Raw genomic sequence first — 72,089 nt, 5'->3', positions numbered from 1 at the left:
ACACTGAAGTCAGCACTGTTAACCATATTGAATAAACTCGAGTCTCAGGTTGATTAAACAACATTCACCAACTCGCCTGCGCCCTTATTATATTATCGCTGAACTGTTGTCGTGGGTCATTTCCTGGACTGCCTTGCGCCTCAATGTGGCAATCATTACTACCGTAAAACCACCCCTTTCGTTTGAGGAATTTTTTTTTTAACTCTAGGGGAAAAAAAGGTGCCTTTGTGAAGGCGAGGCCTTCATCGTACGAACTCTGGGGTGAAATATCAGTCACAATCGGCACAAAAGCGATGTTTTCAAGAGCTTAATCTAAGTCACCGTAGTTTATCGGAGCTATCAACAGGATTTGCTTGCCCGAAAGAATGCTCACGTTTGCTCGTGCCACGCCCACGCCACTTCATATATAAAAAAACTCAGAAAATGGCGGAATGTCAAAAATGTAATTGAGATAATGAGTACACGATACTCGGAATTGTAATTAAAATAGAGTATCAAATACTCTCGATCAAATGTATTTTCAAAATACCAAGATACTTCAAAAAGTATTTGAAATACAGTATCTTGAGTAGAGTATTCGAGATAGGCACAACTCTGCGACCAAGTCAGTGGCGTGTCTGGCTCGCAATTGAAGGGTCATGGGTTCGAATCCAACCTAAAGTTCTTGAAATTTTTCTCTAAGGCTTTACTTTATACTTTATAAAGTGAAATCATTTGAGACATGTAACCTTTTCTATCTCTTTCATGAAACGCATGACTTGACGTTTTACGTGAGAGTGCTGGGTTGTTTGAAATTCCTGCTCGAGGTCGTGTGAGTGTGACGTCATGACCTTATCGACCAATCGGAATTTCCCGTCACAACGCCACCGACGCCGGCTTTTCTGCGACACGAGCTTCTCAACGCTACGCGTCAAAACACGCGGCGGACAACCGACCAACTCGTCCGGCGGCCCACTCGCTTTGGGCGCGGCGCGAGAGCCGCTGTTACAACGCCACGCGCAGAGCGACCAGCGCCGGGCAGAGTTCGGCACTTTTATTAGCTCCACAGGGTCTTAAGATTTTACAAAGTTAAACACTTACGCATTTTGTATATATATATATATATATATATATATATATATATATATATATATATATATATATATATATATATATATATATATATATATATATATATATTTGTGAGTGTGTGTGAGCACGCTTAAACATTTAAGCCGAACGATTATCGATGGGTCACTGCACAGGTGAAAGCACCGTCCATGTTCCTCATACCACACGAGCCGGCCGGCGCGCACACGCACCCGAGCATACAACGACAGCCCTCCCAATCGGCCCGCGTGAAAACGACTCTATTCGAGGGCCTAGCAAAAGCCTTCGCGGATCCCGGAACACGGATGCGCCTGACCCCGCGGAGAGAGGGGTCGCGGCCCACACCACCAAGTCCGAACGCTGAGCCGCATCGAGGTGGGAGAGCAGTTCCCGCCGTTCACCGCCGCGGTCCCCTCGCACGAGCCACGGCTCCCCATCCTCCCGACAAACACGCGTCCGGCTCGGCCGCTCATCGAATCACGCTTTTTCGTTATCCCCGATTGCCACGGTTCGGCCCCCAGAGGCAAACCAATCGGCTGTGAGGTGTTCCCTCGCCGAGCCAACCGAGCTGGCACAGTATGTACCCCCCGGTTCGTCCTCTACGCGCTCACTTGCGCCTTATACTCTGATTTAACCTTATCCATGGACCGCGGAGAAGACGTTACAACCCGTCCGAGCCAATCCGAGGCCGCGTCAAGTGTCACGTGACATTCTGGAGACACGGAGCGAGTAGTCACGTGGTGCAATCTAATAGCGCCGAATCGGCTAGGGTGACTGGTAGCGTTCTGCACGGTGCATAGCAAGGTCGTAAGGTACATAGGCTCGTGTAGCTATGTACACACTGGGCCAAGTGTGAGGGTTCTCTGCTGGCCAACATCGCGGGTGCCATTATAATAATTACCGCCCGCTTCTCCTCCCCCCCTTGATACTCGGCGTCTCTCGCGAGTTGGTCGTGATGTTTTCATCGATTCTCCGCACTTTTGTTGCGTTAGGGGGCAACGGCGAGCTAATCCGCCGCCGCCGCCGCTCGGCGTGTACCACATTGGGCCGGAATTCGCGCTCGGCGCGAGGCCCTTACTGGCCTCCGGCCGAGATGACTCTATGGTGGAGGTTAGTTGGTTTGTTTTTCAGACGTCCAACTTTGGAGGAGGGGGGGTTTGCTTGGTCGGGAAGAGCGGCGGCTAATAAACGAGCGTGATCTTTTTAGCAGGTGGGGTGGCGTCACGTTTCGGTACGCTTGTTACCTGGCCGAGGCCCGGGGCCCTGCGGGGAAGCGGCGGCGGTGGGGGACGTGGGAGGCCCCTTTGTTTCTTTGCCGCCGTTCGAGATCCTCCTCGTTTGTTTCTTTTGGCGCCGAGGCTATTGTTGTGGTCGGGAGCCTCCGCTAGCGACGGCGGCGGGCCACCCACTGCGTCTCTATACGGCGGAATTTCGGATCAGGTTTCTTCGCGGGTCCGGTGGGTGGCGTTGGGTTCTTCGACTCGACGTGCCGTATGCCATTTGCCGCCGGAGAGGGAAGAGAAGAGGCGTGATATACGTTCTGGTTACGAGTCCCGACGGGGGATTGGTCTAGCGTTTTCTTTTCTTTCCTTGCGGAGCCGAGAGGTTCACGCCCGTAAGAATATATCCTGTCTTTACACATATAGCAGCCAGGGGCCATTGGGGTGCAGGAAGATCCTTAGCCGAAAGGAGGTTGTAAGAAAGGGATTGTGAGGTCGACTCGCGCAAGTTCATAATGCAGCAAACTTTGACAAAGTATACGGGATACGAAAATGGTTGCGTTTTGTACCTGGTTCTACCAGCTCAGCCCTCCCCTTCCTTCTTGCCCTCAGATTAGTCATGTCTGTGCTGCGTGACATATCGTGAAGGAGAAAAACAATGCCCGTGGCATCGACCGGCGAATGAAGGAGCACTGCGGAAAAGGACACCAGAGGCCGCGAGACGTCCCTCGCCATTTTGTGTTGGTGTGAAGTTTTCACCAAGATACTGCTTGGTCCTGGACCTGCGAGTGGGTCAAAACTTTCCTATTGATCGATTTAGCGTGATGAGCAGGAATCTCTGATGCAACATCCGATCCGCAGCCGAAAAAGCTCTCGTTCTCAGCTTGACTAAAATTGGACCATTGGGGACCAGCGGCACACCCTACGCTTTCTGGTCCGGTGTCTTGATCATGCTTGGGTTGTTAGGGTACTGCCCGTTACGCACTGTCTGTTGCAAGCCGACAACAGACAGTGTCCTTCGTCGGTGAGGAAAAGAGGCAGACTCCGCAAATATATTTCTTCTGTTAATCCCGTTGCAGAAAGTCTGTCAAAGCGATGTACCGTTTCTGAACAGTCATAAAAAGAAAACACCTGATGCTATTTTGATGAGGGCGTTGAAATAGTTGTTACTAAAAAGCCGAGATGCCCTCCACATTTATGTAATATTCCAGATATAGGGAGTATTCACTGGACGCCATATTTGTGGGTGCTGTTTAGAGCGCATGCTCAGAACGAGCTCACATCAATAGGCTGCTAAGACCGGCACTCTTGATGGTGCGAAATGCACGTTGGAAAAGAACTGTGGAAGCTCGCCATCAGCACGCGCTCAGCATTCGCGCACACGACTATGGCTGCCAGTGAATACTCCCTATAGGCAAGGAAGGAAGGTCGTTGCTCCTGCCATTATCTCAAAACAGTTAAGGCTCATTCACGCTGCCAATTTTCTTTCGTTTTCTTATGTTGCGTATGAGTCACCGAAACATTCGTGTCACGCATGTCGCTCGTCATGCTTTCTTTTTGAACTGGTAGCCTCGCTTAATATGAAGCACAGAGGTCCCGGTGACTTCAACGTAATATTTCGTAACTTAACGTACGAAAATGGGGCAGTGTGAACCAACCTTGAAGGGGCAGTGCAACGGTTTTCAGACTTTGGCCAATTAACTGCGGAAATTATTCTGCGTCACCTATGAAACGAAAAACAGAAAATCGTAATTTCTTGCCAGCGCTAATTCATATTAAAAAAAATGAAACAAATCGAAGGTTAGTGCCTCTCAACTCTCCACGTCGACATTCGAGTGACGTAGTCTGGGGGTTCACATGGTTTCCCCTTGGGTCCTCTCTTCAGAGACCCCAGTCGCTTCCTCCGCGTTTGTCGACTTTTAAAGGATAAGCAGCGTCGAAAAACGCGGCGAGCGATCGACACAAAAGACGGTTCGCCACGTGGCTGAAGGCGAGTGTAGCAGCGGAACAGGTACAGGTCTTGTGGATTTCCGCGCATCCCCCAGAGACACTTTCATTTTAGTTCCCGTAACCGCCACACGCGGCTGCAGACCGGCAAATAATTCGTTTTTTGCTTTGCGATTACGCAGCAGAATTGCAGTTTTCCGGGGAATGGTGACGCGTTTTTGGTCATTTGGGCTTGCATAAACAATATAAAATAATACAAACTGCCAATTCTTTCAACGTTAAAATAGTTGCACTGCCCCTTTAAGGCTGTTTCATTCCACACCTAAAAAAAGTATGTTCGTAAAGGAACTCTTATGGGTTCTTCGGCTTGTCCTTATTTTGGACCCTAAAAAGTTCGTCTAAGCACCCCCTAAAAAATCTGCTCGTGGAAAACCAAAAGATTTCCTTTTTTTTGTTTTTAAGGGGACCTTGCAAGGACTTTTGTTACTAGTTTTAGTTTGCACCGAACTTGAGTACACTGAACGTAGTAACTTAATGAAACTTTTATTTTCTCGATTTTCGCTTTATTTTAAAAGTTATAGGCAAATTAGAATTACGGAAACAAGCAAAAAGTAACCTCCTTCACGACGTTCTTGGTTGCTTGGGCGGCCGTGAACTAGAGGAGGGGTAGTGAGCTCAGCGAGCGTTCACTGCTGCCGTACTCCGTGTCGACGGCTCGAGAGGGCGTTACTAAAGCATGTTGTGGAAAGGCTGTATGAAGCGGGCAGCCAGAGCGGCTCGCTTCATACGCTTTTAGCGGCTCTGACCAGTAGTAAGCCCAGGACGAAAATACCTCACAACTGGCGCGCTTTGGGCACTGCGGGTCACCCCCGTAGGTGGAGGAGGTTTCCGCATCGTTCTGTTAAAATATGACGCACTGATATTTAGTTACTCTTTTCGTGCCCGCTGGCTTGCCCGAACCCCAAGAGACGTGGAAACAGCCATAAAGGTAGACGCTTAAATATGATTTTAAGGCCCCTTTAAGCTATCTTTTTTTTTTTTTTTTTTTTGAGAAAGGGTTTTTTGCCCAGTTGCCTTTCAAATGTGTCAAGGGGGCACAGTGCTTGATACGAAACCATTCTTCACGGGCTGAAAGAGCTTTCGCGGCGTCAAAAAATCTTTCTAAAACAAATTTGATCTCTTTTTTTTTTTTTTAAGAGTGCAGTTTTAGCATTATTTACGATAGAACGGCGGCGTTCCTCCGCTCATCCTGAAAACAAGTGCGTTCAAGGAACGTCGTTCCTTGGAACGCCGTTTTATACAATACTGGCCCTAAGGCAGCGGAAGACTGGGCTGGCGTATAGACGCTTTCAAGCAGCTGTGCATGGGCGCCTCCATAACGGACCTTCAATTTTTGTTTCCTCTTATTTCGTTTACTTCATTTTATCATGAACACAGCAGGGCAGGTTATTGCCATTTTAGATACTGCTGCGTCCTCCTCCCCAGCATTGGCCTTTCTGGAAGGACGTCAACGCCCGCTTTAGTGGCTCGGCATCTGGGAAAGACAAGAGAGTCAGCAATGGCGGCTGTAATCTGGCGTGTGTGGAAAGCGCCTATAACCGAGCTCTGATTGATTATTGACGGAGCAAGGTGAGGAAGAGTGCGCGCAGATTAGCAGTGCCGCGAACTTCGAGTATCCGCGAGGAGAAATAGGAAATGCCAAAAGTCAAAGATGTAGTTAGACGTCAAGACGGATGCTTGTTGCAGCAGAACCGATCCGAACGGTCGCTCTCTTAGCTCGACGTGCTACGGTCTTCCACCTAAATGGCCGAAACATCTAGTGATTATGCGCGTCTTGGTGCAGATTGCGAACGCCAGCCGAAAAAGTGTGGTTAATCAGGGAGTTTTAGAATAGGGGAGCCCAGCGTTAGGAGGCCCTTAAGAAATGGGTGTCCACTACAGTCGTAGAAAAAAGGGTCACTATGGTCCTCCCTAAAAGACGGAGCACTTTTTGTAACCTGCGTTCCTTTAAAAAGGGAGAAATTTTTGTCCAGAATGCAGGGGAGCAAAGTACCTCCGTCGCCTGCATCTGCGGCGCCGAATCGAGCAAATCGAGCTCATTAAGGCTTAACGAGGGCAATATGTCTATTGTACAGAGCGAAAGGAGTAGCACATAAAAACGTAACACGAGGCTTGCGGGACCTGTATTTATTTCCGGAGCCGGCTTTTTCAGCAGGAAAAGAAACTTGCGTTTAGAAGGTAGTCACTCAGTTTTCTCATTGTCAGCACTGCGATGTTAAACGGAGACAACCAGCACTCTGTGACTTCACGCAGTTTACGTCTTACCTGTGCTATTCTTCGGGCCACAATTCCTTCCTCAACCCCACATCACGGAGGAGTGGCAAACCATTCGTGAAACCAAAAGCCGCTCTCAAAAGGAGCGAATTCGAAGCAGCCTACTTGGCTCATTGTTGCACGGTGACAAGAAGTTATGGCGAAGTGTGAGAGAAGGTTATATCGCTTGCCACCAGACAGCAGGGTCAAGCAGACTAATTGCAAGCAGGCTGCAGCTAGGCGAGGTGGCACGCTAGGTACCGCCCAATTAATGTTCTGCGAAAAATGTTTATATTAGCTCATGCCACCATCGCACTTCGGGCCCGACGGGCACCTTTACTATGCACATATGTAGATAGATTACCCACACCACTAGCATCAGCTGAGCATACACATTGAGCTCATACACATACACGGCACATACAAACATCAATGTAGAGCGCACTATTTTCTTTTTTCTTTATTGATACAACAGCGCACTATCCCTATCACTACTTCTGAGCTCTGCGTTTCCGCCTTTTATACTGGCCGTTTTGAAGGTACGGATTTTCTCGGTGACCACCTAAGCAATAAATAATATTCCTAGCATGTTATTTTTGGTAGCGTGAGCTACACCGGCGAGGTTGAGTAGTTTCGCGTGGCTGGCAAAGAGCCGTGCTGCGCAAGTGCGAGGAGCAGTGACGCCACATGGCGCACAGCTGGCGTGCCGGAGCCGCCGCCGCCGCGCGCTCCACCGCCGCCGCGCGCGCCTCGCTGGTCTGCGCATGCGCGAGGAGCAGTGACGTCACACGGCGCACAGCTGGCCCGCAGGAGCCACCGCCACCGCGCGCTCCGCCGCCACCGCGCGCGCCTCGCCGGTCTGCACATTCCAAAGGAGTGACGTCATAGCCGCGGCAGACGCACTGGCGCCGCCGCGTGCTCAGCTGTGCGCCTCCGTTGCGCAGTAGCCAAGTCTGATGTTGCATCGGAGCCGCTTGATAGCGACTCTCATATTGTGCGCATAAGCTCACGCTACGTATATCCTTGCATAGACGAGCTAAGCCACCGCAATTTTTTTTCTTCAGTAAAGTCATATTGCTGATCGTATTTTGAACGGTTCAGAGGATGACTTGTTTTTATTAAAAAGTAAGCACTCATGCCGTAGTTTTTCGAAATCCAATAAATCAAGCAGCTCCACTGCGGTTCCAAGCCATGTGTTTGCTCCCCCGCACGGCACGTCGTGGTCAGTTTTTCTATTGCAGCATTTGTATTTCTAGACGTGCTGTTCGCGTGCCGCTGCATTTGTCGTCTTTAATTAATCTCTGTAGAGGGGGCATTCACTCAGGTGGAAGCGATGCTTCACGGGCAAGAAAATCGCTTTTCGATCAGCTTGAATGCAGTTAAAGCCACGACTTGCGGCAGGTGTTAAGTGTACGGATCTGCGCCGTGGTGAGCTCGAAAATGTCTAGCGCTAATCCTAGCGCTCCACTTGGAGTGCAGTTTTTCCAGGAACCGTAGTATGTTTGAACAGCAAGGTAAAGAATAGCTTTTGTCAATTTTTGATACCATTCTCTCTTAGTGCTAAAATTCCACACTGTAAATATACGTACTTTTTGTCATATTTTCATACTGTTCTGTCTTTTCTCCAGAGTTAAGGCCCATACGCACATTCGCGTTTGAGCGCGGTGCGTTTTGTAGCGGCAAGCGGACGCGTTGCGTTGCGAAGACCGCTTGCGCCAAACTTGTACGCACAGTTGCGTTGCCACACAGTCAACCGCAGTCAAGAGCCAATAAGAAAGCGCTATCGTCGCTAGTGGCTCACCAGTAGTAAGCGAAATCCAAGGCAACATGGCGGCGCACGGCGACGGCGTCGAAGCGTTCGATCTTGGGACAATCTCGCCGGCTTCCCCGACGTTTTGTCAAGCTTGAACCATAGCAGCCTTGGAAAATACAGTCCCCACCGCTCCCCAAAACGAAAAAGCAAGCACTGCGACCGGCGAACCGGATACGTCTCGCCGAGTCGGCCGGAGCGAACACGTCACCCCCCTCTCCTCTTTCGGCTTCTGATTGGTCGAACGCGCCCGAACGCACCGCAACGCTTCGGAGAGTTGAACGAGTCTCTACTCGCTTGCGTCGCGCTACCGAGCGTTGCGGGAAGGCGCGCGTCGGTCCGCAAGCGACCGCGCCTGGCCGCAAGGACTCCGCAACGCACTCAAACGCGTTCAAACGCGAATGTGCGTATGGCGCTTTAAAGGTAAACGTTCGGCAGCCCTCTGCCAAACGTTCCTCTCCAGAGTGCAATCGCTCTCGGGGTGGAGACAAAAGGGCATCGTATAGAGGTTTTTGATATTTTAGTCGCGAAGCTCCTTAGAGTTTAGCCTTGTCCGTCCGTCCGGCCGGCCGGCCGGCCGGCGTCCGTACTTACATAAAAAGAAAAAAGAAAATGGTTGCGCAGTCCACAGGATTCGAACCTGTGTGGGGAGACCCCAATGGATTTCTAGTCCATCCCCTTAACCACTCGGCCACGACTGCGGGACGAGCAAGGGGCTTTGAGATGTGGTAGTAACTCAAGAGCTGGGGTTTCTGTCATGGATGAAATGTTGCATGTAGCCGCTCAGCGTCTATACAGGAGAGGGCGCTGCGGTCAAATGCGCATATAATCGCGTTAAACTTTGCATGCATTGGCTGAACGTTTATAGACGAGAGGGCGCTGCGGTCAAATGCTCAAATCAGTATACAACCTCGTTCCATACCACACATTCTCTTTATGACATGGACCGTTCACTTAAGCGGTGGAGATGCGTTCCCAAGGCTTCTAGCGGATTCAAGCTGATCCGCCAGAAGAACCACTGGCTCTGCATTTCACAGACCACAAAGCAGTAATAATGAAGTCAAAACGCAACCTGGAACTCAACACTACCTATGAGCAATAAAAAAAAAATCAGCACCATCAGCACTACCTATGAACAATAAAATCATTATCATCAGCGCCACCAGAGCTTCGCCCCTATCAACATCATTCATCACGTGGAGATGAAGTCATTTTTTAAAGAATATGCTAAAAGCACGAATATATATATCTTGTTTCCCAACTCTCGAAAACAGTTATTCAGTACAACAGGACAAGGATTATTTGCTCCGGTTGATCTCTACACCTCAAGTTTTCATACTACGAAAGCTATTCTAATTTACGTCATCTCAATGGGTATACTTAACATATGTTCCGTCATCGTTTGTACTTTGGAGTAACATCCTTAGGTGGTAAACTAAAAAGAAAAAAAACGGATTACAAGTACTCATTTAGATATGTAGTCGATCTTTTAACATTCACGATGAGTTGGCTACTTTTTAAGAGAGTAGGAGCAGATATATAATCCTTTTTAGATACTTTTACAAATTTCGAAAGTTTTTCGGGTTTATATTTAGTTGTAACATATTTTAGCTCTCATTTATCCTTGCAATATGTGTTTTTATGTTACAAAAGATAAAAAATGGACTTATAAGAACAATTTCTATTTTCTCATCTGTAAAGTATTATTGCTTTTGTATCATGAAAGCTCATTTTCAATTTTAAGTCGCGTAAGCGTTTAGCTAATTTAGAATTGTATTTGCACTATTTACAATTTAGTCATTTAGTCAGTGCAAGCTAAAATACACTCCTCTATTATCAACATAGATAATGAAACTGATTGTGGTCAATACTCCAATGTCATTGATGCACAAATTAAAAAGAAGTGGCCCAACGAACTAAACTGTGCCACGTGGTTTGTTTGTCGCCTTACGTGATATAGTTTTTGGTGTAAGACGACTTTTAATTATCTAGAGCAATACCGCGAACATTGTAACGAAGTTGAGGGGAATATTGCTAAAAAGGAATGATTAAAACTCTAAATTTTTTTTATATCTTTTTAGAGATTCATTATACCTAAAACAATAATTATATTTAAGGAAATAAATATCTAAAAATAATTGTAGATAAATTATAGGTCTAAAACACGGAAACAATTAAGAATGAACTATCAAAATAAAATTAAAATGAAGGGAAATTCCACAGAAAACCTTTTTCTAACGACATAAAAATTAAAAGGAAAAGTTTTTTTCAGAAACTATGTAACCTTTAATGTAATCTTTTTTTAGACCCTTTGGTACTACGGTAGAACATACAGGCATAAAATTTTCCAAGCTGTTTTCATATTTTTCCTTGTGCATTACCGTCACCTGACTTTGGCTAGCTGGAAGTTTTGGGGAAAGTTAAGTTATCAAGTGCTATATTAAAAATATGCGCCAAACAGAGAACACTTCCGGAATTCAAATTTTAAACCTATATATAAATATATATATATACATACAGGTTTTTTTTTAAACTGATCAGATTTGTTTAAAACAAGCAGTGAAAATTAAATATGCCGTTTGTGGAGGTGAGTTATACGGCTAGGGGGACATATTATAGGGATCTAATCGTAACGATGTCATCTAATTAATTAAAACTCGTAATTAACTTTGTAATTAACGAAAATGGACACATGTTTCCAAGTGTAAACTTGCTCAGGGTCATCGAAAACCCCTAAATCAGTGATTTTCAGAAAGTTTTTGAGCACGTGAGAAGAGTAATAGCGCACTAAAGTTACCACTCGTGGAGGAGGTACAAAGTTGGGGCTTGATAAGAGACGGAAAAATCGCGCGGGCGCCTTCTCGCAACCGGTAGCTTTGTACCTGCTCCACGAGTGGTAACTTTAGTGCACCACTACGCTTCTCACGCGCTTAACGTCTTTCTGAAAATTACTGATTTAATGGTTTCCGACGACGCTGAGCAAGTTTCTAATTGGAACCATATGTCCATTCTCATTAATTAAAACGTTAATTAACAAATTTTAATTCATTAGCCAACTGATCATTACGATTGGTCCCCTATAATATGCCCCTGGCCGTATAATTCAGCTCCACAAGCGGCATAAGTGTAAGTTTCATGGCTTTTTTTAAACCCCTAAATCTGTTAAGCTTAAAAAACACCCTATATATAATACAGGGTGTTTCAGAATACGCAGGCCAAATCGCTTCTGCGAAAACTACTCATTCCAACGAAAAAAGGCCTGTAACGTTTTGGTCCTGGGCCAGGGGCCCATTTAGGAAAATTATTAAAGTTCGGGATAATTAAGTTGTTAATTATTTGTGCATAATTAACTTTCTTAATATTGTGTTTAAGGGCATGGTTTAAATTAGAAAATTGATCAGCATTATCAAAAAACACTAAATCAAGAAATTGCAGAACGATAAAAGGCACGCGATGCATTTTACGGCTTCCTGAAAAACCGCACAAAATCGACGGGTTTTTAAGTTTCGGTTTGCTATCAGAGCGCATCTCAGCCCCGGCGGCACCGCGCCCCGTGGAGAGATAGTGCAGCCAGCCTCTGCTGCGTCGCGCGATGACGGCGCAGTAGAGGCTGGTAGCATAGAAAGCAACGGTCATACACACTAAAGGTCTCAAAAAAGTAATTAGACTAAGATAGCACAACACTCCAGTTGTCCGAATTTAAGCGTTGTTTAAAAAGTTGAAAGTATTTAGAGGTATATTTCTGAAAGAAATTTTAGGATTTCGCGTTTTACTAGAGGTAAGTCCTGCATTACTTGGCATGTAGAGTAGTCTCTCAATATGAAATACTGATTAGCCGTTGCAGGTTATGCGGCACACATCCAATTTATTGATTAAATATTATATCGGCACTGTAGCTTTTTCGGCTTCCGTGAACTTACGAACAAATATTAAAAAGTGCGCTACAGCTAGACGGCCTTTACCATCACCACTCTATGTTGCTCTGATATCTTGCTCATTGTCTTATGCACTCGCAAGAGATCAGTGCTTGGCGTTTTCAGCAGTGGACCTGCATTTACAAAAAGGAAAAGCAAATGCAAGTTGTTTTCATTGACGTTTATTCATGGAGAAATTAATTAACAAACTTGGCTACCCGTGCTTTAATTCTGAGGAAGTTGACATATACATGGTAATTATTGGCTCATTTTGCATGCGTTCGAGGTTTCATCTATACACCATCCACCTGTCGGCAGGGAAGTGAGCATGCTTAAGTCCTTTAAAATTTGGATTAGGATAAAATCACTACTTAACCACCTGTTTATTCGCGACTCCAGCGACCTACAGGGGGCGCCACCACCAAACAAACATGGCGGCTCAGTCCAGGTCGCGTCGGCTCGGCCGGGCAGCCTGAGCAAGTGGCGTGTTCAATTTATCACATTTTCTTTTGTTTTATGCCCACTTTTATAGGTATTTGAACTGAGACGGTTAAGTGTAGCCGGTGCACATAAACTTGCAAAGCATAGTTTTGTTTTCCCGGTGTTTTTCGGTACTTTCATGTCAAACTTTCGTTTCGGAAATTTTGTTCAAAACCGAAACTACGGGCTCTGGAGAGACGGTAACATACTAATCAGTTTTGATCATCTAAGGAAAGCGGCAATGACTGTAGAATTCTCCCACCAACAGTAACTTTCAGCCAACTCGCATGCCTCGACCATGCGACTTATCTGTCAGCGAAATCGAGCTTTTGTGCATATCCGCGTTTAAGAAACAGCTCCAGTCGTCTGCTCGGTCAACAACAGAGGCTGCAGGAAAATTAAGAAAATTGAGCAAACGCTTCTGAGCCAAGGACCATGTTCACCCGCCTGCGCCCCACTAGGGAGCTGATACTCGTATTTCAATTCAGGTTTTAGTAGCAATCGAGAAGTCATTTTGACAAGCGGGTTATGTATTATATTACGTACTATGTCCCACTAAAGCAATATTAGTAAATTGTTTTGGTTGAAATATGAGCTTAGTTGACTAGCTATTAGGTGAACTGCTGAATAAAAGTATATTTGACAGACAGAGAGATACTATACTTAAACTTAGCCAATTAGCCGGCAGCACGGAGACAAACTGAAGAGAGTCCTCATCGGAGATTCACGCAGAACCTTTCTGCATTGAACTTGACTTCGAATCCTAAACGGAGAATATGAGTATTTTCTGTGGCCGGTCAACCTGAGCAATGTAGACATGTATTATTGCTGGCCTCGACGGGGGTATAATATAAATATTGGAGGCGCAATAGATCAAAATGCCGTCACAGCTTCTAACGTTACGAGACTCGTCCCCCACCTTTCGAAAACAGATAATTTCCTTCATTCATCATTCGCAATTACCTGAATCAAGTAATTGTGAAATCAACCCAACTCCATCAGTGTGGTCCAGAAGCTCTTTTATTAAGCAGCCAAGATGAATAGCCAACGCACCGAGCGACGTGGGTGGCTCAAACTTGAAGTTAACTGAACACAACCAAACTCAAGAAAAGCAGCCATCGAACCTTCCCATTCACTTGACTGCAACATTGGTGTTCCCTCCAGTAAAATACAATGGCTTTCTTCCTCAGTCCACTTTTCTACATCCTTGCAAAGAAACCGCTTATCAGTTACCAGGCAGTCGTCGCTTTGAATGGGATTCGAGAAAGACAAGGAATCAAAACTTTTTCCGTGATTCCTCCCCATCCAAGAAATTGAAAGCAGGCGACCGGGTGTTGCGGAGTGAACGGGCTTTCAAACACGTGATGGAAGGAAACAATCTACTGAGGCTTCACCACACTAATGAACACTCAGGCAAACTTAAGAAATTTTCGGACCTTCGTGCAATTACACTGTACGCCACCGCGCCGACAACACGTGTCCGCGAAAGCCCCCAGAGACGCGGAGGGGCGCGGAGCGACCTGGTCCGGCTGGTTCCCGGTTTTCCCGCTCGGTGGCGTCCGTTTTGCTGGAGTCGCGAATAGAGACTGTTACATAAAGCGTCAATTAATTAATATTGTAGCAGCGCCATATGACTGGGCTCTAAGTTCATGACCGAATTACAGACCATTCCTTCAGTAAACACAGCGCTTCCAGCATGGCTCGACAGCAAATTCACGCGCCCACTGAAGAATGTGTTAGAGAATGAACCTTGGACCTTAAAGTACTGCGACCTATTTCAAGCTTGCTTGTATCGGGTTATTTTTTATTGTTTTTTCGTGGTCTCTGCAGAATAAATAGCCGATGTATGCAGACGAAGGCACCGTTACTCATCGAACGGGAATAAAGACTGCGGAGCCGCCGAAAGGCAACATTTGGAGGACCGGGATTCGAACCCCCGGCCTTCTCATTACCGGTGAGGTATGTTGACCGCTGCACCGCGCGGGGTGGTTTTGTGCATTTGCATACCTCATCGGTGACGAGCATACCGAGAGTTCGAATCCCAATTTCGCCAAACTTTTCCTTTCGGCGACTTTGCAATCGTCAATCCCACTAGATGAGTATACAATTTAATCCTCCGAATATTTTGACTAGCTTGCTTGTCTATAAACACATTGTTCTAGGTTATACTTATAACTCGTGAAACTGAAGTTAGCAGGTACCTAAGAAGTACAGATCAACCTTCCCGGACAATTTGCAACAAGGACATGCGTCGAATTTCATCTGTTATTCAAACAATTACCAGAACAAGGGCGCTACGCAATTCTCATACTGCGGACATCCGTTTTCCGAAGGACATCAGATATATTTCTTAAAGGTACCAGGAGGCCGTGATGCCGGGCAATCAGGCTGTCCGACCTAAGAAGGCAGGACTACGTGCCCGTAACGACTGAAATGTATATCCCACCAAGTAAGGAAGATACCACCAATGCCGCCGTTTATCAAGCTGCAAAAACAATGAGGGTCACAGCTTAGAACACCACTTTCGCAGACGTCCTCTCAATCAAACGCGCTGAACAACCACGTGCGGCAGCAAGAAAACACGGACCGCTATCGGTAAAACTATGGCACGCAAAGAGAACGAACCGTGTAATCGGTCCCAGGATTCAGTCATTCTATTGGGATGGCACAAAGAAAAGAAATACGTTCCCCATTATCTTGGAACACACTCATCTGGCAGTTTGTACGACAGATAAAATGTTATCAAACTTTGAATGTTTTTGGTTGTGGTAGGGTTTTCTATTTTTCATACGACCCCACGCTGCCCGCAAGCGTGTGGGTGTACCGCACGCTGTTCGCAGATTTGGCTGGACCATCAGGACAAAAGCGGCAGCAGGTTCAACTTGTTAGACGAATGCAGTAAACCACTGTCGCAGTAAACAGCGTTGCGCAAAATCACAAGGCGGCAAAAAGTATTTTTATTTTAAGCTTCTATTTACAAGTATAAAAAAATGCTGAGGTTGACACAAAAAGTTTTGGAAACAGCCCAATACTTATGAAAGTGGGGCCAAATAAAATTTAATATGTCTCTCTTCTCTCCTGATAATGATAAGTTTCAAATATTAAGGACAACTTTCGGGCCTCCCGCTGACTACAAAGAGCCCCTGAAGGAAATGGGAGATGAAAGGTGAAAGTGATATCGGCTGCTTGAAGATGGTCAATTGACCCCTTTCAAGTTTCAACTAAAATGAAGCTACAAAAATTTCCTAGTCTACAAAATATTTTGTAATATGATGGAACACATGATTTGTATGCGAAATCACATGTCTTGATCTCTCGATTTTAGAATTTTATCTTGCAATTGCAAATGTTTTCGCTGAAATATTCTTCCTGCTAATTTTAAAGGATAATTGTGCAGTAATTTGTAGTCATGTCCATTATTTGCAATATAAAGCCCCTACAATTTCAATTCATTAAATGGCCTAAATGATTTAATTTTTTTGGAGGGGGGCTTGAGAAAATGCGTGCTACCAGGCAGGAGCCTGGCTCGCGGGCAGGGCCGGGATTAGGACTTCGGGCTGGCCCGGGCCCGTGCAGTCCTCTAAGGCAGGCACTGCCAGACCAGTATACAACAAATCAAGCTGCATAAAAAAAAAAAAAAAAAGGAAGCGAGACCCGAATACGGTTACAGTTCATCTGTTCCGTATTCGTATTTTCCGTATTTTACGCAAGTAAAACCTTATTTTACGCAAGTAAAACAACAGTGTAAAAAAATCTTTTACAAGACGTTGCGACACCTTGTTGTGTTTGCGCACCTGTCCCTCTGCCGTAAAAACGGTTAAGTCGTAATTTATGCACGTGCGTCAGTAACCCACTCACACTTTCATGAGTAAAAGGAGTGAGCTGCAATCGACTCACATTTGCGCCGGTATTGTTGTCTTCTTTTTTTACCTTTATTATGTGACGCCAGAATAAAATGTTTTAACACAGTTGCGAGTGACTGCATATAAGTTTTTGCATTCTCTTTGGTTTTGATTGCTGTTTAGGCGAAGTCATACTTTATATATGTAGAAGAACCTGCACCAGGACAGGATCGTCAATATTACTTTTTTTTCTCCGCGAAAAATGTAGTTCATTTTGCATTTCAGTCATATATTTTCTTTTTTTTTACCTTTGTGAAGTGTCCTGTCCCGGTTCCCATTATGTGCTTTCATTTGATACATCTAACACTGCCGACACGCTCTAATTCGTCGATCCAGGAGTGTTCTGGTGTCTAATTTTTAGAGTTGCTTGGAAAGTAATTATACCCCTTGTAGGCGAAATACATCATTTTAATAATATATAGAAAAGCTGAAGTACAGCCGCAAATTTCTTTTCATTTATGCGTTCAAGTCAATGCGCCCCCCCCCCCCCCCCCCCCCCCAAATAGTGGCTACACTCTAAAAAAAATAAAGCCCGTGCGTCTGCTTTCCCGCACATCACTCGGAGGGACAATCATCACAACTTTCGGAGGCAGCTCAGCGAATGATGATGCCGAAACATATGTTTAGACCAAAACAACGCAGTTTGAGTTGGGACATTAAGCAATGCAAAACGTCGCGCTTGCATTGCTTAATGTCACAACTCAGACTGTGTTTTTTTTTTTGGTCTAAACATAAGTTTCGGCATCGTAATTCGCTGAGCTGCCTCCTTAAGTTGCGATGATTGGCTCACCAAGTGTTGAGCGGGAAAGCAGACACACGGGATTTTTTTAGAGTTTAGATTATCTGCCTCATTTCACCTCGTCTTTTGCCACCTACTCGCTTCTCTTGTAAGTATCGGGGAACAAAAAACTGGCGGGTAAGAGCTTGGTGCTTAAATTTAAAGTTGTTTAAAAAATTGTGACTGCATATTCGGGTTTCTTTTGTCGATAGCTACGGGGAACCATCGTAGCTGCTACATTAGGGACTTATCGTAGAAAGTCAGCTGCGGATTCCGGCCCCGAGGGCGCCAGCTCAGTCCGCCTTCAAAGTGACGGCTCCATCAAGCAACGCAAAACTCTTGCATGATCTTGCGTGTGATCTACGAAAAGTTCCTGTTGACGCGACAAGTAAGCATAGCTTGACTACTGAATCATCCGACAAGATAGAGAAACAATATGCCCTCCGCACAGCTGGCGATTCGTGCTTCTGGCGATCATCTTTCTTGAATTCCCTTTCCCGGAACCGAATAAAGCTTTCCGGGAGACACATATTTACCTTTTCGTTTATTACAATGTTATGACATTAAATACACAACAATACCTGGTGCCCTCCCCTTTTGTATTCGGTACATTACCTTACGAAGCGCGAGGCCAGCACGACAAGCGCACCAGCCTCCCGCGTCGTCTGCTCATCGTACTGCTAACAAGTATGGTCGTTCCTCGCCAGGGGGGAGGAGTGGCGCTGCATATGCGCGGCGATACTTGAGCCGCACAGTCCTATGGGAAGCGTAAGTTCGTCTGCTTCTTTTGCAATGGTTAGGAAGACGTCAGAACGCCGAGCTCTGGTTGACTCTGACTGAAGGATAGTGGGTAGGCCTCAAGGAAAGCGGCCTTGAGGTGTACCCACTATCCTTCAATGAGAGCCAATCAAAGGTCGGCGATCTGACATCATCATAACCCCTGCAAAAGAAGCAGACGAACTTGCGCTCCGCATAGGCATCTATAATTCTTATATGACTATTAGTGACTGTTTATACGGCTATAGTGTTCTAAGTAACGCGTTACAAATACCGACGTTGCTTGTAAAGCTTTACTGTTTTCCGCAAGGTTCTAACGAACTCGTTACTTTTTTAGATGATGACTAACGAGTAAAGTATTTTCCTTACTTTTTAACGCATCGTCTTTAAAGTGTCATTGATTTTCCTTGTTTTTGTTTTCTTTTCTAAATATTAGTTAGCTCATCTTTCTAAAATACGTCAAAAACGAGTAAAAAAAAAATTTTTTTTTTCACCGCATCGCTTTATACTTTTTTTTGCTGAGAAAGTTAGCTTTCCGACCCTGTGGTCAGAAGAAGTCGCTAGGTTATTGCTGGCAGGGAAGCCGCAACCGTCCTTGGTGAATGCTTTGGACAAAGTTATAACCAAATGGACCTCACCCTCCTCGAAGCTAACTGCCTCTGTAGCATAAAGACGCAGGCGTCTCGCGGCAAGAAACACCCGTCTATGAAAATGACATTCCGTCGCCGCTTGAAGTCGGACGGGACACTCTCTTTTCAGCTAAATCCACAAGAAGCTTCTTCGGTCAATGAGAGATCCGTGATCGGTTCACAAGCCGAATTTGTGAACCGACCGCATCCGCGTGATTGGTTGACAAGTAAAACGATGAAGTAAAACTTCGAGTGCTGCGTCCGCGTTCGGCTTGTAAACGCGGACGCAACACTCAAAGTGTTTACTTAACCTTTCTCAACTGAGCGCGGCTAAAAAAGTGTGCACCAGTTTGGTCTAATTGTTTGCCCCGCGCTCAATCTAGAAAAATGAAGTAAAGAATCGAGTGCGCATGCCTTATGTTGGTGAATACAAAACTGGGGAAAACAAACTGGACATAGAGCCGCCTATAGTTCGATCTCCAGTCGGATATATTGTCCCCCGGAAGAAATAGAAAAACTACATCGAGCTGCATCTACTTCGATCTGGCGGTAATGCATTTTAGGTATTTTTTCCTTATTATGTGTGGATCGGTCGTTAATGCATTTTAGGTCTGTTTTTTTTATCAGGTGTGCGAAGCACAAACCAAAAATGAAACACGCTCGAGAAGTCCGCTGTGACGACCAAATAGCCCATTTTCATGAGCAGGCCGCGAGAGACAGACGGGGCAATTTGGAAGCGCTGTTCCTGTCATCGTGCGCGCGCGCGCGCACAGAGAAGGCCCGCCAATTGACGTGTTTCAGCAGAGGATGCCGACTGGATACCCGGGTAAGCATTACAGAGCCGCGCGCTCGAAGGCGACGGGCGCACCGTTCCATCACGCCAAGTAGCCATTCACGAAGCTCTCCGTCACCTTCCCCGTGCGTGTCCTTCGCTCCTCGCAGCCGCAGTCTTCGCCAGCGATTGCACAAAGGCAGAGGGCGCGCAACACAAAGCGGCCGCCATAACGCAATCACGTGTTTTTGGCGTCAAACACGCCACGCTTACGGCGTGTCTAATGAGTAATCACGCCTGTATCGCAGCAGCAGCAGCGGCAACAAACAGGGTCCTCACAACGGCGGCAGCGCCATCTCTCGGTGTAGTTTCACGAGCGGCTGCATTCCGTCCGGGCTCCTCCGGGAGCGTTTCAATCGCCCCGAGGAGGAAGTCCCAGATCGGGAGATGTCAGCTGCGGTTCCACAATGGAGCGGCCTGTCTGAGTGACTGCTGCCGCCGGAGGAGACGCCAGGCGGAGGGAGCTGCCGAGGCGGGCACGAGGCGCGAGGCCGGCTCGTGGCACGGCAGGCAGGCAGGGCAGCGATCCCTGGGACGTTGCCCCTAAGGCGCTGGGGAGAAGCCGCCGCCCCGTGTGCACGGCGACGAATAGCCTGCCCTGCGCGCAACCGGGAGCCGCTGAATGCGAGTCGTCGATCTGATAGGTCAGCTGTCACTGACCAGCAGGCAGCTGGGAGCGAATGGTCAGGTGGATTACGTTTCGCAACTGAATGCTGTTTCAAATTTGAACGTGCCACAAACACGTTCGTGCTTGTGGCACGCATTCCTTTCGAAAGACGGAATAATTGGGGACTAAACAGTTTCGTCATCAGGCGGTTTTTATACTTCTTTCTTTTTTGGAGCCCGTTGCTGCACAGAATGCTTTATGTCTTTATATGCCAGAGCGGAGTCAAAGGCACGACCACATACGACCACAAAAGAAACCAAAAGAGCAAGCCACCGGGCATCTTTTGTACATGATTGGTTCAGCGATGCAGAATTTTTAAAAGCTGCGGTACACTTCGTGCTTGGCACTTTTTTATCGCTTCCTCCTTTCCTGTATCCTCTACACTTTTCAACAAAAATCTTCACTAGTTTCAACTCGCCCCAACACGGCTTCCCTCGCAGTTTTGGAGACGGAAGCCCCGAAGAGGATTATCTTCCTCGCAGAAAACAGAAATTGTTAGTCGGCTTTAATCTGAAACATAGTGTAAACAAAGTCTGTGAGTTTACTTCCCTGCAGAACGCGGAAACAGCCAATCACAGATAACAATAAATGTATCTCAGCGAATGACGAAGCTCAGATTGCAATTAGACCTAAAAAAAAAATCCGACGTTAGCGCGCAGAGACGGTAAGTAAAACGTCATGCTCAATAGTTTTGCACACACAGCATTTTTTTTTGTCTCATTAGATTTTGAGTTTAGTCATTCGCTGAGATGCTTCTGTTCTTTCTGATTTGATGTCTTTATGCAGAAAACAAACTTAAGCTTCACACACACACAAACAAAAAAGAACTCACGGACTTTCTTTCCGAGCTGAAGAAAGGCAGCACGTGCCTTACCGTGTTCGCGCTTGTTGCTTTAAGGTTCGCTATTCAGCCGTTCTCTTTGGATATTCCCGCAATCTGATTCAGCGAGCATAGACCAGTGCCTCTTCTGTTCCATGGGTGCCGCCATGTTTGTTTATGCTGACGCCACGACACAGTAAGGGGGCTGCGTTTTAGAGCGCAGCTCTTAGGCATCCGTTTCTGGGTTGAGCGGCGTCGGCTTAACCGTGCTAAATTTAGCGGAAAAATTGACATAAAGTGACCTCAACACCAATTCGATTCCCCACTAAACTAAATCAAGTGGAGAAACTGAATTTCTTCATACGTGACGTAACCACCAAACAATGTGACGTCATTTTCCCGGCTAAATTTAGCGGGGAAACTGAAATGGAAGAGGAGGGGAGGAGGAGTGGCTACGGAGGAGGGGGAGGGCCATACCATACTCTCCGTACCCTCCTCTCCTCCTCCTCAAGAACTGCGCTCCAATTTCGTGTTACAGAGATTTATAAACATCTTTCTTTTTTTTTTTCAAGTATTTGTTTTTTAGAAACCTTCGTACAAATGCAAGAACTTCAGACACGCATAATCACGAAGCTCCAGAACAACAGAAATGCCAAAAGTGCTTAAAAAACAAAACAAAAAAAAAACACCTAAAATATTGTTTTATGCGCACTTCCTCTCTTCACAGGAGATCTGCCTTTGCGATTATTCTTTACCATCTTTATCGCTGGGGGATAGAATCTGTGTCGCCACAATTCAAGAAACGAAAATCTCACAACTGAAACTCCGTCGTCAGTTCTTATTTAACATTGTGCTGCCACAACAGAGTTGAATGTCATGGCAGCTTTGTCGCAGCAAAGCTAGAGATGGCGGTGCATTAGCCCTCTCCATTTCCGAATCCCGCGGGTGTGTGTTTCATGAAAATATGAGGTATCAGCGGCGATGACAGGTGTATAGGCGGACCGAACTCGCATCGACTTGAAGCCATTTCTACCTCGCTTATTTCGACAGCCGTATACCTTCAAATATCTGAGTTGAACATATACTTGCATTTTTACACCGCGAACAGCGTTCAAAACGAAAACGGGCCACGCGTAATGCGTTGGCAAATATGATGCGTCATGCTGTAATCAGTGCTTTTAACGAGCTTCCGGCCCACGTTGTGAGTCTATAGTGCAGCGCGAGCCGAGGTGTGGGGCAAACCATTTTCCACTCACAAGGGTGAGGGGCTTCATCCGTCTTCCGACAAGCGGAGCGTAAACGAATATAACGAAGAAACAGAGCGGCATGGCCGTGTAATGATAGAATGCGCAAGTTTTCGGAACCAGTCATTCTCGGGACCCTCACTGCCCGCCGCCTTTGTTTTAAGCGCCGCTTACCACTCTATTACAGCCGGGAGCCGCAACGCCGACTTCCTGTGTGTCCGGCGGCGTCGGCAGTTTGCCACTCTTTTCCTGCTGCCTGTTTCACAGCTCAACACGACGTACACGTGGGCGGGTTCCACCACTTTCACCCCCACCGGGCGTAAAATCAGTCGGCGGCAACCGCTCACAGGTCGGCTTCGCACGGTAGAGCGGACGTGCCGCAGTCATGGCTCGCCCATTCATAGATGCGTCGCCCCAGGCGCCGCATGCAGGCTGCCGAAGTGAGTGCGGGGTTTCCGGTGACTTCAGCGCATGGCGCGTGAAGCCGATCTGCGGTGGCTGAGTTTGCGCGCAAATATCAATTAGTTCGACGGTTATTGGCGATGTGCGTGGCCAAAAGCATCGCTGTGGTTAGCTTTCCACGATTGGCCAAACCACGGGCATATGAGCACTGTCCGATTTTCAACTTTGACGGTGTTAGTTCCGGACTGCGATGGCTCCTATCTTCTACTATGATTTTTAAACACACCATTGAACTCGTCGTCGCACCCGATGGTAAGTAGCCAGAATAGCGACTGGTGACGTCATGGCGAGGCAAATCCCAGTCGTGACGTCACGGAGGGAAACTATAAGAGGGCGCCACCGAAACATCTCGGCACTAATATTCGATCTCAGCACCGTAAAAAACCGCATCTCCACGTGGTTAATGATGTTGATTGGGGCGAAACTCTGGTGGTGCTTGTCTGCGTAGACGCTGAGCCGCAGCATGCCGAGCCTTTCGTTCGTTTTCATCTATGTCACGCTGCGGTCAATTGCTGAAATGCGTATATAACCACGTTCCATACCACACATTCTCTTTCTGACATGGATGGAAACGAACGAAAGGCTCGGCATGCTGCGGCTCACCGTCTACGCAGACAAGCGCCACCAGAGCTTCGTCCCAATCAACGTCATTCACCACATGGAGATGCGGTTGTTTTTTTGTTTGGTTTTTTTTTGCCCTACAAGGAGCACGGGAGTACGTGCTCACGTGCTCGTGAGCACGAGCACCCGACGCCGGACATCGGGCGGACATACGGGCATGGCTAGGCCCTAAGGAGCTTCGCCCCTAAAAACACTGATGCTCCAACAGCGTCCTCTCATAAATAGTTCGCCGAATTTATTAAAATACGCAAAGAGCTGTGTGAAGTCCGGAGTGCTCGCGATCGCAGTTCTAACATCATGCTCGGCGTACTGTATTGTAAAGTTTCCGAATTGAATCGAAGTGCACTGTAGGGTATTGAACCATTTTGTATTTTAAGGCTGATAATAAATGTTATTTTATAAAATATTTTTCTCTTCTTTTCCCTATTTCTCTCTCTCTTTCTTTCTTCAAGTCGACTCTTAGCATTTTTAATTCCGCGAACTTTCATGAAGATGTGTTAAATATTTATTTGTTCAACTTGAGTTAGGGGCGTCTATGTTAGCTTGACGTCAAGAATCAAGAACGTCAAGTGTCCTCTATCAAAAATCTGCTCCTCCCTCGGTAGGTTAACACGACTGGCTTTGGAGAAAAATGCATCTAAGGACAATGAAAACGGCGCAAATCAACTTTAGTTCACTGAGCAGTTTCAAGTTCATCGAGTGCGTTGGTTTAGAAAAGGACGGTCCTTAGACACAGCCGCACAGTAACAAAGAATAATATCGACACCGCTGATTAGTGGACGAATCACTAAAGGGGTGTCCAAACAGGAAACAAAAAACGCACGACTCCGACAAATCGTGAAAATTGAAGCGGACGCGCCCGCTTCAAGCCCGCTTCAACTTTCACGATTTGTCGGAGTCGTGCGTTTTGTAGTGTCCTGTTTGGACACCCCTTGAGCCGTTGCTCCTTGATAATACGTCACATCTTCGTCGAATGATGACATTTGCGTATGCAGTCATGTCTCGTTAATACGAACCCCGTTAATGTGAACACCGCGCTGCTAGAGACGAAATTGGGAGGGGTGAGCGTGGCAAATAACTGCATATTTAACCAGTTATTATAGACGAATTTGGAGGAAACAAGGGTGCCTATATTAACTGGACATGACTGAATAACATGTCGTTAGAAAGGGTGACGCAGGGGAACCCGGAGACGGGGGTCGGCCACCCATGGATAGAAACGTCCGCTTTTAATCATCAACGCGACGGCGACCGTGCAACGGGTGTCGTGCCCATATTTCGCGTCTCTCTATTACGCAGCGGCTACTGCACGGCGCGCTACCCTGATCATGGATACACGAAGCGAAGCTTAAGTGCCCCGCTAAAGCGGAGAATGCAGTACAGCGTCCGTGTCGCCGTGTCGGCGGGTGGGCATCCCCCATTTTCGTTTGAGCCATAAATGCGGGACCGCTTACCAGGCCCGATGGCAATGAGTTTTTCTTTCAGCGACACTGTTGTACCGTGTCAGATTTCGATCGGACTGGTGTTTCGCTCATCTACCTTCTTTTTTTTACATTTTTTTTTATCACGTAAAACAAATGTACGCTTGTGTTTCAAAACGCAGTTCAGGGTATATAATAATAATAATAATAATAATAATTTTGGTAGTAGTAGTAATAGTAATAATAATAATAATAATAATACCATCTTTTTTCCAAGAAAAAATTATCTGGCGAACCAGCAGCACTCGAGATGCAGGCACCGAAGGAACTTATACAATGATAATAAATTGCTAGGAACTTCTACAAAATTACCAAAACGAGAAATACAAAAGTCGAGTGAACTACCACACGAAAGGAACAACACCATACTAAAGAATAGCACAGTAAAACAACCTACAGAATTGTGCATACATACGGTACATGCGAGCTCAAATTTAAACAAACGCACAGACGTAAAAAAAGCCTTTTTAGCTCAAAACAGTCATTACTCAGTGTAGGCAATTCGGTTTTAGGTTAACGATTCCCATAAAATGCTCACTGATATGTTGCTGGAATCGATGTCATGCTGACCCAGCTGATTAAGATTAGTCGGTAAATTATAAGCTGGGTGAATACTGATAAGATCGACCGAAGGATGGCTGGTAGAGATTTTTGAATCAACTGATGTTTTTATATGCCACAGTCTAGTGTTTGGTATAGACGAATTCACACTTATTTCTGAACAGAAAAAAATTTGGGGACAGTTAAAATCGTAATACATGAAGAGGGGGACAGTTGCATTAAAGCGCATTCATTAAAGCATTTCACGTTTGAAAGTCAATACCTAAAAGGATAAAATTAGGAGAATTCTAATACTTCTTAAAAATAAATTATAGGTCCAGCTTGGTTGTAATGTGAAGTAATATTATTTATTTAAGTTTTTATTTTTCTACAAATTGCCAAACATGCCTGCTCGAACGACAAATGGCAAAATTTGGAGGCCTGTATCTAATGAAATAAATTAATCATTACCATATAATTTGCCGGCAGTATCCTACTTATATATCAATATTATATGAAAAAAATCATGTATCTGAGTGATACGATAGTCGGGATATATTTAGGCAAACACGGGAAAAAAATCAAACAGCGAAAAATTCCGATGCAAATAAAAAAAAAAAAAAAAAACACCACCTTCGATTTCTTTTTTTTTTTTTGGGGGGGGGGGGGGGTACCCTGTTAGACTTTATTTCGACATTGATTTCTTTTAAAAACATCTTGCATTATGTTATTGAAAAGGAAGACACAACTCCCCAAACTTTTCCAAAGCCTACACTTAGCAGTGCCCTTACATGAAGTGACTCAGAGTCCCAGTTTTAGGAAACTAAAAATCATATTTCATATATTTTTACTCAAATGAGGTGACTGACAGCTAGAGCAATCGGTCACACACTAAAAGTGAGGAGAAACTCTATACAGCATTTTGCATAGAGAGTACAAAGAGGTATCATATTAGAGACTAGTGATTCGAGAAAAGATGATGCAGTGTGAAGTTTTACATTCCGGTGTAATTTATATTAAAAAAACAAAAAAACTTTACTTTCACATACAAAAATAAAGACAGAATACTAAAGTTGCTTAGGTTAGTTATGTATTTCCGGGGACAAACCACTTCAGGTGAGCGGTGCCACCGCGCCGGACTGTAAGAGCTTCGATACTGTCGGTGAGCGAATGGATCGTGGCAAGCCGAGATATTTTATCCTGCGCGAGGATAACGTTTTGTGATTCTCATATGGTGATCAGATAAAGATAGTAAGCTATCGCCAAGTAAAATAATTGGTTAAATACCCGGCGAAAAAAACTGTGATAAATAAGATGTCCCTGCATACGGAATGAGCAGTCCTTGGAGCACCAAATTCTGCGCTTTACACTAAGGCTTTCCTCAATGTACCCATTTAATAAAGTTTCTTCAAACCAGATCCGACTGTCCGTGCTACATATATGTAACAGGTTCCTTCTGTTGGTGAACTGCACACCCGCCACGCGTGCCAAGACTGAACGCAAGGAAAAACGCGCACCGTCAGCTACTCTTCTTTTTATTGTTGACGATACCGAACAACCTCATTTTCGTCCAGATACGCAAGATACATCCAGTTTCTCAAATGGAACGCTCACCATTGTCATGGCCGTCTGAATTGCGTTTATAGAACGTTCTCTCAGGTTGTTCAATATGTACTGGTGCTTCACGAGTCCACCAACTCCGTCGCATGCATTTTCCCATGTCCAGAGGCAGAAAATAATTACTGGGCTTGTGGGCTATCATTCGGTGCAAACCGGTGAAGCTAGTAGCGATTCTTAAAATGACTGGCGGCCCCGTGACTTACGTACGTCACGTGCGAGTATACCGCAACATTGTTTTTAACCCACTCTTTCACTTTTTCTAGAGCCAAGCACGTGAGAGCGACGTCGTCACACAGGTTCTCACTGATGATAGCAACGCTGTTTGTAGATTTTCTTGTCGTCACTACACATGTAAATATCGGAACTTTTTTTTTTTTTCAGTGGTATGCTTGAACTTTGTCAAAAAGCACGATGGTCCAGTTTTCAGCAAAGTCAAAATGAAAGACAATGCTCCCGCGTTGCATGCAGCTGCTTTTCATCGTAAATCGCTTTATCTTGCGTTTGTCGGATATGGTTGGGAAATATCCAACTTTCAACCGTTACTTGAACGACGTTTAAGAAAATCTAAAAATCCAATGTTTTTGTATTTTATTTTTTATTTTTTTACAAGATCGCCAGACTTTCATGTTGTAAGCACAATCTCTTCATCCTCTGGGATATGAAGTTTCTCGAGTGTAAGAGACTGGCCTTTTGGCGGTTATCACAGTTTCCTTGAAGACCCAGACTTGTTAGTGGGTCGCACAGAAATGCTGAGTCATTTCACCAGTGTTGAATGTTGAGCCTGTAACATTCTCTACAGCGGCAATACATAGGTAATAATTGGCGCAGCGCACACAAGCACACATTTCGTGGTGTGGAATACATTTGACCCATCTAGGGCGCAAGGAATAAAATTTCGTTAACCCAACGCCGGAATCAGGATGCTTGTCTTTGTATACACAAAAGGCCTCTCAAATTGAGAGGCCTTTTGTGTCAGGAAGTGCTTTCGCACGAACATTTTCTCTCTGTCGAGCATGACAGAGATCATGTCCTTCTGGTTGGGACCTTGGCGTGAACATTGTAGCTTGTCTTTTATGAAGTACTCTATAGGGCGGCAGACACGTTCTCAGGGCTCACCTTGTACCTCGTGTAAGGATCTGGCTCATACCACACGCCATGCTTTTCCTTACCTAGAACGTAAACACTGTCGCCACGTTAACCTTTCCTAGGTTAACATGGCAACAGTTTTTACGCTTTAGACGGGGCTCGAGCATTTGGGGGCCCTGCTCTCCGTCGGTGTGCCTCTTTGTGCCTGATATTAACGCCCTCGAACACAGCGAGTTTGATGGCAACCAGGCACGACTGCTCAGTAAAAAGGCATCGGCGGCCATATTTTGCTGGTTGAAGCGAACCCCCTCATCCTTGACAGCGAGCGGCGAAATGCGAAAAAAGGTTGTATCGGCCGTTTTGCCAGAACTAGCCACGAGTGTCGCCTGCTACTTCCGTCAACTATAGCGCCATAATCGTGATCTTCGCAAGGAAATGATTGTCGCTAAAAACACTGAACACTATCACGCAGTAAGGGAATATGTTATTATTCTAGATATAAGCCAGGGATATATATAAGGGAGAGAGAGAGAGAGAGATGGAGATAGAGGGTAAAAAAGAGGAGCATATAGTGCCGTAGGAAAATAAACAAAGCTCCCAGTGGCCGATGGCTGCAGGATCTTTTCTCGGATCACTAGTCTAGTTCGTAATATGATAGCTCCTTGTACACAGTCGTTCCTCCCCATTTTTACTGTGTGAACGATTTCTATAGTTATTAATGGCCTCATCTGAATAAAGATATACAAAAAATGTGCGTTCGTTTCATGAAACTGGAACTCAGAGTCGCTTCTTGTATAGGGCACTGCTAAGTGTAGGCTTTGAAAAAGGACCCATGCTTTGGGGAGTTGTTTCTTTTTTCACAATAAAATACTGCAACATGATCTTTAATAGAAAGGAATGCCACAATAGGGTATGACAGGTTACCCAAATTTAAAAATAATCGAAGGGGCGTTTTTTTTTGTATTTGCATCGGATTTTTTCGTTGTTTGATTGTTCTTCTTATGTTTGCCTATATATTTATATCCCGACTATCATATCACTCAGATGCCTAATTTATTGTTTAAATAATAGCCATATATAAGTAGAATACTACCTGCTAATTTTATAAAAATGATTAAGTTACTTCATGAGATACAGACCTCCAAATCTTGCCATTTGTCGTTCGAGCAGTCATATTTGGCAATTTTTAGAAAAATAAATGAAACCTAAATAAATATTATTACTTTATATTACAAGCAAATTGTTCCCATTGTTTGTTTTTAAAAAGTATTAGAATTCTTCTATCTTTAGCCTTTTAGTTATTCACTTTCAAACGTGCCCCCTCCATGAGTGTGCGTCAATGCAACTGTCCACCTCTTCATGCCTTACAATACTTCCTGTCCCCAAATATTTTTCCGGTCAAAAGTAAGTTTGGACTCGTCTATACCAGACACTAGACAATATTATATAAAAACATCAGTTGATTTAAAAATGTCGACCAGCTACCCTTTGGTCGATCTTATCTGAAATCACCCAGCTATAGTTTGGTTGACGTAATTTGTTTTTGAAAAAGGTATTTCCTCAGGTTACTCATTTTGTTTAAATACCTATATGTTTTGGTGTTAAATTCGCAAAGTTTTCGAGGTTTCGTTGAAAAGAATTAATTTCTAGAATATATTTTGCACTTAAATGATACTTGTATATTCAAAAAAGTTTGATTGCACCGGGTTGAGCAAACAGATCATTATTTGGATTTTTCATTTAAGGATTACAAATGCTTCTTACCTATTTGTAACATATATATTTGTGTATGCTCATGGGTTGTATTGACGCATATGATGACCATAATTTAATTGAGAACAAACTAACAAATTATATAACATTGCTTTTTTCGGAGTGTAAGATGTGATTATGGCGATATACAATACCGCCTATACTTGTTAATTTTGCTAAGATAAGATTAACATGGTCACCCCAAATTAAGCTTTCTTCAAAGACACTGCGTAAAATAGTAAACGTCAGAAGAATTTAAATTTTATAAGAATTTAAAAAAGGTGCTTATAAGTTTATAGTCAAAATAAAACTACCTTTGTTTAATTGCGTTGATTTTTAAAGCATAATGTTTACTCCACATATAAAGCATTTCATTATTTCATTCGCATGATCTCTAAGTTCCGAGACGTCATCGCCATTAAAAAGTATGATCGCGTTCATCGGCATAGCTTTAAAAAAATGGTTCATGGACTGATATTTACAATGTCGTTTATATATATGTTAAATAAGAGATGAATGACCATTAATATGAAAAAACAACTTTCTACGGAAGGATAAATACGAATAAAAATTGTGAGACTTAATTGCCCAGACAAACCGTACATACCTCCTTTGTAATAACCAGATATGATCAAGCGAATCAAAGGCTTAGTAAAATCGATCATTGAACCTAGCGTGAGTTTTCTTTTTTCAACATTTCTAAGAATATATTCGTTTGTGCAAGAAGTATTTTAGATCGTTGTTTCTGAAAACCAAATTGCGGTGGACTTAATAACACATGCTTATCAGCAAATGCTCTAATTCTAAGGAGTGCATTTTATAGATCCTGAAAGGCACAGATAAAATTGAAACAGGTCACTTATTAATTACATTGCTTTCATTACTTTTCTCATATAAAACTTACTTTTGCCAGACGCATTTGCACGGGAAACACGCCGGTCAGTAATCAGAGGTCAAAAATGTGTTTCAAGAAAGGAGAAATAAGATTGATTACATTTTTTACAGGTGTTATCTTAGACCATCGAAGTCAACACTTTTACTATTTTAGTGCATTAAATATATCCGATATATTTGAACTAATAACAGGTTGAAGAAACATGGATTGATAATCTAAAACCTTGATGCATTTGCAAGCATCTGACTTATGAGTTTTTTTGTTTTTTTTTTAAACTAGACTTGCAAAAAACTAATTGAACGCATTTTCTACCACATCTTGGGACAGCTCCTGACCATTGTGGTGAAGTGTTTTCCACTTGTTTGATGTTTCTGGGTGCATGAACGACCTAAGTATAATTTTCTACTTTACAGCATCGACTCTGCTATTACATAAAACAAAATTCAAACAAAATTTGTTGAACTGACATTTCGCAGTTATTTGTTTAGTTGGCTTTCATAGCGTTTAAACATTGCAAGTTTTTCAGTTTCTTTTGTTTTCACAATTTTCTTTTTTATGTCGAGCTTCTTTAATATTAATTTTTGTGTGTAATTATTGTGTAGTCCACGGTTTGCGATTTTTTCTAGCAACCCAATGTTTTGTGTAGAAAACGACATTCATAACTTTTTTGTTTTATTTACTCAAAAACAAGCTATTTGCGTTATCAGAGTTCGTTTCTTGAAGACATCGCTCCAGTACAAACAAGATAGTACCTGCCTGAAATCGTTCGGTCTATCAGGTATTTTATCCTGGAACTGTGCCCTTCACTGATAATTTAGTATTTATTTGCAGCTTCCTTTTCATTTATGCGAAAAAATACACCCAAAAGACCGCTTGTATCGGCTATTACTACACCATATTTAGTATCTGATCTATCGTAGCTTGGAATAAAGAGATCCAGTAATCTCGTCGAATCAGTGGTAATTATTGTGCAGTAATCGTATTCACATCGCATGATATGAATAATAATTGGGGTTGTGGGGATATTTATACAGCGTGTAGTTGGTCTGCCATTAAAGTTGCGACGAGTCACACGCTGTAGATGAGCAATTTAGCCAGTGCAGTACAACCGCTAGCCTGGGGTCTTTAACGTGCACCACGCAGTAGTGATACACGACCGCACGCCGGTACGATGCTCATCCAGATCGAAACGGGCAGGGGTGGGGCTCAAACCCAGGATCCCTGGGTTCTGCAGCGCGAGCTTTCGCTCCACGCGCTTCGAGCTGGGTGTGCGCTTCAGCCCACTCGGCCACCGATCCCCCTCATGATATGACCAGCGCATCGAATTGTTTTTTATAGGCTTTCTCTAGTAAAATGTGAATATTGAAGTCGCCTCCCAGGTTTCTAGATTTATTATTATTTGCCAATAGAAAAAAACAAATTAAAAACAAAAGTTTTCAACTGGCAGACGATAACTCGAGAAGAAGCTCGTCAGTGAAAAAACCGGAGACGACGTACAAACAAGGGGACAAACACGAGACGTTTTGTGTTTGTCCTCTTCCTTGTCCGCCGTTTCCGGTTTCTTTAAAATATGCGCAACACCAACCAACTCGCCTGTTTACTTTCTCTGTCTTCAAGGTTGTAAGTTTCGTTTTATCTTCAGGATATATACGCGCAAGCAAACTCTCAAGGTAGCTTCATGTGACTTATACATTCCTCGTTCATCTGTTCAGAATAGTGCTTTAAAATTAAGTTATTTTTCCTTGGAGTAATCAAGGACTGGAATTTTGTACCCGATACTGCTGTGTCCTCTACATCGCTTAGTGACAGTCCATTCTTGTGTCTGTTTATCAATCGATGCTGGAGTTTTTGATCGGACGACAGTTTAGCTGTGTTTTTTTTTTCTTCTCGGAACCTGTTGGTTTTGTTTTAATCTTATTTTGCTTAAAATTAAGGAAATGAAGTAACACTTTCTCGGCGTATAGCCTCCAGTCAACTCTATACAGGATACGGACATCTCCGAGCATATACACGCCAGATTTTCTTAATTACTAGAAAAATTTTCATGACCTTACGACACGAAATTGCATTCCCTTGCCACATGTAAGCAGAAAGATACTCTGGGAGGTTACATGCAGAGAAAGCATGCACTTCTACGGTTTTTATTGTACGTTTGCTGTTCAATGCAAATTTCAACTCTTTCAAAATGCGTCCGGTAGCGAGCAGCTTCTGACATGGAGTAGACATGAGAACGATGCTGAATGCTTCGTCGAATAAAAACTTGTCGTGGACCAGGTATGCCTACCATTAAAAATGGTTTCGCCCGTATGAGCTTTGGTTTTGTTAAGTGTTGGCACAATACATAGATTCGATTTAAGAACTTGGGTGAATTCATCGAAATCAAAATAAAAACTGCACTTTTAATTTTCTTTTTTTTTCAAAACTGGCGAAAAGCGTTGCGAGGCCTTATGAATTGATCCTGCTTGAACGAGAGTTCATTATGTAAATTATACATATACAGCAAACGCCCATTTCGGAGGGTCATTTGTGTCGCGCACAATCTCAATAGTTTACTAACACTTGGTCATGCTAGGTTCCCTGGCGACATCGCCTGCTGGGGCGAGAGCCGTGCGACAAGACAATGAAAGACCCTGTAGTACTTCATCTGCAACAATTAAAAGTGTGAGGAAGCCTGGATTGAGCACCAGCAGCATCAACGTCCAATGCTTTTACGATGCTTTAGCGCACGTAATAATGCCATCGTGCACATCCGACAGCCAGTAAAGACATCAGTTTCCGGTGCCCCAAGGTTTTCAAAAGAGGCTGACGGATTTTATACACTAAGTTATACAGTCACCACTGAAAAGTATTAATCCCAGAGTCACCTGGTTTACATTGACCTCAAGCTCCTAGGTGTTCCCGAGGCAAACAGCCTGATCTTTCCTGGACTTCCGGAGTGAGTGGGAAAGTCACGATCTTAGTGCCCTATGTTAATGCGTGACACTGTAAGCCCATAGTACGTGAGGTCTTGACGCTCACGTTGCAACTTCTCAGCTATGAAAATATATTTGTTCTCCTCAGGCAAAGGCTGGCTTTCGTGCGTTTTCAGTTGCCAATAAGGAGGCTTTTATCCTGGCACTGGGCTACCTTCTTACTAAGCGTTCAGTATGCCAAACCATTAACAGCGAGCTTTATCTGCAGAATCCCAATGGAGTGCAGCACTAAAGAAGCGATAGTTCAAATCTTTTTTTTAGAAGACGTAATACCTCACGTGACGTTACGGTGTCAAGTAGTGGTGTCACGTGAGGACACGCCAAGTGGCACATTGTCAAGTGACGCCCCGCTATGCACTACTACTTGACACCCGGTCACAACCACACTGTTTGTGATGTCATACACGGGATATTTACGGAAAGACGGATGAACAAATATCTTAGAGAAGAAGGTTGCGTTATTAAGCGTACAAAGCTCGAGTATGACAGTGATATTATGGTATATTTTATACCGCATGTTGGAGCAGCATAATGAATAATTTTTTGAAGCAAATAAAACTTTCGGAACACAGGCGTGTAATTTATTCTCATCAATTACACTGCGAACACTATCTTAAGATTCGCGTGTTAAGCTGCCCAACTAAATGAAAATGACTCGTTTGCCTTTCCACTTCTGTGCGACCACTCGTTTGGAACAATTGCACAGCGAGTTTGATTACCTCAAACACGCAATCACCTAGCTGTTTTATTATGCATAAAAACAGCATACACGGCCGCAAAAAAAAAAAAAAAAGCGAGAATAAGAGCAGCTTCTTAGACACATGATTGTCGAAAGACATATATGACTATCTGCTGCATAGTTATTTTAGTTATAAAATCAAAGGTAAACCAAACATTTTTAAAAGTAAAAAAATAAGCTATTTATTTATGCCGATTCGTGGCATTTCATATAATATTTCATTATACCAAACCTTCTTGTGGGTGATAAACACGCCTTCTTAAGACATGAAGCTGAACTCGTTAATGTTATTCTCACGCTTCTATGTTGCCACTTATCGTAATTTAGTAAGTTTTATCTTACATCGCATCTATTATTTTCAAACAATTGACCCTTTCCAAAAGTCCGCACCATCGCTGCCCACCATTGCTTGATCACGTGGCCTAAGCACGTATTGGACACCAGGGCGGCGTCAGCGTTCGGCGAGTGCTCAAATCCAATCACACGCTTCGTGCCCAATGGATGGATAGATGCATAGATGTTTAATGGCTATACCCTTTGTAGCGAGCGGTAGCTTGCGCCACCTAGCCTAAGTTTAAAAAGTCTTAGGCTAGGCCAAGCAATGGCGACGGCCAATGTTGCTGGGTGGTCTCTTGAAAAGGGTGTATTGGAGACGTGTAGAATGTTATATGTTTTAATAAAGAACAGAATTTAAAAGAAATAATGCAAACTGCTAGCTGAATGCCGTTTTTGCTGGGTGTTTCTCGAACTCGGCGGACATTAGCTGAGGAAATAATCGCCATCGTAACCTGACTAATTAGCTCAAATTTGTTGGTTGACTTTTTATTAATTATTCGTTTTACGGGTAATCTTGCAATCGCAGAATTGACGACAGTTACTATTAGAGGCTAGACCAATTAAAAGGATTTGCGAAGAAATCTTTGGTGTTTGAGATATTTTTTAAAACATTTTCACGTTTTTTAGCTCGATTTGAAAGTTGCGCGCAAACAGCGCGTCGGGAGCCCGGCCCACAATGATGCTTGGAAGAGCAACTACGCCATTATTGTGAGCGTCATTATGAGCAGGGCATGCGGCGAGATTTTGGCGCACGATTTTCATATCAGTCTAAGAAACGTTAAATCTGATACGAGTAGTAATATCTAAAAAACAAATGAAATTTTGCAAGTTATTTAAAATGGTCTTACCTGTAATAATAATATCCGACATTTATGATTGCAACATGACCCGTAAAACCAATCATTTGGAAAGTCAATTAACAGATTTTATTAATTAGTCAAGTTACCATGATAATTATTCCCTGAGCTAATAATGGCAACGTTCTGCGTCGAAGAGATCTTGGGAAAATTGCGATCACAGCTGTACAGATGTCGCTTCTCCGCGGTTCACCAGAGCGCGGTAAGAAGCCCACTCAACAAAACTAAACCGCGCAAAAAAATAAAAAATAAAAAATAAAGAAAAAAAAACAGAACAGTGATCGGCATTTTTAACTTCCGAGTACAAACAGTGTTCGATATGCAGATGAAATCGAATAGCAATTTATTGGAGGTGATTCAAATGTTTCGGATATTCGCGCAGGCAATGTCAACGCAAATTCTTACTATTTGATGAATCGTCGGCTGTAAGCCTTTGGGTGCACTTTGGCGCAAATGGCGCAGTAAACATATCACTGGTAGCATCGGCGTCATCAGTTCACCTCTATTGTTTTTGTGATGTTTCTCTTAGTACATGCTGCCTGCGACGTCCCGGAGACCAGCTCGAATAGTCCCAAAATACATTGTTATTGTTCTTGTAAATAGTCGATCAGATCAGCCTTTGATTAAACAATAAAAAAGTTAACTTTTTTTACTTGCTGCTTGTCTCCCACTGCCCTTTGACCGCCGAAACACAGTGTCGTTTGCCTGCCGATGGATTGTTGGGGTCGTAATCTTGTCATACACGCTCTCTACCGACCTTCATGCGAAACGCGCTTTTTTAACTTTTGCTGGATTATGAATAGAAGGTGTTCTATTCCGACCATCTGGGAGCGTCCCTAGGCACCTGAGGCGGGTCTATCTGGGGTGCGTCGACCCCAGGACTAACCTTACGGACCCGAAGGTTCCGGGTCGCGGGCCATGACGATGCACCCTGGAGAAGGCGACCATATCGGCAGCACCCTTTCATCGCACTCAAAACAGGTTTTCTCGTTATATATGCTGCAGTCCTTTTGTTGTTTTGTCGGCAGTGTCCGTTTTAACTAGGACTCCGTGCTTTCAGAGTTTATTTTTTGTGAAATTCGGAAGATTTAATAGTAAACTCCGAATTTCGGAGTTTTCATTTATTTCATTTTTTGTTTATAAAATTCATATGATCCAGGCAAAAATGAACACTAAATTCATAAAAAAATCACCGGTATTGAAATTGATTTTGCAGCTGCTTTTAGATTTGGCGCCCTTGCGATCGGCAGCACTGGCAAGCGACAAAACTTCAAAAGAAGTGTTACTTCAATAAACGTCGTTACCTTAAAATAGCCAAACATCTGGATGCATAAGACCTCCAGCTGGCCTTCCCATTTAATAAAATCTACAGGTTCACATCTTTCACTGTTATAAAAAAAAAAAAAAAGAAACTTCTTTCCTTTTATTACCATAAATAGTATGGTTGAAACTGGAAACCGAAAGAGTTTTTGTCGGAGTTCAGTAGTACATTGGCACATTGTACTGAACAAACCTTCACTCCCGTTCGTCAATAGTCCAAGATTTAAAAAAAAAAGCACCTGAAGTGAACTTTTTGATTTACTAACCTTGTGCTCTCAGAAACTTTATTCGTAAAATACCGTCTTTTTTTTTTCCCCTGTGATTTTGAAATCAAGAGTTTTGCGGATAAATCCGAATTGTCAAAACGTTTGCCGGTGACAATTTTTGGGGATTTCACCGTTTTTATCCAAAAACACGGATAATTAGGTAACCTATAGCCCTGGGCTAGATTTGACAGTGCTTAGGTTACGTGCTGAAACTTAGGCATTGTTTGAACTCACTAATTGCTGTAATCAAAGAGAGTGAATATGAATTAGACGAGGCGGATTAATGGGACAGGCTTGGGGGGGGGGGGGGGGGGGAGTTGATTTATCGTTACCGACAGATGTGATGTCACAGACGAAGATAATTGCCATTTCACCAAGAACGAGTCTTCATAAAGAAAAACTAATATCTGCATCTTTTTAACAAAAATAAAATTCACCTTGATGTTCATGAAGGTGATTTAACTGGGACAGACCATGCTACCGGGCGTCAATTTTCTGCCCAGCGTTGGAAACGCAACCCTCATTTAACATTCCTTTCGATATGCATTCATTTACTTCGAAGTTCATTTCGAGCAAGAATCCTTAGAATTGGCAGTGAACTCACAGTTACATGGTTGACAGAAAGAGCAAATGATTAATGCCTCCCTGGTGATGCCAGAGCAGAGGGATCATAATATAACAATTATATTATTTATTTACTTACTGCCAAAGCACTCATCCAAAAATGTTTCACTCTATAATAGAGAAACTCTCACCCGAAGTCAGTATCGTGCTGTATCCTGCGGAAAAAAGAAACGAGTGCACCCCTTGTCAGCGCGGGAATCCAGCTCTATCATATTGCCAGGCTCGTCGGCGAGCGACCGCGTGCGTGGCCGAATGGTTACCGTGCTTGGCTGTCGCGCGGGAAGTCTGGGTTCGATTGCAGTCAGTGGAATGCTCTTTTATTTGTTCTTTCAATATTGCGTTCTAGTGTGTTCGAGAATATTCTTGTATGATCGGGTTCCGATTGTTCCTGTCGCCGAACAATCTAGGCCGATTATTCCAGAACCCAACGCGCGTACATAAGGGACTCCGCGTGCTGATCTGCGGTCAGTCTCGCCCCAGCGTCCGACTCTGCTGTTACGCCGACTTCGACGCCCGCGACGCTCTGTTATTATCTTTTGTACCCTTTATTTTTTGGCACAAGTTCGCCACATTAAACGTTTGATTCTTCCTGTTTATTTATTGTTTTTGGTCACCACCCGTGACAATATCGCGGCCATGCCAACTGAGTGATCTCCACGAATATGTAGGTGAAACATTTTGCCGGTAATGTTCCACCACTAGAACGGGACCTGTAATGTACACTGCGCACTAGTGATAGACGACCGCAGGCCGGTACGATGTCCATCCTTATAAAAACGGGCAAAGCCGGGGATTGAACCTGAATTGAACCCAGGATCCTCTGGATTCTGCGACGTCATCTTTCGCTCCAGGTGCTCTGAGATTCCGAGAGCTAACACACTTGACCGCCGATGCTCCCAATGATAAGTTGCCAACGAGATTTACGAAAAAAAGGGCATAGAAATAGCCCGCGCCTTCACTCTCAAAATAAAGCGGAGACGCACACGTTATTTTGTTCTGGCTAGAAGGAACCCTCCGCTCTGCCCTCCTGAATGGCAACAAAATCGATTAAATTAATTAAATCCGAATGGAAGCACCCTGTATATACATGCACAGACTCCCAAACCCGTTCCTATAACGCGGCTGTATTTGGCAGTTCCACAAAGCGGAGATCGCACTCCGCTTACAGTAAACGGTCGCTTGGGAGGGCGGCTTGGGGTCCCTGGGTGGGATCGACGGAGAGGCAGCATTAATCAAGCGCATTGCATCAGGGGGGCGGCGGTCGGCATCCCACCTTCGGCGGCACCTTCGCGCAGGGGTCCTCTCCTGCTCTCCCTCCGGGCCGCCGTCTTCTAAAGAAGCCATCTCCGGCCGGAGGAATGCTTCCCGCGGCCGTCCACTTCAACGCGCCGACTTTCCCCGCCGCTTCATTCTCCGCTTCTCCTCGATTCTTGTTTGTTTGTTTCCTTCCGAGTTGGCGGCTTCTCGCCGGGGTTTGCTGTGAAATCGTTCTCGCCGGCGGTCGTTACGGGGTGTGGCCGCGGAAAAATGATGTCGTGTTCCTAACTGCCGGGGAAATGCCGTCCTGTCCGCGGTTCGGCCGGCTGGTCGAGGAGCGGAGGCCGGGAAAGAAGGACGCCGCTGAGGTCGTGCATCTTGCGATCTGTCCCGCTTCACCCCCCCCCCCCCCCCCTCCCTTCGGGATCGGTTCAGCCCCGGCGATTATACTGCTCGCCTCTCTACTTTGATTGGGTCTCGAAGAGGAGGCATCGACCAGGATAAAAAGGGGCCGATACGTTGTCTTTTTTTTTTATTTTCGCTTAATTAGGACTACTCTAGTCGTAATTGTAAGCGACGGTGGCGCACTACCGTGTGACCACCCCATGAACTACTTTGGGTAGCATCGACTTCGTTATAGAGGTCCTTGCTTACGCCTTAGTGGAGCAATTTCCGGTCAAGCTTTAGTGTAGAAGTCCTCGTCGGACTGTTACGGGAAACGTCTTCAGAACGAACCAATCGGCGAGTCAGCTCGCGATCTCAAGACTTCTGAAGGCATCTAGTGCATCCGTCTGACAGGGATTGAACGGAAATTACATCAGTTATGTAACATAAACCTAACCGCATATGAGTGCTACGCATTGATCATACTGACGAAAATTTAAAAAAAGAAGAAAAAATGCTAAAGAGACTAATTTGGACGCGTATATTTTTTTTTCACGGAACGTAGAGCAATAGGAGGACCAACCGACCAGCTGAAGTCCTGCGGACCACTCCCGACTGGTGAACAGGACCAGAATGGCGGCGCAGGACCACGGTATCCTGGACTGAGGAAACCACCTACCGGGGGATGACCTACAAGCTTACGTCTGCTCAGAATTCAATAAAGCTTATTCACTCCTTCCTTACCAGGAAAAAAAAGAAAAGAATCAGCAAATATTTACGCCGTTAGCGTAATTTAGATGGAGGTGCCGTTGTACTCTAAGCCCCGCCCACAGATGAGTGTCCGCACCCATTACTGCTGGATTGGCTGCACTCTAAGAAAAAGTGAGCACCCCCCCTTGTCATCGTGCGTTTTGACGGCTGTAACTACCCCACAGGCTTACCTAACTACCCACTGGGCTCGAGCCATTGAGAGTTAGCACCCTGTTGGAAGGTGACAAGCATGGGGTAGTCACGTTTTATAAACTCTTGAATTGAACATTCAAGTGCATGCAGTCATTTAATAGTAAAAGTCACTTCAAAAATCTCAAAAAGTACTTAAAACTTGTTTTCTTTGTGCGTTGGTTATTATTTATTCAAATTTAAACCGCTCGAAACAAGCGTGTGGCTTATTTCGCCTAAACTGGCAGAAAACAAACAAGTACAGGCAACATTGGTACGCACCTACTAAAACCCGAGGCAGATAAAAACTATCGCGGTTGTCCTTTTTGGTTCCGTCGCGGGTTTTACCATGTACAACAGTAAACAACAGCTGGCAGCTGGCGTCGTGCTCGAGGAATTTAACCAAATCTCTAGAAAAGCACAGAAAACTACGCACAGGCGTGAGTTGACTTGAATGTTCGTCGGACGAGATACTCTTGTCGTCTTTTATTGTGCGGTTCAGTAAAGAGCGTGCTCTCAATAAAGGTGTGATCGGTCAGTTCTGCGTGCAGTTCAGTTGCAAATGGCCTCCTCGGTTCCGCCCGTTCCGCCGAACTTGCGCTCCTGTCGTACCCAACTTTTTTGCTTGCAAGTGCAGTGAAGTATGAAGCATTGCACACCACGACTCAGGCCGGACAGCACGAACCTACACAGATATCTGCGATCATGTTCGTGTGTTTCACTATTTCTCTGTCTCGGGATACATGATTCACCTTCACTGGCTCATTTGGCACATTTCATCGAGCATACTCGATAAAAAAAAAAATGCTCAAACAAGTGTGTGTCATCCAAGGCGGAGTACTTCGAAAGGGACTAGGATTTCAGGCCTTCCAGCACGCGTTCCTTTTATCTATATAAAAGATTCCAAGTAAATTTCCAAAAATAAGGCATTGGCAAACATATACGTGCTATTTGTTTTAGATTTTTTTTTTTTTAGAAAAAGTACTGCTGGATACGACAGCAGGTGCAGCGCAGAGAATGATGTTTTCGGCGTTCTTTGATGCTCAACAGCTCATTCACACTGGAAGCGGATCCGCATTCGCAAAGCGGTCACGGTTGTATAAAGGTCCAGTCCAATTGCACGCGCACTTGATGTCATGGAGTGCGCGTGCAATCGTACTGGATATTTATACAACCGCGTTCGCAACCGCTTTGCAAACGCGGATCCGCTTCCAGTGTGAATGAGCGGTAAGGCCGGTTCAGACACTTGCGTTTGAATGAGTTTGACAGCTTTGCGTCGAGAACCGAAAGCGACTCACCGGCACGACTGTGCTTCGTATGAAGCGTGGAATCCAATTCAAGGAATCACTTTGGCACGCGATGAAAGCAGCAGGGATGCCCTGGTTTCTCGCTGCCGCAACGCAGTCAGACGCAGTCAAACGCCACTGTCTGAACCAGGCTTTACATAATTTAGCATACGTATTTCACGTTCGTTGCAGGTGAAGGCACGGGCCCGAAAGCGGCAATTCTGCACTGTCCTCTTGGCGCGAGCGCGAGCGCGAGCGCATAGAGCGCACATTTGAAAGACACACGCTTGAGCAGAAACAATTGTAGCGAAAAGAAGAAAACTGAAACAACGCTTCGGGGAGGACCGGCGGACGGGCTTCGCCAGAATCACCTGCGCGCGCTCAGTGTACTCAACATTTACTCAACCGCCGCTGAAGTCATTCGGATATGTAAAAAGAGAAAAGAAAATGCATCAGCGTGTTCAGAAAGTTGTGATTGCAGAAATTGTTTTCGATAATTAATACAATTAATTAAACAGGCCTCTGTATACTTAAAGTGTAGGCTAGAGAGAAAACGAAACTGATCAAAATGTGACGTGTAGCGACTAATCAAATTTATTCATAACCTGCAGTTCACTTTTGCAATAAATAACATTAGAGATACGAGCGCTTTCCCAAGGGCAGTAGAGGAAAATAATATATACGCGTAAACCTTGCACAGTCTTTTCGTATTTATGCAAAATATTACAGTGGTCACCATCCTAATCGATCACAGAAAATACAGCAGTATATAAGGTGGCGGTGTCGACAAGACGTGTGTATAGGAATGTAGAGTCAATATCTCATGTAGCATGTAGTACCTTGTGCTGTGTCTGAACGCGTTTCTGTGTAGAATGCTATGGTGTCTGTATGTCGCGTATGTGTGAAGTGTGTAGTAGATTATGTATACATACGTGAATGTCTGGCGAGGCGCTGCACACAAAAAACTGTTGGTTTCGTTTTGTTCTAGTTTGAGCCCTGTCCGTTAGGTGGCGCGTGGCGCCGCCCAATTCAAGGAGTCGCGCGTTTACGTGTCTACTTATTTGAGTGAAAAACATGGAGGCGTTCCACGGCTCTACGGAGCATCCCCAAAGGGTTCGGTGGTTCGGTTCTCAGCCTCTCGTCCCAGTGGGATCAGTCTCATAGCCAGTTGAATGGGGGTGTTCCGTGCGGTGAATAGCGCTAAGTGCGTGCACAAACGCGGTGAGGATTACCAGGGACTTGGAAGTGGATAACGAATGCTAACAGGTGAGCAGGAGCATTGAACGATCGGAACCGACGCCGCTTAAATCGGTGATGCTTCGCCTCGCCGCTGTCAACCAAAACCGCCGGATCACTTGCGGCAAGCACAGCAAGGAGACGCTCTGTTCAATAAAGATATCATTCCATTTGTCGCTATACGATTCCTTTCTTGAATGTTTTCTGGTCGCGAAGTAAATGCAGCCGGCCGCGCGAAAGCAGTCGCGGACACCCCCTCGAATGCCTGCCTGCCTGCTGCCTGCCTGCTGCACCCCCCCCCCCCCCCCCCCACTTCCTTTCACATCGTCGCCTCTACTCGTAATACGTGCGGTGCCCGTGGTTCGAGGCGCGTTTGGGAGTGCTTCAGTGCGCACGGAAGGCCGCGAACGGGCGCACGCACTTGAGAATCGTATTTTAGCAAAAAGCAGTCCAGCTCGCTAGGCCTTGCTCGTACTGCTCCACCGTCGCTTGCCAGCCGCCATGTTGCTTTTGGGGGTGCTCACTGTGACAACCTGTTGATTGCGTGCCGTGTGATTACCCGTGGGGTTGTTAGTATAACGAAGGTGGGGTAGCGATATCTGTGACGGCTTCTGATGACCCCAAAGTTAGTACCCCACGACAACCCTTTTGTTGAGAGTGTGGGCTGTCGGTCGAACATGCTCGCACGCCTAGTGTTTCCCAGTCGTGACGCCCTGAGTGTCTAGTGGGGCGTCTGACACCACCGGCTAGGCGTGCGAGGAGACGGGCGGCAGCCTCCGGCATCGTCGGCTATTTCACCACCGTTTATTATCGTCTGCAACACCTGCAAGATGCGACCATGAATGAAAGCGCCGCTCTATCGTTTCATCGGGCACGAACCACGGTGAAATGCAAGTGTCCGTCAGTGTGCGTTCATGTGCCCAAAAATGCAACTCAAAGGGCTAAACATATTAGAAAATGAATATGCAATCCTTTCAGCTGTTTTGTTCCTGTTTTCTTGCATAGTGTCCGCGAACATGGTGGGTAAGAGTCAATTCGCACAATTAAAACGCGACCTAAAAATATTCGCTGTAGCTAGCCAAGTGCTTCGAGTCTTCCGAAGCAAAAAAGGCCAGAACATACCTGGACGAACCTGATGTGAGGCGAACACCCGATCGCTCTCAGCGAAATAGCTCGCAAAGTCGTACTTGTGTAGGTTACGTATCAGTACTGAACTCACAAAGGTTGCACGATTATCAGAGTAGAGGGCCGCTTTTACGGGATCCGACATTTTTATTTCATAAAAACGCGCAGTTGCGTTTTTATGTTTATGATAAGCTCTACGCGGATGGCAAACAGTACGTCTATTCACCACAAAGGAACGAAGTTATTTTGATGGGGCAATTTCATCCTGATAACAGATCTCAACAATAGCATAAAGTAACACCCAACCGAAAAGGGATAGATGTAACATTAATTCTTTATAACTTGCGTAGTCTCGTTTCTAAACAAGAAGATCTTGCTTCCACAATTGATGATGCCAATTACAAAATAGTACCTGGCACCGAAACATGCTTAACTCCCCAAGTGCTCAACGAGGATCTCCACCTGAGTGAATCGTTCTATAGGGTTCGTAAAGATAGCCATGGGCCGGGGGGGGAGGGGGGGGGGGGGGGGAGGGATAGTCATTGCTGCTATCGAAAATATTACTGCGATACCGATATCTGTAGATAGCGACATAAGAATATTTTCGGCCCGAATAGAATTCGCTCGTTGGCGACTTGTTCTTGGTGCCTGTTACCGCCCACCGGGAAAAGACTACAGTTTTTAAGAAAACTTGTTTGACTGCATTGAAAGTATCTTATATCGCCACCCTGATTCTTTTATAATGTCAGGCGGGGACTTCAACTACCCTGGAATAACGGGAAAGAATAAAAAATTGAAACCTCATGTTCAAACCCAGTTGAAGCATGAAATTCTCTTGATATAGTAAGGGTTTTCAATATTTTTAAGTCATTACTCAGCCCATCAAAACTATGCTACTCTAGACTTAGTTTTTGTATCTTCCTCTTATGATATTAGGACAGTTCATGTTCTTGATAAAATCAGTGATCATAATTTTGTTTTTGTTGAAACGCGACTTCCGATTGAATATAGAGTTACAGCATACAAACTAATTTATGAGTATGATAAGATCGACGAAAAGCCCTTGTTGCTTTTTTTCAAGGTTTCGTGTCTACATACCTCTGTAATTTTGATTAAAGATCTGTTGAAGCAAACTGGAATTTGCTAAAAACAGACTTTAAAATACTAAAATCTACTTTCATTCCGAAAATTGCGCTAAACACGAATGCTGAACACCCGTGGTTTACTAACAAACTAAAAAACAAAACAAAAAACGTCTGTTTTCGAAAGCGAAGTCAAGTGACTTGGCTTCAGATTGGGTCTAAGTATGACGATGTGCTGCGATGAATACAAATTAGAAATTAGGAAGGAAGAAAACAAGTATTATATGTGTGATCTCCTAAATTTATTGAAAACTAATCTTAAAACGTTTTTTTTTTATATAACCATTGGTCCTAAGCAATAGCGAACTTTGCCTAGTATCTGTAATGATCATGGATAGGACCTTTCCTTCCACGAATCAGCAACCGTCTTTAATTAGTATTTTTATCAGTATTTACCGAGGAACTGCTTCTCTTACCATGTGATTCAGTACGTGTTTCGCCTACTGTAATATGCGACCCTGTCACATTTATACAAGAAGGATTTTTGGCCAGCATTGACCGATTTTTCCAAGCTGAGCACCCGGAGACGACGTAATATGTCCAAAACTTCTTGAAATAACCCGAACAATGTTTTCGCTCTTGCTTTCTCTTATTCGCAAGCAGTCAATCGAACAAATGTACCTTCCGGCAGACTGAAGGTTTGGGAAAGTGGTGCCAATTTTTAAATCTCGGGATAAAAATGATGCATGTAATTATAGAACAAAAGCCTTAACAAGCATACCATGTAAAATTATGGAGCACATTATGACCAACACGCGGACCTGACGTCACGCAGCTGCGGTGGCGCTGTCGACGGCACGGCGCATTCGCAGACGATTTACTTCACGCGAATTCGGTTTCTGCGCACGCGCAGTGCCCACACCTGGTGCGGGCAAACGCCGCCTTGTCTGTAAACAGCGTGTCGGTCTATATATTCCATTGTTATTAGCAATTTATGTAAACACCACCTACTCTGCACTAATCAACATGACTTTAGAAAAGTTTCTTTGTGAGAAACCCCACTTTTTTAAATTGCTACTAATTTGCACAGTATCCATGCTTCTAAATCTACTGACGCCATTTTAACTGATTCTGCTGAAGCTTCGATACCGTACCAGATCAACGTTTGCTGTATGAGCTAGCTCACTTCAACATTCATCCCGTTGTCATACAGTAGATTGCTAACTTTATCATTGACCATAAGCAAGCTAAATATGTCAGGAAGAAACATTCTTCCAAATTACCAGTGAAATTTTGACTTCCACAGGGCAGCGTCCTGGGACCACTTTTATTTATAATATATAATAATTACCTCCCACTCAATTTATCATCCAACATAAGACTCTTCGCGGATGACTGTTGTTTATCGTCGCATCCCAACTCGATTGATCAAGCGCTATTACAACAGGATCTGAACATAATTTCACTTTGATGCAACACAAGGCAACTAAACATAAATGCAAAAATTAAATATTGCCGCGAGCGCAGCTGGCCATGTCGGCCGCGCGCCCGTGGCTGCATGGTTATCGTGGTTGGCTTTCACGCAGAGAACCGAAGTTCGATGCCAGGCCGCGGATATGCTTTTTTGTTCTTTCTATGGATGTAGCATTCTGGCAAATTCGAGAACCCTGTTGGGCTTATTCAAGGTTAGAGTGTTCTGCAAACCGAACCCTCTATACCGATTGTTCCAGAAGCCCAGGCGTGTACATAAGAAGCTCCGTGTGGCCGAGCCGGAGTCAGTCTTGCCCTAGAGCTTGATCCTGCTTTTTCGCCGACATCGACGCCTCCGACGATAACCTTCTATTTTGTTTTGGGCACAAGTTCGCCCCATTAAACGTTTAGTTTCTTCAGTTATTAGCCGCCTCATCATTTGTCGATCTTGACAGTATGTATCCTTTGCCAGAAACCTCTCCATCACTAAGGAAATATACACTCAACCCCGCAGACATAAAAAAATGTTAGTAGTTACAAGTACCAAAAGGTCACATTTGCAAAGGACCTGACTTGAATGAACGCTTCAAAACACTGTTTCCAGTGCGTGTAAAGCACTAGGATACATTAAACGCAACCTTTTTTGCTCAACAAAGATTGTAAAACTTACCGGATAAAAAACATTCGTCAGATCAAAACTAGAATACGCTGACATCGCCTGGTGTCCTCATGAAGCATATCTTATCAACAAGCTCGAATCAGTACAAAATAAAGCATCACGTTATATTACTCATGACTACTTGTATACCTCGAGTGTTACAGCTATAAGAAATAAAAAAAAAAAAGCCTAGACTTAAGGCTACTAACCAACAGAGCTAAAATTGTCCGTCTTGCTTCCTATCATGACATTTATTATTCATTATTCATCATCTGAGTTTCGCAGCCTAAATCTCAACAACCCACCTTACATTTCTAAGCACCTTGAGCATCCCCTTAAAGTTCACTCTATGGTGCGCGCACGCACATTTACCGTCTGCTCAGCCCACCTGCTCCGAAATAACACCTAAGAGGCTCTAAAGTCATACCACAGCTGTCGCAGTGTTTTCCCTTACGGGTAGCGTATGTGCTTAGGGTGGCGATGCGGGCTAGTTCGTTCCTGCTTATGTCCTGTGTACCCCTTCTAATTCTTCTTCGTGTCTTGTGCGCTGTGTCGAATCTACCAAGTAAGTGTTTACATTTTTTTTTTTTTGAACAAGGGGTAATCCTTTTTGTCCAAGGGATCAAGAAGGCGTGTTGGTCAAGTATAAGTAAATTCTGAACGTACTGTAGTTGATCCTCAACGGTGATACTTTTAAAGTTCGCGCTACTCATTACGGGCCTTCAAAAACAAGCAAAAGCAATGGCCTACAGGAAGCAACGTACACCTCAGGGCAGTTCGGCCATTTTCGTTTTCGTTTACTTGTGAATACCCAGTTGACGCGACCTAAGAGTTCCCAGGCAAAATGAACTCGGCCGTGGTGCTCTGGAGCCGGATCGGGCCCAAGACAGGAACGTCAGGAGGCGGGGGTCTCTCATACAACTTTCGTTTATTTACATAAAATGTACAGGTGTTCGAGAGCCGAGAGTCAGCTCTTTTAACACTGCAGATGTTCCCTATGTCCCAGGTAAAGGCCCTTATTGTCGTCAGAAGACAGCCAATTTCTGTGGAGTATGGTTGTTGCTACCATTCTGTCTCTACCTTAACATGTTGTCAGGCAAGGACGCAAAGTGATTTCAGTCACTGTCTCGCAGATATCCGGCTGATCTCATCGTCGAACCTTGACAGGGTATCCCTGGTAACACTATTCCACGTTTCCTGCGTTCGGGCAGAAGTAGACTACACCACGAATCCACAACGCCGGGTCGGACGATTCCAGCGGAGTCAGAGTTCGAGGAAGTCGACCGCAAACCTGTGGTGGCGTAGGATAGCGGCAGGTTTGAAAAATACGTGGCACACCGATGGGAAACGTGGCAAAAGTTATTCACGACAGCTCGAGATGTCTTTCGCCGGATCCTAGACATGAAGATTCCACCGGCGATACTTACGCTGTATAGTTGCTAGCTCCAACGAAAAAAAAAATTAAACATTCTGCATCCTACCAGCCTTGACTACTGCAGTGCTGTTGCCCTTACGCTGTTCGAAAAAAGGTCGGTACTTAGAAAACATAGGTTAGCAACTGCTTGTCACATAGGTTACTAACCTCTTTATGACTGCAGTTAGTAACGGGAGTGTTGGTAACAGTTACTAGCCAAGGAACTTAGTAAAGGAAACTAGCCTCATCCAAAACCACTACATTGATTTAGAAACGGGTACTAACTGCTACTAAAAACCAAGTTGCCGCTTAGCTCAAAAAGTTAAGTGGTGCTTGCTATTGCCCGATTCAAGAGCCACCCTTTATACTGCGCACACATTGCACGCGCCATCAATCGGCTGACCTCATCATATACAGAAACGGAGCACACAAAGACACTAGACAGTTTTAGTATAGCGTTGCTGGACCTAACGTACGCAATACGCAATAGTATAGCGTACGCTAAAAATGACCTGCTCGGACCGAATTTAGTTGTGCGTTACGTTTTCGAGTGAACACCGCGCATGATCTTGGTTAAATTTGCTAGAGCCGTAGAATTCCGTGTGCTTATAGCGCACCCATGCTCCTGGAAAGAAATGTTGAAAAAGAAAAAGTGTGCAATCATTTTATTTCAGATTAAACCAAGCCACAGCTGCCTCATCAAGCGCGCTTTTCTGCGGGGTACCGAGGCTACGAGTATGAGTGCGTAGCCAAGTTCGATCACGGAGTCTCCGTCACTCGTACCGTGGAAACGGCACCTTTTATCAATGCTATCGCGGAATGAAATTCATGACCCTGATGTCCAGTGCATAGCGAGAACTTCGGCGATTTCTATTAGAGTCGTTCGTCCGTCGGCGATGAACAGTGGGAATAGGCTTAGTGTTGAGCAGATCGCAGCGTCGACGCACATTCCGAGCGGCGAACATTTGCACTGTGCACTCCTTCAGCTGCACCGTTATCTGATTCGACCGCGGTAGGTTCCAGAAAGAACCGCCGAGCTGAACACCACGCAATTTCACGTAACACAGAACTTCGAAAACACCACGTCGCGCTTGCTGCGCCAGTTGAGGCAGCCGCCATCTTGAAACTGGCGCTCTCGTTGGGTCCGAGATCTCTCGGGAGCGTCCCGCAAGGGCCGCTAGCCAGCAACGCAAAATTTCCAGCGTTGTGTGGGTACGCAATACGCTAGCCCTTTTATTGCGTTCTGCGCATGCGCACTCACGACCCGCAATTTCCTTGCGTACGCAAGGCTATAGCGTACGGCCCACTAAAACTGTCTGCTAACATGAGCGCACGCTACACCAACCGCCAACTCTGTCGATTGCTCTTTCGCCTTTCTGAATCTGAGTGAAAGTGAACCAACTAGCCCAATAAGCCATTTTGTCGCCTTTTATACCCACCTTTGTTAATGCCCGCCTTTTCTCTTAGATCACCTCGGCAATAAATAATTTGACGAGAGTGCTGCTTTTTTTCACACTGATGTCATTCCTCAAAATAGATTTTGAACGGTCCAAGAGATGAATCACTTCGTAAAAACAAAACCATCCATGTCGTAGCTACTTGCGACGTTCGATATCCTTTTAATCTGCGCTTTCTAGCCTATGCTTTCGCTTCTCCGCATGTGCCAAAATGCGTCTTTGGCGCGTGGGGCCTCTGGGAGGAGCGCGCCCATTCAAAGGGCAAAAGAGCGAACAGGCAGGGAACGCGCCATGACAAGGCAGCTAAGCTTGTGTTCTCATTGGCCGAGGTTGGGGGTTGACAAAAGCACGTGGCAGAATTTGGCAGGTAACAATCGAACGAGGTGCGCAAGGAGCAGACAAACTTGCACGCAGTATAGACCTTTTCATTTCAGTAGTTGCCTGACCGACGGGTGAGGTGAGGTGAGGTAGACTTTATTGGGTCCAAGACTGTTAGATCCCCGCGTCAACCGAGTCTCTCTTACACTGTTAGCAAAAATAACACGCCCAGACGTGTAAACCGTTGTCCCATAGCGGACACGTCGAAACGTGTTCGTTTTACACGAGGCCATCTGTGTTTTTCGTCTACACATGAGGTGCTGTGTAAACTTAACACGCTACACCGTGTCTGCCTTCCGCCAAACAGTTTCGAGCGTGTTCCTTATGAAGCATGGCGGCCAGCGGCCGAGAACAGGCGAGAGACGCGCCCAGCGAGCCGCGCGCCTTTCAGCCGAATTGAAAGCACACAGGGCGCGTTAGTTCTCGTTCGATATCTTTTATACACAGTAAAGTCTCCAAGCGGCGGACGTAGCTACTTGCAAAGGTACGTACGTGTGTTGTCGGCGGTCGGCGGCGTCAATAGCTTCAACGCGCCGCTAGACAAAAAAAGAAAAAAAAACGAATGCCGAACTCACATGGATAAATAACTTGAGCAAACTATTTAGAATCGGGCGGTAACTTGCGCCACCTATCGAGATTTCTAGCAGCCTGTTTTTTTAAAAAAAGACGAGTCTGTTCACAGTGGGAACGACCACGGCCACACAGCAACCCTACATACAACGCAGGCAACACAGCACACAGCTACACGGCACCGACATATACACAAACACAACAACCGACACAGCGCCCGACACTTCCTACTCGATATCCATTTCTCCCGCGGCGCATATAAGCTTGACATGTGCGGGTGAGCTCCTTGGTCACTGACCATTACAGATTTATAGAAGAATACACAAAACACGGCGCAATGGACAGCCGTGTGTTAGAACTGTTTGCATTTAAAAAGTATGGAGGCAAAATCTATAATGCTAGTCCGTTGCAATAAATAATGATATGTTAACAATAAATCTTAAACCGGTCATGAAAAAGTTCAAATTTTTGTTATTTTCTTGCTTGACCAGTGTTATGAGCAGTCCGACTAGCATGAATCAGATAGAAAAACAAATTATTGGGATTTTGTCATTACGTATACAATAATAAATGAAAATGATCCTTGCGCAAAGCATTTTTTATATATTTTTGTGAAGGACATCCGGACATCCGCCCAAAACTTCACTTCCGCTAGTTGCAGCAGTTGCAGTACGGGAGCAGACGCCTTCACTTTTGGGGCGTTTTGATGCAGTTTGTTGTCGTATGTCGTGTCGGTGTCGAGAAGAGCGGTGGGGCTTGGGAGTTTGTGACTGGTGTTGTTCGTGAACACTGGTGTGGGGCGCTGATGCGTCTTTTTTTTATACTGCCACCACCCCGAACTTTGAAGATACACGGGCCCGTAGCAGTGTATTATGCTGAATCGCGAGCTCCTTCTCTGTTGACGTCGCTTTCCTGGTACCACTCGTGGATACTGCAAGCGTTTAAACAGTGTGCACCGTCTCGCCTACATCCCCGGTGACGTACTCGACCTGTTGAAACTTATTGCTTCCGTCATTTTAGAGTACGCAAGGCAGATATCTCGTTGTTCTGGTTTCGGTTATAAAAGCAAGGCAAAACGCTCGTAGTTCCAGCCCTCAGTACACGTTGGACATCTTCCACACTTTGACACCGGATAACTGAATGAACGAGGATTTACATTCACTTCCGAGGTTACTCTCGCCGCTTCCTCACCGTTGAGCAGCAGGATGAGCTGGCGACAAGCCGTGGATGAAAGGCTGGAGCATCAACAGCCCAAGCGCACTCGGTGCCGATGCGGGCGACGCGGGTTTCTGTCAACCGGGAGGCCAGCACAAACCGTGACCATTCCAGCTCTTCGTCATGACACGGTGTTGCAGAGAGCAAGGTAAAATACAGCTACACGGATCACCGAAGCAAACGACTGCTATCTTAAATCTTGGCTTGTGATTGCGCCTTTGTAGTAGATCATCTTATTCGTTTTGCTGGAGAGACGCAAACGACGGGCGTAACAAAATCGCTTGCATATTCCGCATATCTCACAAAAGCATTTACCCTGTCACCTTGCGAAAAGCGCGAAACACGGAGTCCGCACCGTCTTAAGCTTCCCGTTTTTTACCTGCTTTAGAGCAGTTTGTACCTGCTAGTAGATATGCCTACTGAAACTGAAACAGGGCAGTGCCAGAGAGAAAGAGACAAAGTTGAGAAAGCTTGCTCGCTCTCTAATTTCTCAACTCTCAAGTGATTGTACCATAATAAATGCACCAACGCGTATTACAAAATAAAGAAAGAGCACTACGTTCACAACATAAAAAATGGTCTCAGTACATGCATCTGTGGGCAGGTAGGAAACCTTGCCCTTATTTATTCAAGCCGCATGATTGCCGCAACAAACTCGTTGCAGGACCGAATCATACTCGAGCGGTGTGCGTCGCTATGCAAACGCAGTCCAACACGAAGCATAAAAAACGGCAGATTTAAGACAACAACCCGGAGTCCATTATTCAATTAAAACAACGTAATTTTGTTGAAAACGCCCGCTGTTTCTTACTCGCGGTATGTGTCGGGATACTTTCACAGTTCGAAACGGAACGAGGGAAGATTTACTTTTAAAAACGCTCGCTGCGTCCTCCCGGACCAGCTGGACCGGATCACCTGACGACGACGGGACAGTACCCGTTGAACCTCCACCACGCAACAAACAATTTGCGCTCCGTGTTAAAAGCGTGGTTCAAACAGACCCGGAATACAAAGCACCGCACCACACACGACAAATGTTTCAGCTCTTTTTCGCATCGCCGGGTTGCACCAAACAGAACGAAATCGCCGAAGTCAACGCCGCGCTTTCGTGAACCTTGGCTTGTGGTTGCGAACTCGTGGACCCTGTGACTCCCTTCGCTTTCAAAGCACACACCACGATTACGAATGCTACTTTCCGTCTTCCAGGAACATCACAGGGGCACTTCTCCGGTCACGTCTTCACTATGTGCTCGCAAACTCCGAAGCTCTATGCGAAGCTTCTCGCGTCCCGTCAAACCAAAACAGTAGCGACGCCATGCGTACTTGCCAGATTTTCTCCGGTCAAACAAAAACAACGAAAGCCAACCGGCGCTTGCTTCCAGCGTACATCGGCGTTGCGCTTGCGCCGTGGCCAGATGGCCAGATCGCTTGCAGTTGAAGGTTGAAGCAAAAACGAAACCAACTGCAATGTCACGTGTTCACATCGAGGACACGCTTTTTATATCCATTTTAACTGTTTGGAACGAATAATTAGACCCATAACTTTATTTGTGGTGTCTAAGAAACTGTTATCAGGACCCCTAAACTAAATACAAACATGGGCGACATGAAGCAAGCCGCATTGCCATCGACCAGAAGATGGCGGCGAGCCCGGTAAGCGTGGGTTTCGCCAACGTCCTGCGACATGGCGCAATTGCTTTTGGTGCATATCTGTCTCCGAGACATATTTCTTTCCGCGGCATTTGTCTCGACGGTCCTTTCTAAGTGTGTCCCCAAGCATTCCGGTGCTTCGATAGCCGGCAATGCCGCGGTCGTCGACGGGGGCGATGCGTGTTTTCGAGGTCGGCTACACGGTTATGCGTGTATGACCGAACCAAAACACGTTTTTTACAAGCTCGCATGATTTCTGAACGAATTATCCGTTACTCATCGTGTAAATTTATGGTAATTTGTGTAAATGGCGTGTTTTTCACCCCAAATATTCGCCAAATACACGGGACTTGCTAACAGTGTAGGAAGAGACTCATGACGAAGCGATCCCCTCGGTCGACAGACGAGACGCGATGTTCCCGGCGGTGTCCGAGGCCAGCTGGACTAGAATTTTCTGAGCCGTGGGGTCAGGATCCCGCAGGAAGGATTCCCAGGCGCTTGGTTGCCTGGCTTGCTTGATGAACTCCTTATTCTTCGAATGAAGAAGCAGCTCCGGACACCCCCAGAGTATATGGTGGAGTGTGGCGATCTCGCCACAGTTCCTGCAAGACGGGTCGGAGGTATCTGGGTACCACGAGTGCAACTGCGCCGGGTTGAGGAAGGTCTCCGTCTGGACTTGACGGAGGATGGTGGATTCTGCCTTGTTGAGAGTGCTGTGAGCCTCAGGGTAGGCTCGGCGTTCTACTCGGTAGTGGTCCAGCACCCCCTTAAAGGTGTAAAGGTTGTCGTGGTTCCACGTGGCGAAGGTCGAGTGCTCACTTGGTGTGATAGCCCGGTTGGTAAGAGCGCAGGCTGCACTGTGAGCACTCTCGTTGCCAGGGAGCGACGCATGGGCTGGAGACCACAGTATGCGGACTGGGTGGTCGATCAGACGATGACCAGTGGCGATTTTGAGGGCTTTGTCAGAAATGTGACCACGCATGTACTGGCGGATGGCCATCTGGGAGTCACTGACGATGACTTTCGTGGTGCTGAAGGTGAGGGCCAAGGCGATGGCTGCCTCCTCTGCCTCTGCACTGTTGCTGGTATACATGCTGCCTGCCGTGAGGATTTGGCCGGAGCGATTCGTAACTGCAAGGGTCATTCGACCCCTGTCAGCTGAGGCTGCGTCGACATAGGTCACCTCGGAGTCGTCGTAGCCTTGCTGTAGAGTGTTCTCCAGAGCCTTAACTCTGGCCATGCGTCTGCCTGCGTCGTGCACTGGATGCATGTGACGAGGTAGAGGCGAAATTTTTAGTTGCTCGCGTAGCTCGTTTGGAAGCCAGCCTCGCGTACTGTGCCCTGTTGGGTGGTAGTTGATGCCCAAAGATGTGAGGATGGTTCGTCCCGCTGTGGTCAGAGATAGCCTTTCGTAGTGGGCTATCTTCTGTGCCTCAATGATTTCCGAGAGGGTGTTGTGAAGCCCAAGCTTCTCGAGTCGCTTGTTCTCTGTTGAAGGTGTTAGGTGAAGCGCTTTCTTGTATACGCAGCGGATGATGCGATCGATGGCATCCCTCTCCGTGAGTGTCAAGTCCAGGAAGGGTGCAATGTAGGCAATCCGGCTAATTACGAAGGCTTTGATAAGGCGAATGACATTCCGCTCTTTCATCCCGTACCGTTTTCCGGCGATTCTTGCTATGAATCTTCCTACTTGCTCTGCGTGGTTACGGAGGACTCCAATGCTGTATGTGTTCTTGTCATCCTCCTGCAACCACAGACCGAGTATCCGAAGTCGCCGGACCCGAGGGACGTCTTTGCCTCCGACCTGCAATATGATGCTTGAGGGAGTTTTTACCGTGGTGCCGGCCATGAGTAGCAACTCCGACTTTTCCTGAAAGCAGGCTAGTCCGCGCTCCTTAGCGTAGGCTTCCACGATGCTTATAGCTTCTTGCAGCGAGTCTTGGATGGCGCCATCGCTTCCTCCCACCATCCACAGAGTGACATCGTCTGCGTATATCCTGTGGTGAAGGTTGGGGATACCTTGTAGTTTCGCCGGTAAATCTTTCATGGCGATATTGAAGAGAAACGGAGAGAGCACTGCTCCTCGCGATGTTCCAACTCCGCCCAGAGTTTGCAGGTCAGATTGGAAACCGCCGATCGAGACCTGCACCTGCCTACTTGATAGGAAGTTCTGTATGTATTTGAAGATGCACTCGCCCACATCAATGGAGTTTAGCCCACGGAGGATGGCTGCGTGGCTGACATTGTCGAATGCTTTCAAGATGTCCAGCCCGAGTATGGCTCTGGTGTCCCTTTTGGGTGCGTATTCCCGTGCCACAATCTGATGATACAGTCGGAGCATCACGTCCTGCGTCAAGAGCTTGGGTCTGAACCCGACCATCGTGTCCGCGAAGACTTTGTTGGCCTCTGCGTACCTGTTGAGGCGGTTGAGTACGACATGCTCCAAGACCTTTACGAGACAGGACGTGAGCGAAATGGGGCGCAGGGCTTCCAGTTGAGGTTTTTGCCAGGCTTGGGTATAAACACCATCTTCGCAGTCTTCCAGGATTCTGGGATTTCTCCTTTTTACCAGCAGACGTTGAAGTATGACGTTAGCCGGTCAATCTCTCTGTCATCCAAGTGCCGCAGTAGCTTGCTGGAGACTTCATCAGGTCCTGGAGCGGAGCGGGTCTTGAGCTCTCGGATCGCAGCCATGACTTCGAACGGTCGGAACTCTTCGTCTAGCGTAGGGTTTGGCTGGCCCGTGTATTCCATCGCAGGTGTTGGCGGAGCTCGTCCGATATACTCGTTTTGTACTGCTTGGACAAGCTCGTTTCCATCTCCCTTGAATGAGTTCAGGATACACTCCATCTGATTTCGGACTGTGGTTCGGCTTTGTCCGGGGTCGAGGAGATGTCGAAGGATGTTCCACGTCTTTGGAGTGTTGGGAGCTCCTTCGAACTCGTTGCAGGTGTCTTCCCATTGCTTAGTTGTGAGATAGGTGGCGTGACTCTCAATGGTATTGTACAATGTTGCGATTCGCTTGCGTAGCCGACGATTTCCTTTCTTTCGCCTGAAGCGTGCCTCAAGGTTTGTCTTCATTTCCCACAGGTGCAGGAGCCGACTGTCCGCCGCGGTCAGATTTGCTTCCTCGGGAATGTTTCTTGTGGCTAAGGCTTCAACTTCTCTCATGCCTGCGGTCCACTGATCCAGGTCCTTGATTTCTCCGTCTCGGTCCACTTCGTCAAGCTCCTGCCTGAAAGTGTCCCACTCGACTACTCGCAGAGGCCTTCCCATGGGCTTCGTATGGCCGCGTCTCAGGAGAATGTTGAGGATATAGTGGTCACTGCCCAGAGTTTCCAGGGTGTTGTGCCATTCTGCGTCCAAGCAGTGACCGAGTGTGAGGTCTGGTGATGTGTCTTTGCATCCGCCCGTGGCTTTCCGAGTTGGCTGCGTCGGGTCTGTTAGTAGGTCCAGTCCCAGGGTGGCAACGTCCTGCCAAAGCTGCCGACCCTTAGCGCTATCTTGCGGATAGCCCCATGACATGTGTGGTGCGTTAAAGTCACCAACGATGAGCAGAGCTTTTCCCTTGGCCATGTCTATGGCGGCGCGCAGGAGCTGGTGAAACGAGTGTCGTGCCTTCGGAGGACTGTATACATTGAGGATGAACGTGTTGCGATGGCTCTTCTTCTTGCCCGCCAAGATTTCGATGAAGGTGTGCTCGATGTTTTCGATGCCGGTTGAATGAAGTTGTGCTGGTAGGTTGCGTCGCACTCTGACCGACTGGTAGAGAGCGCTGGCGCACTCGCCGCCATTAGGCTGCTTCAATTTGGTCGGTTTGGGTTTCAACGTACACGCGACTGTGATGCTGTTTCATGCCACTTTCGATTAATTTTGCGATATAAATTTCTTTCTTGTAGCACACAGCGAATGAAGCAATAGTATTGAGCCACTTGGCAAACCACGAACTGGTTTCGAGCCTAAGTTGCGATCTTTTTTTACGAGCACTAAATATGCGTCTGATTCCGTCCATCTTTAATTTGGGCCATGTTCGGCGGTGAAACAACCGCGCTGATGCACAGGAAGGAGTACCACTGTCCACGGCCGTACCCGCGGACACTAAGTTCCAGAAGAAAAAAAATAAATAAAGAGCAGGATAAGCTCCGCCTGCAGCGTACGCTCGTTGCCTGCCGCTGTGCTTTGGCTTTGCGTGCACCGAGCGGTGCGGAAGGCAGACAGCTCGCGCTCAAGTCAGAGCTGCTACTGTTAACCTTATATTCCGACAGACTATATTGCGAGGGTGCTTAGTGAAAAAGCAGGTTGACAACATAACAATCTGCTGAATCACCAAGAAAAAGATGAACTGACAAGTTTACTGTTTGATGTTTGGTTTGCGTACACCAACCTTATCAAACTTCGAGACTGGAAACGTCTTTTATAATGACTACAAAAGTTTATATAATCACGTAGGTAATATATAAAAGTGATATTGTGCCGGCCTGCTTTATTTAAAGAAATTAAGCGCTTGAAAAATATTTTGATAGACCAGCCTAGGCTGACTAGAAAATTTCCTTAAATAAAGTACTCATTAACAGCATTTCAAAATACTGGCCTCATGAAATAAACTTTTTGTTATATTGACATTTGCTTATGACGTTCTCAAGGTATGAGAATGGTGAAATAAGTGAATGCCAGACTTCAAATAAAGCCTGATATTCATCTTCCGTAAAATTTGCCGAATGAAATTGAAGAGCGCAAAAGAAATGACCTCCGATAAGCCTGGCTGAAGCCGAACGCCAGGCGCCGCCCAATGGACCTGTGTAGAAAGCTGTTCACTGATTTGAAACGATGCGCTTTGCACATTTTGACGTCGCCAGCTACTGAAAGTAACTCCCCATTCGCCGTCGACAACCGGCTGCACTCGGGTGATTTTCATGCTGAAGGATTCTTTTCGGCGTCACATTTTGTGAATAATAGACACTATCAAGCTGTCTGTGACAGTTTCTTACGCGGGGAGTCCAAATTTTTTTAATATAACGTTATATTAAAAAAATGACTTAAGCAACTGAAATACTATGGACATGAGACGAAGCACGATATACAATTCCGTGGAATTCATAAATAAACCGATAAAGCGAATGCTTATGTCGCACACGCTACTAAGAACGTAAAACAGATATATAGGTGTGATATTGTGAACAAACAAGTTGCCTAATGTTAAGGTAACATTTTTTCTAGCATAAAAAATATGTCAAACTAAACGTTTGTTCCCGCGTCTTGTCGACAAGTTCCCTAGTGTAATCAAAAGAGACTGTTTTCGATCCGCCAAGGCGCGGACGGGAGAGCGGAGCAACAAGTTGAAGCAACCTAATGGCGGCCGCATCACGTGATTCCAAGATGGCAGCGCCCATGCGGCGGAGGGTGAAAAGGTCTATACACGTGGACAACTTTTTGCGACTTTTCAAAAGAAGCTATGACGGTATCCACAGAAAGATTTCCGGGAATATAGAAATGATTACTATCCCAACTCTTTTTGCTAGCAACAACTGCATTTGCTGCTTGTGGTGTATTTGAGTTGGTAAACAGCTATAGTAACAAGGTAGTAATGGCTATAGAAAGGTAGCAACTGCTGCAGTTACTATATTTTACTAACATTTCTCTAAGAGTGTAGAGCATACACAATAAATTAAATGGTTATCTTTTTTTTATTCCAGTTGCAATGCGTCCACCACAGCCCAATCAATCCCTTTCGCCCGAATATTATTTCAAGGGTGTACGCAACTGATCACATTTCACAGAAAGTATCCGCCGCATGGGTTTGAAACTCGTTAAATTAGTCTTGAAAAGGTTTAAATTTAAGTGATGTCGATGATGTTCAGGATCTTTCGAATACGTCCTCCAGTAAGCAAAAAATCACAATGAGAAAGAGAGAAAGAGAGAGAGAGAGGGAAAGGCTCAGTGTGAACAGAGTTTTTGAAAGCCTACACATGCGTGTAATGAATCTCCTGGAGTAAAATAGCACGACCAAGCATGAAGACGACGAGCCAGTGTAAAAACGGCAGTACTCCTTAATTACCACGTGACCTCACGGGCGTCCTCTGGGAAACGTATCAATAATAGCCATTAAACAGGGGCACAAACGCGAGCATAAAACAGGAAGAGCCTAATAAGAGACGGGGGTAAACAAGGGGACGAGGCGACGTCCAGGGTAATCAATAACGGCGAGGAGAAACGACCGTGGCCTCCAGGAGCAGATTGTGCTTCCCCGTCCTCCTAATGGCGACCGTGTGAACCAGCAAGCACCCCCCCCCCCCCCCCCTGACGGCGGCCGGCCGAAGCTGCAACGACATCTTGGGAAACTGGCGTCGTCCCCCCACTTACGCAGAGCGGCAACGGCCAAGATACGGCACGTCGTCGGGATGCGCGCGTTCCAGCGATGAAGACTCTTTTGTCTCCACCTAGTAGACAGCTCTATCCAGACAAGGCGTCTATTTCACCTCTTAATTTTTGTTTTTGTTTTTACGTTCGCTGCATGCCTCCGCTATACCACCCAGGCGGGCTCCATGATTATGCGCCGCCGTGGCCTTCAGCCGCCTGGACTACCTGCTAACTTTCTCTGATTAATGTCTCCGACAGATGGCTATTGCCCTTTGCTCGTAACCGTAGTACCCACGCCGGTGTGTGTGTGTGCATGCGGACGCGCGTATAGTGCCTTCTAAGTGTTCGGCTGGATTTATCGTCGCGCCGGATGGAATCTGCAGGATGCGAGCAACATCGTTTATCACTGCCTCCCGTCGCAATATGTGACTGCAACTTGTGCGGAGATCCAAGTCGTGCATTGCGTACGTGTGAACTGCGGCGGGAGTCTCAATGAAGTACACGCGGAATACTACCTTGAAATTGTTGCGGCATAGCACGCGATGCGCTATGTGTGACGATTCTCGATAAATACGCGCCGATTTTATTTCTGAGCGTAACGCCTTGTCCGATCGGCGATCGAAAATGTATTTTACGCGACTTATTGGTCGAAAAGCCGACGGGTCGGCTGGGAGGGACGATTTAAGTTATTCTTTTCTTTGGTTAATTTACGCCCAATTTCTTCTCGACTGGAATTTCCTACAATATTAAGGTATTGAATTTGAGAGCTAAAGTATTAAGAAAATGTCTGCTAACGAAAGCTGAACGAGTAATCCCAAAATGCGCACAAGCCATCGACGTTTAAGAGATGCGGGTTGAAAGATCAGGTTTATTATGGAAATTGAAATATTTTTTTTCTATTTTTTCTTGCTTTATTATACTTAGGCAACCTAATTTCACGAGTAAAAAATTCAAAAAAAAAAAAATTCCGTCCGAAGTTGGGGGGAAAAAGTGTCTAACTAACTCGCAGTGCTCGAAAAATTACAAGTTTAAACAAATACGACGAGAAGCTGCGGGAGAGGGGGATCCGAGAGTGTGGGGGCAGGTCAGAAGGCCGAGATCTCTCTGGAATGAATAGTGGGTACGACGGAAAGGGTCTACAAACACTTCGAACGCAGTCGATTGCCAAACGCCGGAGTCCAGCATTACCCGTTGGCGTCCGAACGGCCTCCAAGGCGAGTATAGGGAAAAAGCACCTACCTTTACGTCTACCCACTATTCTGTCCAATCAGAGCTCGGCATTTTGAGGTCCCCGCGGGCTCTTCAGCTCCCTCAGTATATTTACGCATATCTGACTTCTTGGAGAGGTCGTTGCTCGGCACCAGCCGCACTTTCTACGTATCTCCGATTCGATTCGCAATATACGACACTAAAAAGCACGACTATGGCTCGAGTTTCGTGAAGTGCGACATCGGCGCGCTGGCAATATGCTTGTGAGTGCAGCGATCTGCCACGCTAAGTAAAGATTCTCTACGCGTTAGGGTGTCGGCCAGGAAACGCGAGGGATTTTTATTGCCCCTCAAACTACACTGAGAATACCAAGTGCCCCAAGTCGGTACTTTCTTTCGACGTTTTTGTCGGAACGTGCAGCATCAGTGGAGACGTATAAGCGCAACGCGAAGCAATGACGGTGGGTGCTCGCCACGAGTTTTGACGTCAACTTGAAAGCCGTAAAGTTTGCACTTCTGCACGATTCTCAGCCTGCTAGCACCAATGCACCTTCACTAGACAGAACGTTTATGCCGCCGCCGTGAAAACTGCCAACTAAAGCCTCGTGAAGACCGAAATGCCGACGTGGGAGGAACAGCTAATGTAGCTGATATCTAAAGGCTCGTTCACATATACTTGTGAGCGAGAACGACCGAGAGAGACAAGTCCCGTTTTTAAAGCGCCGTTCACACTCTTGCAACCAAATACAAGCGAGAAAGACAGGACCTGAATTTTAGCCTCTTACGACGTCTTAGGACCAGCTCCGCAACAACGCACCCAGTCCTAAGGCGTCCCAAGAGGCTTAAAAACCGGTCTTGTCTTTCTCGCTCGTATTTGGTTGCAAGAGTGTGAACGGGCCTTAACGGCACATGGTGCAAGAGGTGCAAGAGAAGCCACAGCGTACAGTGTGAAACGGGTTGATTGACTCAGAATGTTTTTGAACACCATACACATATTATGGCAATATTCTAATCTATGTAATTGCAGAAGACACTTGCAGAGTATACATCTTTTGAACCTTTATATGCATTTCTGTTTGCAACTTTGGGTTGTCTTTGCAATTTGTGCAATCAATTTTAGTACTTAAAATCTTCTAATCACACTGCACTTTATGTATTATATTGAGAGTATGTAGAGTGCCAATATCTACCTGTAATTGCAAGATCTGAAGTATGTTTTTGTAAATGTTAACTAACTTTTAACGCACCTCTAAAAAGGAGATTTTATGACGTCTTTAATTTTCTTTAGTAAATTTGAAAAAAAAAATATGTGCAGTGTTTTTGGCTACATACTGTCACTCTACGATTTACAATTCATAGGAAGCATCATGAGCTATTGCACAATGTTCATTCTTAAAATCTAGCGTAACTTAATGTCAGCACAAAAACAAAAACATTTCTATGCAGTTTTTTTTCTTCTGCCAGTGAACAGAAAACTATAGAAGTCACGTTTAAACTAATAAGTGTATTAAAGAGAGAAGACAATCCTTTAAAGTACCTAAACCATCATTAACTTAAAGCAAATATTCAAAAAAAGAAAAGTCCACTACTTGCGTTTTTCATTCATATGTTCCAGTGTTTTTAACATCTGGGAACAATTGTTTATAATAAAATAAATTTACTTGGAACAATACTTCTTTTCGAACTATCTGAAAAATTATGATGTAATCAAAATTCTAACAATAAGATCATTCACCAAGCTCAAAGAGCGGTGAGAGAAAGCGTATAGCCACGCGATACTCCGAGAAAAATAAAACAAATTAGATAAGGAACCGTTCTGCCCACGGAAGACGTAACAATACCAAAACAACGCGATGATTGACTGCCATATCCGGGAAATAAATCGCGTAGAGCTCAGAGAGAAAGAGAGAGAAGGGGCCACACAAACATCTACAAGTACATAAGCGGGACGAGAAGAAAATTACGCGAGGCGTGCGCGTTGGCGAAAGCTTATAGTGTGCGCCGCAACTTTTCGGGCCGTCTTGTTGCGTCTGGTAAGAGCGTGTAAACGGTGAGAGTCTGTCCAGCCATTACAACCTAGAGGACAAGGCCCTTCCCCCTCAAACGTCATTAACAGCGGATCCATGCAGCGCCACCTAGAATGCGTCAACCTCGTCGCCGGTTCGTCTTTCAGCGCGTCACAACAAGCTTCGGCCTGTTTGCAGTGTTCGCTGCTTGGGACGGGTCGGAGATCAACTAAGGATGAGAGAGAGATTTTGGGGGTTTATGGCGCAATAGCTACGAGGCCATCTGCGCCAACTAATGATGACGTCATGTGCAAACCTTGTCCTCTAGGTGCTATTGGTCGAGTCGAGTCTCTGTCCCTGTCCGCAGCGCCAGTTCGCACGGTCAGCGACTAAAGAAAAATGAAGCCTTTTCGCGTCTTGTTAGTTCCCGGAAACTCATTGGGCACATATCACTGGTTGGAAGCCGCTGATTCTCGGCCTTCACGTACAAGGAGTCAATACTGGCGGCTGAGTGTCCGACAGGGGTCATCGCGACGGGTCCCCTAGACTCTGGGATTATTAGTGGAGGGGGGAAGAGATGGACGTCTGGCGAGGATCCTCGCGCGTCTTGATCGATCGCGCAGCGTGCGTCGGCGCCGACGGCGCACCTGTGCTCCGAGGGGGGTTGCTGCGTGTGCATACCGGCGCGAAAGGGGCTGCCCGTAAACAAGCTGGACTGCTTCGTCTCGGTTGAGAACGGCGCGCGCCTGCTGTTCAGGCTCAAACACGCGTGTGAAATACCAACCAAAAGAAGATGATGCCAAAATCGCAACGCGGATTCGCACGAAGTGGGCTAGCGTTTAGCGCGGGGATTCCGAGTCGGCGACTCGCAACAGTTCGCATATGTACTGTTGTGCTCAGAGAACCGGTCTGTTCTCCTGGGCGTCGGCGGTTTCGGATGCACGCACAAGAGCTTCCTTCGATCGCCGCCTACAGTCCGCGTACCGTCGTCTTCGAAGAACTCATCTTTCCTCCCGGGTGTCGGCGGTTTCGCGCAAACGCCATCGTCGCTGCGCCTAGGTTTTAAGGAGCATTCACACAGACAAAAAAACGCGCGTTTCGGTTGACGTCGCCGTCGAAAATATATGAGGCGGTCACACAGGGCCTCCCGACCTCAGCATCTTCTCAGGGAACCTCGCGTTTAATGAGAGTACATGGCAGTTCTTTTTTTTTTATTCGTCTGCTTTGTACGGTTATTATTGCCTGGCCTTCGTAACTCTATATGCACTCGGAAACGAACGTCTACAGTGAATGGAAACGGCGATGATTATATATACGTTTACACTCCAGTTGTATGCAACATATGTGAGAGACACGGATTCGAGCACGCAGTTTCAGAAGGTTTGAGAAGTGCTCTTTTGGCGCGCGCGTTTGTGCAAACAACCCTTAGCACGGCGCTACGCCCGCGTGTCCGTACCTTTGATAGCAAGCAATGCACGCAGCTTGTGCGCTAGTGTTTTCGAAGGGTAACTGTTGTATTCCGTAGTGGTAGCGTGTAACTACACAAAGAATACACAAAACCAAATAGGGTGATCAGTCTCGCGCCTCGAACACGCCGAGAAGTTCGTTGTTCGGTGGCGGCTTTCACGGTAAAGATGATGAGTAGTTTCACAGCGTCGTACACGTACAGAAAACATTGCCCAGAGTCAGAAATTCCAATCGGCTTGCTTTTATCCGTACTCAAATGCTTCCAGTCACGATTGGCGGCAGCCCGGATCCCTCGACTCCATTGCCTTTTCGCCTTCCTTCAGCATCGAAAAAAAAAAGGTTTTAGTTGGGGGGAAAAAAAAAGACGACACGTCACGTCCGGGCACTCGCTGATTTGCTCAAGCGCTTGCGTCCAAGGAAACTTTTGAGCCTAGAGACGTCGTCTTTGACCGTCGTCGTCCTCGACGCGCGACATTTTTCAAAACAAAAACATGCAAAACAAAAATCGCACCTCGTCGCGCGTTTTTCCCTGTGTGAATGCGCCTTTACGTTGTTGCGTACGTTATGCCACCGCCACGGCCGCTCGATCCCCTCCTCTCGCGCTCTCGCGGCACGTCATCGGAAGCCTGCCAGAAGACCTTTTCACTCTTGCAAGAGGGAAAAGTCGACGCAACGTGTGAGCGAACCGAGGGAAAGAGCACGGCGGGAACCGCGCCGCGGCATCGCAAGACGAGCCCAGTCCAGTTCAGTCCAATCTACACCACGACCTTCCAAACGAAAGGCGGCGGCATTCACAAGGGTCGCTAAACTCGTCAAACACAAAGTTGGCGCCTAAGTTCGCGGAGTGTGCTGATTGATTTCTCGCGATGGTTGCGTCACGCCAGGACGAGATGTCAATCATCCAAACTCTCTCGGTGCTCAAATTCCATCGAGATTGTGAAACACAAAGTGGTAGCGAGCTTTGTCGGAGCGCGCTCGAGCAACACCGTGGGGCAAGCCGATTGAACGGTCGCACTGATGACGACGTGCCCGCGTGTCTCTATCATCCCTACGCCGCGTTACAGCCAATGCTGTCCAGATTGCCCCCAGGCGGGCGGTGAATACTCTGAACTTTCTCGTCGCAAGATCGTCGTTCGCGGAAGTTATCGGTGACGACAAAGTGACATTTCACAACTTTCGGAAGGAGTTAATTTGAGGCCAAAATCTTTCGTTCGGAATCGAGGCGAAAATGGAACTTCGTGATATTGTGGAGCCGCGCGCGGCATGCGCGGCTTTGGGGCTGATCTTCCGCCACTGCCAACATGTTAGCGAGATCGCCGTGTGACGGTGGGGGTAGTGACGGTGGTAGTATTTCAGAGAAAAAAAAATAGGCGCCAGGAACTGCCTTAGAAACTGTTCGCGGGGTGACAAAAAAGGGGGCGGGGGGTTGATGGTAGTGAAGAGGGGCGACATATCCGCTCCCACTAACGTTGTATTCTGCCTTTCTGAATGGTCTGGGCACTATATGGGAGGCTATGATCTGGGTCCGGGGCGATCGCATCCCCCCCCCCCCCCTCCCTCCCGCTTACTTCTTTATGCCCTTGCCCCCCCTTTCTACGCCACTGTGCGGGGGGGGGGGGGGGGAGGGGGGGAGAGGAGGGTTCTCGCTCCTCTTCGCCCCCCTGTTTCGACACCCCTGCTCGGAGGCGTTCTAACTGAGCGACGACAAAGAACAGCACCGCGGGAAGTTTTCGAAATAATGATTCCAGGGGTTCTAGAATTAAAACAGTTCGCGATGCGTGAACTCACGGGCGGCTATGATAGACTTGCAGGCGAGAGCCTTGTGCCAGGGCTCGTAGTATGCAGGCCTGTTCAGTAACGTTATTTTATGGTTCTTACCGTCAACGTCAAGGTCAGGATTAGAGAGTTTTAGGGAACCGGAACAAAATACGATCGATAAACAAAAACGATCGATACCTTGGATCGGGCGTGTGGACCGATCGCGTGCCCTGAAACGGCTTTGGGGGAACCGTATTTGCAGACGATAGCAGACGATCGGTATAGGTCGCGCCCCCTGGCAACGGAAACCTGCATCCGCCTCATCGAGAAAAGACAAATTTGCGTGTGTTTGTACAAATCGTAGAAACTCAAGTAAATAAAAATCGCACCCTAAATATATAGAGAACCAAAAATATAATATACCTACTTATAATTCGTCTCGTTTTTTTACTGGAATGAATGCGCTTCCGTAATACAAAACCTGGCACACCACGGCGTGTCGCCCCTAGCACAGCGACGTTCTAAAATGTTCGTCTGCTAAAGAAGCAGACGAGCTTTCCGACAACAATGGCGCTCGATCTTTTTGACCATGACTTGGAGTTGGCTCTATTCAGCGGAAGCAATTTAGAAAAAGTGATTTTCTACGACTGTCTGCGCACTAAGTGTGGCGTGAGTCTCTTTTGAACTTCCCGCTTTTTTATAAGCGAGGCACGCACGCGCGTGCCGTGGGGCCCGTGACTTGTGCAGGGGCACGAGGGAATAAACATTCTTTTTGGTTTGCCGTGACAGTCGCATTTCTTTCGGGTGCCACCGAGCACCGATACACTAAGAGAAGGCGCTTGTTGGCGGCAAGGCACAGGACGTTCCACTTGGCGTAGCTTTTGAGTAAACAAAAAAGTTGTGATACCAGGAATGATGTGCGGATACCACGAATGATGCGCCAGCGTATTTTGGGTTTTTTTTCTTTCAGTTTACCAGATTTATATACTTGGGGAATAAAATAATGCCTCGACCGTACATGGTAACTTGTTTTCTAATAAATCATGCGTTCTCAGCGGGCAAACTTCGGTGTTTTACATCAACAAATATGATGTTTACACCAACCACGTCCTGATATGCTGAAACGTTGCCGAAAGCAAACTCGATTTGGCACAAGAACACGCTCCCGCGCGCTTATCATCAACATTCGAAGTCGTCTGCTAGCGATCCTGTCTTTTTCCCTCGAGGCCCAATGCAGGATCGAGTATTAAAAAAGCTATGGACAAATAAAACTAAAAATATTAAATCTCGAAGAAAATACAAAAATAACCAAAATATACTCACTTTCTCAAGTTGATGCGGTCATTTTTCTTGTACAAAGCTAATTCAATTCAATTTTCAATTCAATTTTCAATTTAATTCAATTTTTATTTTAAGATCAAGTCATACAAAATAAAGAGCTTACCCACAAAAGCAGCATTCTGTTTGTATGTGGGGACAGGCGACCAACTACAATACATGTTGTTACAAAAAAAAGAAAACACTCCGCAGCACAAAAAAAAAATGAAAGGAACACAAAATTAGCAGCACAAATAAATACAAAAAGGAACACTTTAGAGCATGAAATATAGGTGTTTACAGCCAAGTCTACTCACGCAACCATGAAATAAAAGTACGAAATATCTCCAACGGTTGGGCTACGATATCTACAGCTCAGATGCTTGACACCAATTCCTTTGTTTCCTTTTTAGTACCCTAGTAGATTCTATATTCATAAGGGACTCTTTGAATTCGTTACTTTCCATACAGTGTGTATATTTTTGAAATGACGTATCTTTCAGTACGTCTTAAATCTCTATTTTTATTTACGAGGAGGTCAATCCGTTCCTTCGCTCCTCGCAACGAGAAGTTCTTTTTCAACGCTGCGTCATTCCAAAGTGCTGGAGCGAAAAAGGAGTAGCGCCTAGCAGCTCCTGAAGTAGAAAGATGTCTACTACTGTAAATCGCTTGCGAGGAGGAGGCGGAAGGACGGAGGTAGATGCGGCGCTCATGTTGCTCTCTTACGGTACAGGTGGCAGACGATCACGGTCGTACGCCCGCGTACCGATCGTTGCGCCGTGTACGGTACGACCACGAAGAAAATGCAAAGGAAAACCTGTAACTTTACTGCTGTGCACTTATTAAAACTATCACCGAATATTGAAAGGGATCGTTTTATAGGATATATGTGATTAGCATTTGTACAGAAATTTTTAATTCATGCAACATTTTTAAACTAAAAAGTATCCAGAGCCTTGATGGAGAAGGCTGTTGCACACTCTGTTGCCACTACAGATAATCCTGTCATAACAGCAGCTGTAAAAAACGGGTGATAAGTGCTCAAAATGCACATCCAATGTTTGTGTAAAAAAAAAAAAAAAAAACTTATAATATGTAAAAAAAAATTTAAAAAATAAAAAAAAAATAAAAAAAGTAAAAAAAAAAAAAAAAATGTTGTCCTGGGCCAGCGGGATTCCAACTGTCCACCACCGGTCCTCTCTGACCTGAAGAAATCGGCGCTTCAATCCACTGAGCTACCGATCAGACAATTTTGGGCTGCGCTAAACACCAATTTATTTCTATTAAAAAAGTCCTATTGCGTTTTGTTCTTTATTCTTTTTCTTTTTTGCTGACTCAAACTTTATGGACTTGCTGTCACACATGGCGCTCCTGCCAGGCACTGCCCCGAGTTATTTTATTCGTGTTTGGAGCCACGGCACGCCCTCTCCGCCAGCGAAATAGCCGTTTTGCTAACGAAGCGAGGCTGTCCATGTCGGCCATTGGTCGTGCCGGTCGTGCCTTACGGTTCCACCAGCGCATTACGGTAAGATCGCCGAAGACAGGCGCATGCGCAGTTCGTACCGGAGGGCCCATCGTACCGTATCGGATGTGCAAAAACGGTTCCCTAAAACTCTCTATTATCAGTTGTGAACGACGAATTCGATGGTGCGTGTTGCAATCGATGTTAATAGCTTTGATTGTGTACGATGGAAGCTTGGAGTCAGCGCGTTCTTAAAGGAGTACGGAAACCACATTTTTACACTTATGTCTTTGTTTAGATATGGTCTATGTTGTGGCCGCAGCCCAGAAACATAGTCTAGACTATTGTTTCTGGGCTACCGGCAGAAAAGTTAAGAAAACTAATTTTAAACCGAATGAACAAATTTTAAGATTGCTCCTGGCGGCGGTCTGTGAAGCTATGTTGGAACGCCGCCACGTCACAAGCCCATAAGAAGCAGCATTCGTTCGCGGCCGTATGGCTCGCTCGTGGAGATACTTAGTCCTGAATATTGGGTATTCACGGGACGCAATGTGTTGAACGTTGTTCGCAGCGCACGCTCACAACGATGCTTAAAGACTTCTGTTTCTGGCATTTCAGAAGAAACGAACACCGCGCGTGCACAACTTTGATCGGTGCTCAAGGTCCGCGAGCGCACAGGTATCCATAGCTTTGGCTGCACTGTCTGCGAGGAGTGCGCAACACTCTTAAAAAAAAAGGAGTAGTACTTCGTCCTTTTGGGGGACTAAATCGATGTCACTGAGAGTGATCCCCCAAAAACGGCAAAACCCCGGTTTAGTCCCTCCCTTTTCTTTTAGTCCCTTTCCATTGATCCCTTCAGGTCAAAGTTTTGAACCGTTTAGAGGAGTGCTTTTGATCCCTACAGCAGCGCATCAGGGACTAAGCTTAACTCTTCAGGGGATTAATTATGGTCCCTTGAGCGCCGTCGTGTTTATAATTGGGGGAGTAACTTTGATCCCTTTGGGGATCAACAGTGGTGATTGGGGTACTAACTTTTTTTCTATTGGGGACTAAAGTTCGTCCCTTTGGGGATTAATTTTGCCACTTAAAGGGATGATATTTATAGTGACGGGGAAGTAACTTTCGTCCCTTTGAGGATCAATTTTGACCCTTTTAGGGATTAATTTTATAGTATTGAGAGGGTAATTTTCGTCCTTTTGTGAACGAATTTTGACACTTTTAGAGCCGAAATTAATAGTAATGAGACCCTTTAGCTGTGAATAGGAGTGAAAGGTTTGCGGCATTGAACAGCTTCCTATTCAGAAAAGGCAGATTGTGCAACATGTTTGAAAAGGTATATCTTCTGAAAAGTTGCACGAAGTGTCTTTTCAGAACAGGGAGGTATTCAATACCTCAGACCTTTCACTCCCATTCACAGCTAAATATTGCAGTACATATGAAAAGTCGCACACCTTTATTTGGAAAAAGCAAGCCTTTGTTGTGAAAGAAGCTGCGAAGACTGGATATGCGGACAACACTCGTAGAACTTTCAGGCAGGTTTTTTTACAGCTAACATCACCATTTTACGAAACATTGCACCAGCTATCTGTAGAAAAAAAAACTAGCACTTTCATTGTGGAAATATATTTATTCTAGAACTACACAACACTGTAAATGAAAACAATTGCACATGACAAGAAAGTATACAAGAAAATACTGCCATCTTGGCACTGAAGAACTTGCCGAAATTTTACATGACTAGCATATATATAGGAATCTACAATGGTTCTTAGTGCTGCTGAACGAGCCCGAAAAATTGGTGCCTGCACATTAAAAGTTAAAGCATTCACTGAATGTGCATGTTACCTGTTGAAATTGTAAGGAATTTCGCCTCCTTCCTGTGAAAAATTAGACGAGCTTGCCAGGGCCTACGGTGGACATGCTTGCAGCGTTAGCAATGCTTGTAAACTGCGACGTCATTTTGTTCTAAGCAAGGGAAGCAGAAGGCGATCTCATCTGCTCGTTGTGCCTACCGGGAGTTACAACCATCGCTAACTCTATCATCTGCAGACATGACTGCTATTGACACTGGCCAGTTTGTTGGTCTTATTTTTCATGTGAAGGGAGCTAAGCTTTGAAATTTCTGCAGGAAAAAGTCACATTTGGTGAAATCTTAATTGAGCTTTCTACATGCAGGATCTGATTGTTCTGGCTCGTTTCACAGCACTAAAACATATTGTAGACACCCTAATATCCATTCAAAAATAAGAAAACTTGTAGAGAAAAAAAAAGCTAACAAGAGACAGCTCTTTTTAATGTCGTTTGTTCCCTTTTTAATGAAAATGACTATAAAAAATCAAACACCTTAGTAAAAGAGCTCCCAATCATAAAATGTGAGCCAGTAAAATTACTAGTATATTT

Source organism: Ixodes scapularis, unplaced genomic scaffold (assembly GCF_016920785.2).
Source record: "Ixodes scapularis isolate PalLabHiFi unplaced genomic scaffold, ASM1692078v2 PGA_scaffold0__279_contigs__length_252992795, whole genome shotgun sequence".
Lineage (NCBI taxonomy): Eukaryota > Metazoa > Arthropoda > Arachnida > Ixodida > Ixodidae > Ixodes > Ixodes scapularis.
Note: the sequence above shows the minus strand (reverse complement) of the source record.